General features: G+C 54.4%; 2 protein-coding genes across 2 annotated transcripts in view; both read right to left on the bottom strand.

Moving 5' to 3' along the window:
- The window catches only part of OSGIN1 (oxidative stress induced growth inhibitor 1), a 10,899-nt gene extending 3,522 nt beyond the window's left edge, over positions 1 to 7,377 (bottom strand). Inside the window, exons 1-5 of the mRNA XM_046680426.1 lie at positions 7,220 to 7,377; positions 2,888 to 2,992; positions 1,540 to 1,676; positions 483 to 674; positions 167 to 258 (exon numbers count right to left, since the gene is read on the bottom strand). Coding sequence (XP_046536382.1) covers positions 167 to 258; positions 483 to 674; positions 1,540 to 1,676; positions 2,888 to 2,954 — 488 coding nt within the window. The 5' untranslated portion in view covers positions 2,955 to 2,992; positions 7,220 to 7,377. The remainder of the gene's footprint in view (positions 1 to 166; positions 259 to 482; positions 675 to 1,539; positions 1,677 to 2,887; positions 2,993 to 7,219) is intronic.
- A 32,311-nt stretch (positions 7,378 to 39,688) lies between these two features.
- Positions 39,689 to 55,953, bottom strand: MLYCD (malonyl-CoA decarboxylase). Its single transcript, XM_046682311.1, has 5 exons — positions 55,381 to 55,953; positions 47,316 to 47,428; positions 46,166 to 46,322; positions 42,933 to 43,082; positions 39,689 to 40,927 (listed from the first exon to the last, which is right to left on the bottom strand). The coding sequence occupies exons 1-5, from the start codon at positions 55,912 to 55,914 to the stop codon at positions 40,394 to 40,396; spliced, it is 1,488 nt and encodes a 495-aa protein (XP_046538267.1). The 5' UTR covers positions 55,915 to 55,953; the 3' UTR covers positions 39,689 to 40,393.
- Positions 55,954 to 69,989: the final 14,036 nt, after the last annotated feature.

The following is a 69,989-nucleotide window of genomic DNA, read 5'->3' as shown; positions in this document are numbered from 1 at the left end:
TCCTAGGCAAGTCCTTTCCCCACCTGAGCCTCAGTTTCCCCTCTGGAGTAAGAGGAAGGCACCCCAGATGAGCCCCGAAGCCCGTTCACCTCCGGTTGCTGGGCTCAACGTGGGGTGGGCCCGGGTCTTCCCTGCCCCCTGCCCTGGGCTTTCCGGGGTGCCGTACCTTCGCTTCCTGCGCATCCAGTCCTTGACCGGCAGGTCTGGGAGCCCCATCCACTGGCCTCGGCTCAGGGTCACCATGGAGCCTTCGATGGACTGTGTGTGAGACGAGTCCTTCGGTCCAGGCCTCTGCCGGCCCCCACCCGACTCGAGGCTTGGGGGCGTGGAGGCCTGAGAGACAGGGGAGGAGGGGGAGGGAGAGGAGGGGTGGGAGGGGAGGAGGGGCAGGCGAGAGGGGGGGGGAAAGGAAGAGTCTCAACTCCGGAGACTTCATGGAGATTTGGCCCAGATGCCTCGCACCCCTGCCAGCCCCCACTCACGTGCCAGGCTCCCCCGGGCAGGTTCCGGCCCAGGACCACGTGGGGGATGGCTCGCTCCTTCTGGTGCTTCCAGGTGAGGACGGACTCCATGTCTCCCCCAAAGTCAGTGTCTGGACGCAGAAGGGCGTCAAAGAGCAGGGCCACGGGGCTTTGGCACCGGCCTTCAAGGCCTTCGGACAGGTAATTCAGGTCCTGGGTTGGGGGGGGATGCAGGTCAGAGGGGCCACCAGGGAAATGCCCCCTGGTCCTGCATTCCCACCCTAATATCGGGGGGTGGAGGGGGGTCAGATGAGCTTGGGAAATGCTGCCTCTCGAAGGAGATGATGCCCAGCAGCACGTTAAAGGCTCTGACAAGGCCTGTAGCTGTCATTAACCTGTTTAATGTTGCCAATCCCAGCGTCTCTCAGACTCACTGGAGTAGGAACATTTTCTCTGCGTATTATAATGAGGAACTAGTGTCCTGTGGGAGGCATTTTGAAAAATGCCCATCTAGACAAAATGCCGGCTTACTTCCTCATCCCCGGCTTGTGGGTGGGAGCCTCGGAGGACGGTTGTGGCCTGAAGGGGGAGGTGGACAACGAGCGGCCTCCTGGGAGCCAGGGGCACAGAGGCAGGACTCGGAAGCGCTCTCAGGCAGGGGGCAGTGGGACTCAAATATCGAGGGCGGGGTTTCTCAACTTTGGCCCTGCTGACATTAGGGCCGGCTCCTTCTTTGCGGTGGGCGCTGTCCTGTATGTTGTAGGACGTTTAACAGCATCCCTGGCCTCGACCCTCTGAGCCGGAAGTACCCCCACTCCAGCTGTGACAACCGGCATTGTCGCCAAGTGGCCCCCGGAGAGCGAAGTCGTCCCCTGTTTAGAACACTGGTCCAGGGCTGGCGAGGCCAGCTGGGGTGTCACTGCTGCCTTGGGGTCTCTCACAACTTCCGAGGCTGATGTCGTGGCCTCTTCTGTTCCGTGATTGGTCTGGTGTCTAACAAATGGGTATTTTGGGTTTCACCCTGGGAGAGCTGGGGGAGTCTCGCGGGAGGGGTTGCCCCCCACGGAGCTGGGCCCACCTGGTCCAGGATGGAGACGCCAGGTGCCTCGGCGATCTTCCTCTGCAGCAGGGGGTGCGGGTGGACGGCGTCCGGCTTCACGTATGGGGTGTAGCCGGAGAGCAGGTAGGACAGACAGATGCCCGAGGGACCATTGCCTGGGGGGAGAGAGGGCGGGGTCAAAGGGCGGCGCTTTTAGGTGCAAGAGACCCGAGGGCTTTGGTCTTGATCTGACTTATTCATCGATTTGCTTTTCATTCATAAAGACGAAAATACATTTATTAAGCCCTTGGTGTGTGCTGGGCTCTGTGTATGATGACAGTCAATAACAAAGTCTCGAGCGATGGTTGGGTGCCCACTGTGTGCCGCTCCAGCAACGAGGAAGCAGGGGTCATCACTGCTGGTGTTTATGGAGTGCTGGCTGCGGGTCAAGCTTGGGGTCAAGGGATTTTGATAAAACCAAACAAGAAGAAGCTGACAGCTCTCCTGCTGAACCAGGCCTCTAGGAAGCCCAGAAGGGCATCCACTGTCCCCACTGAGCTCTCCTGATGACTTTAGTGAGGTACATGCTACTCTTTTTTTTTCTTTTATACTTGGAGGAAGCTGGGGCACAGAGCGGTTAAGTAACTTGCCTGTGGTCACACAGCAACACGACCGACATTCTCAGATCACTAGGAACTAGTCCCATCCTCCCAGAGCTGACAGTCCAGTCGCTCAGATGGGCAAGTAAAATATTATAATACAGATTGCTACATGCTCTCAGGGTTGAGCTCAGGGCCTGTGGGTGCTCAGGAGGGGTGCCACCTGGGGGGCCACCTGCCCCCAGGTCTGAACGAATTGCACCGCTCACCTGTGGCACTTGGGCAATAAACCTCGTGACATTGCCTCCATTCTTATCTGTCTTTCCCCTCGTCTTAGCTTGCGCTGTCCAGAACGTTCCCCATGCACAGGATAGCATGGGGACGAACCGTATGAAATCATGCTGGTCAGCCGTTTTTGATTTACAAGAATGGCCATTTCATGTGGTTCAGCCTGATGCTTGTCTCGAGGGAGGGGCCATCTGTCCCCTGCTTTTGTGGACCCGAAGACAGGACCCTAGGACCCTCACGTGGGCGCCTAGCGCGGGCGCAGGCTTAAGGTCAGTCGCCCCGTACTCTCGCTGGGCCGCCTCGGCAGATGCTTCTGTTCCTGCCTCGCGGGTCCTTGGAGGGATCACGTGGGACGACAGTTTCTAAATTGCTAAGCACAGCGCCGCGCACACAGCCAACACTCCGTGGCCACTTTTAAGGACGACAATTGTAAAGGAAGGCCGGCCTGGGCTCCTGACCTCCGACCCCAGGGACTCAGGGCAGCCCTGAGTGGCACTCACCGATGATGACCGCCGTGAGGGGCTCCGAGCTGCTGGTGCCAAGGTGGTCTTTCCCCCAGTTGCTCATGGCTGTGGCTGGCGGGGGGCACGGGGCTGGCAGCCGACCTGGAGGCAGAGGGGAGGGAGGACCACTCGGTGAGCCGTGGGTGTCATGCAGTCACTGCCAGCTACAGGGTGGCCTCCTGCGGCCCTCAGGGTGAAGTTCAAGGTCCTCCCTGAGGCAGAGCAGGATGCCACTCCCTCCCCCTTCTCCCCTCCTCACACGGCTCCAGGGCAAACCGACCCAACCCCTCTCCGGACCCCAGTTATGCGGGCGCCCCTGGCGCAGCCTGGTCGCCTCGTCTCTCGTCTCTCGGAGCCTCACTCGCTCTCCCCATCTCATCGACAGGCGGTAACAGTGCCCGGAGCTTATCATCCACCTTCCACGAGGCCTCCTCTGCCCAGCCCGGGGAGCCCTGCCCAGCACGGTGCGACGGCCATAGCCCCCACCCTGCAATCCAGCCGTCGGGGCTTCAGCGTAGCCCCGTGGACTTTGGAGCCATCACGTGGCCCTGGAGAGGTGCTTCCCTGCTGGGGACCGTGGGCCCCTCCCTGGACCTCTCTGGGTCCCAGTTTACTCATTTGTAAAGTGGGAGCAATAATTGTCTCTCGCCTGCAGGGACAAGAGGTAATGTCCGTGCAGTGCCTGCCTGCAGCCAGTCTGCCCCTGAGACGAGAGCAGAGCGCTCAGCCTGAGCGGGGGTGGGCTGGGCTGGAACAGGTGGGCCCGGTAAACCCAAGCCTGAGGGGCACGGTTTGGGGAAAATGCTTGTAAACCTGTCGTCTCTGGAGCACCGGCGCCCCCTGCTGGCCACAGGCTCAAATTGCTCACAGGGACCCAAACCAAGTTCTTAGAGCTGCTGGGGCCGGAGGAGAGTCCGGACCCACCTCCCCCACGTCCCCAAACCAGACCCACCTTCCCTGTGTCCCCCAAACCCCGCCAACAGGACCCCGGTCTCCCTCCCATCCAGCAGCCCTCTGTCCTGAGGATCATAAGGCAGCATCCACAGCATGGGCGAGGCATGGGTGGGCACTGAGCACTTACTATGTAGGGGCATCTGACACGGTTTTCCTCCTGTCCTCCTCACACTGACCCCGCGCGGAAGCACCTCCAGTGAATGTCGTCAGTTAGCCCCCTTGGCAGATGTGTGAACTGGGGCTCAGAGGGGGCGCACGGTTGCTCAGTGTCACACAGCTGACTTCAAACCCAACTTAACCAGTGCCAAGGCTGTCTGTGTGCACCATGCATGCCACTCGGCCTGTCCCGGGGAGACCCAGGGGGAATCACAGAGTCACACACTCACGGTAAAAGAGTGGGTGGGTGGGCACCGGGCTGGATCACCCAGAGCGGCCGTGATGGGGCCCAGAGTCACTGGCCTCCAGAATTCTTCCGGAGAAGGCAGAAATCTGGATTTTTATGTGAATTCTCTGATTTGGAAAAGTGGGCAACGAATTCACGTTGTTTTGAAAATCTTGAACAGGCAAAGCACACAGCCTGTGACGTGTGCAGAGCGACAGAAACACCAGTGTCCACTGCCGGACGGGTACTGAGCAGACGGACGAGAGACGACCACCCAGACAGGCTGGCGAGAGGACACAGGTGTCACTCGCACAGCAACAATGGACCTTCTGACAGCTCTTTACAGTTTGCGAGGAGCTTGCGCCTGAGAGGTGAGCCGTGTCACCTCCGTGTGGCAGGTGAGGAAAGGGAGGCTCAGAGGATGAAGGATGTCTCCCGTGTCACACGGCGGGCGTGGCATGTCAGGTTCCTTGAGAACAGCCTTCCTCCCCTCAGCTGGGGCCCGGCCCGCGACAGCCTCCCCTGCCGTCGGGGTGAGCCCCGTGCCCCCCGGCTTCTCCGTGAGGAGATAACAAGTGACATCGGGGACACACGGCCTTCTCCATGCTGGGTTCCCTGTGGGGCGGTGCTGTCTGCCTGGGGAGGGGACTTGGGGTGACACGGCTACCACTAATAATAATCACAACAACAGCGGGCAGTGACATCTCCATACTTCTGCGGAGTTGGCTGGGTGCCAGGCATGTTTGAAACCCTCTATACACATCCACTAATTTAATCTTCATTTAACGGGGTTATTATAAGTACGCTTCTAATCACTCCCGCTTTACAGATGGGGAAACTGAGGCCCAGCGGGCTTCTCACAGCCCTGTCCAGCTCGCACAGGCTGAGCAGGATTCCAGCCCAGGCTGGCCTGCTCCAGAGCCTTCTCCGTGCCCCTGAGCACATTGTGACGGCTGCCATGTGATAGGGTGTCAGCTCCCGCCAGGGGCCCTTCCTGGCTGGGCTGACAGTGTAGCATGTGTGTCCATCCCTGCTCACCCCCCAGCTCTGTCCTAGCGCTGGTGGTGGGGAGGGAGGCCAGGGTGCTGACGTTCCCAGCTGGCAGGGGACAGTTTCTCACTAACCGCCGGCGCTGGGTGTGCCTGGTGGCCCTGGGGGTGGGACTGTCCTTCCCAGAGCGCTTCCCCCCGCCTACAGCTGGTACCTTCAGATGGCCCGGGGCCCCCCTGCCTCGTCTTCGCTGTCCCCAGGAATGACAGCAATGGGGATGTATGTGATGCCTGGGCTAAAGGCTCCCCATGCACTAGCTCCTGTGCACTGGCAGCCCTCTCTACAGACAGGGAAACCGAGGCACTGGAGGGGAGGCCACACCCACAAGGTCACAGAGTCAGTGTGTGATGGGACTAGAATTTGATCCCTGGGGGCCGAGACTACCTGGACACCCCAGAATGCCCGACATGAGTGTGACAGGCTGCCTCCGGCTCCCTCGGAGCTCCCACCCCGGGCCGCGCCCTTCACGTCCCTGTCCCTTTGAATTCTCCCCCCACCCAGTGAGGAAGACACTGGTGGGAGCCTCGTTCACAGATGAGGACTCAGAAGCGATTTGCCGGAGGTGGGGGGCTTTGAGACTCCAAGGCCGGTGCTCCCTCCTGGAAGCTTCTGGATGCCACACCCATGAGGTCACCACTCAGAGGCCGACCTGAGAGGTCACTTCCTGTACCATGACACAGACATCTAAAGTCCTGAGAAGCTTGATGCTCCCCTAACCTCGAAACCACACACACTGTCTATTTACAACGGATGAGTTGAAAGTTTAACTATTTCCACTTCTTGTATGCTTTTTAGTTCTGTGGAGCTGGAATGGCCCAATGTATGATGTTAACTTTTTGTTTGAGTCCTTCTAGTTGAAGATGGCAAATGTCGACTGAAAAATGTTAACATCCACGTGATGTTAACATCCACAGAAGCGAATAAGCATAAAAGAAAGAGAAATCATTGTGCCTTCAAATGATGTTTCTTGGAAGTTGATAGCATGGAACTTGGGGGGGTTCCTAAAACCCGCAACTGTTCTAGGACCCGGGGACACTGGCGTCCCTGCATTTAGGGAGCACCTGGGGGCCCTCCGCTTACTGGACTCAGACCACCCCCTCCCCAGGTGGGTTTTCCTATCCCGGTTACACAGAGGGAGAAACCGAGGTCTGGAGAGAGGCAGTGACTTGCCCTGGAATGTCCGAGACCCGAGCCCGTGTGCACAAATCCTGCCCCTTGACACCTGTCAGAGGGTGGGTGAGTCCCCCCCGAGGAAAACAGCATGAGGATAATGTCACCAAGAAAGTGACGTGAGGCCGTGGCCGGGTGAGGATGTGGAGGCGCCCTGTGGGCCACAGTGCTACCTGCCAGCGGTCAGCGCTCACTGGTAGGGGAGCCCTCAGCCGCGCGTCCCCCCGGCTGCATCACCTTCCTCGGGAGCCTCCCTTCTGGGGCCCCAGGAGCTCCAAGGCTGCCCAGACTCCCTGGGGCCCACCCCTCCTTCTTAGCATCCCCGAGCCTTCCCTGAGAAGCCAAGACCCTGGGAGCCTTGGGGCAGAGGCCTGGCCGGGGCACCGGGGGGCTCTGCCTCACCGAGCAGGAGAGGTGGGACCCGGAGAGAAGCACCCGGAGAGAAACTGGCTGCGGGACCCAGTGGCCTCGGATGCCAGGCAGCTTGCCCGGGCCGGCCACACCTCTCTTTGCTGCCAACGGCAGTGTCACGTGGGCATGGGTGTGCTCCAACTGTGGGCAGCAGGGCAGCCGTGGGGCTGAGGGTGCCAGGCACCTGGAGATGAGCATGGCCGGGAGGCAGAGGAGGAACCTGGGGGTGGTGGCAGAATCACACCAGGCCACTCAGGACCATCTGGGGGGATCCCCCTGCCTGGCTCTGGGACCCTTCTGGCCACCCCTGCCCGGGACGTGCTACCGTCTCCCGCTCCTGGGGCCTTGCCCAGGCCACTCACCTGCCGGGCACGGGGTCTCAGGAGACCGGTGAGCCTGGCCTGGTCGGGCACTGGGAGGACCAGGGGTCGTGGTGCCTGCCGTGGGAGCGGGATGCCGAGTACCCTGTGGGGATCCGAGAGGCTGTGCAGGCCGGGGACGCGAGGGTATTTCACGGGCTGGGAAGAGGCGGGCAGCAGGCGGGGCCAGAAAAATCACTTTCATAAGCGTGAGTCAGCAGGGGCCTCTGGATGAATGAACTTGCCCTCCTGGTGGAGGGGGAGGGCGGTCACGCTGCACGCCGCTGCCCGGGCCAGCCTTAAAGGCGCCCCACTGGGCCGGCCCTGGGGCACAGCCCCCCTTGTCCCCCCCGCTGGGGCTCTGTCAGGGAAAAGGAACCAGGGCTCCTGAATGAGCCAACCCAGCCTTTTCCCCCAAGGGAGGAAGAGACAGCTTGGCCCAACGTACATACGAGGGGGCCCCTTTAAGTGGAGAGCATCTCTGTTCCCTCATCCATCAGGTCCCACAGGGCGTCTCCCCCCTTCTCCACCCCTCCCCCCCCCCCCCGATAAAAAGCACCAACCTACCCCGGCTGAGAACTCAGCTCTGCCCCTTCCCGGGCAAGCTGCCTCAGTTTCCTCTTCTGAGCAACAGGGGCTCAGTAATAGACTGTGTCCTGGGTGCGTGTGGCGTTTGCAAGACGTTCTTGGGTACCTAAGACGGGAAGCCTGCTCCCCGCTTCCTATCTTCTCTTCTTCGTTATTTCTTTCTCTTTAGCACCGCGCACCTCCCATTTTGCTGATTCTTACTTATTATATTATTTTCTTGTCTCTCTCCCCCAATCAGGATGTGGTTCCGAGTGGGGAGGGAAGTGTATCTGTGTCTGCTTTGTCCCGTGTCTAGAATAGTGCTCAGCACACAGGGGGCGTGCAAGAAGGAGGAAGGAAGGGAGGCAGCTGCGGAGTATCTGGCCCCTGTACTTCAGTGCATATTAGCTGTTATTTTCAGCATTCATGTGACTGTCACCCCAGCTCCTCTCTTCCCACCCTGCCCTGTGGCTGGGGCGCCTGTGGGTGACAAGTGAGGCACTCACCTTGTGTGCAAAACTTAAGGGGACACCAAAACCACTCAGTGATCAAGAAAATAATAGTTTGATGCAATTAAAAAAAAAATCAAAATGAATGCCCCAAATCCAGGATCAACCAAATATTAAAATTTCAAATAAAGCCAGGATCTGTAACAGTGCCGTGCGGAGCCGGACTGCAGCCCGAGGCAGAAAGAAGAATCAGAATAATGATGCTATCTTTATTTAAAACTTTGCTATTTTGTTTCATCCTGGATTTTTGGCAGGACTTTTGACTTTTAAAAATATTGCATGAACACACTCCGAGCTCTGGTGATGGCGCTTTGGTGCTCCTGACATTTGGTGCCTGAGGTGATGTCTCTCTCCTGGTCCCGCCCTGGGGGCCACAGGGGACCAGGTCTGCCTGCAGGACTGTTTTGGGGACAGAGGCTCTCTTGCGGAAAGATCCCTCTGAGGATGCGCATGCGGGATGCTGGTACAGCAGCGGGGTGATGGCTGGGGGTTCGTGCACTGAGGGTTTGGGGGCAGCCCGAGGAGCTGGGGAGAGAAGAGAGACTCTGGGCTTAGTGAGGGGTCTGGCACAGTTGGGTCCGTGGCCTAGGGTCTCAAGGACTGGGGAGATGAGCTGGGGACAGTGGCCAGCACAGGGCCAGCCTGAGCTGGGCCCCTCCCACCTGCCACCCTCTCCTCCCTGGGAGCTCCTGGGTGTGCGCCCTTTGCCCAGGACCCCACCCTCAGAAGGGCCCTGCCCTTGGCTTAACGTTCTATTGTCCATACCTTAAAATCATTAATAATTTTTGAACGAGAGGTTCCACATTTTCATTTTGCACTGGGCCCCACAAATCATGTGACCTGTCTGGGCTGGGCTGCACCCTGCATGTGACACGGTGGGTAAGAACTGGCCTCTGGACTCAGCCCTGTGGGTTGGGTGCGCTCAGGGGGGGCACTGCCCCCTCGGAGCCTCATTTTACCGGGGGCCCTTTCCTCCTGGGATCCTCAGCTGTGGTGCCCCCTGGGGTCATGTGACACAGTACTTAGCATGGGGCAGAGGGCAGGGGAAACCCACTGCTCCAGGCCTCCACCCCCAGGCTGGCTTCTAGCTCTGCTCCCAGTGTGCTGTGTGACCTTGGGCCTGTGGCCTACCTCTCTGGGCCCCTGTTCCAGCCACGGCCTTGTTACCAACACTCCCTGACACGCTGAGCCTACACCCATACACACCAGGACCTGGCCAGCAGTTTTGAACACACCGGGAGCCCAGTGACAGCCGGGGAGTGCGGCTTCCGGTAGACGTACCTCTGGTGCAGGCTGCATCTCTCCCCAGCAGCCACCTCGCTGTCTCCGCTTCCCCATCCCACGGCTCTGGTCTGCTACTTCCCAGTGTTTTTGGATAAACTGAGGCAGAGAGAGACACCCCAGGGTCAGAGACTCCCACTGAGAGTGTCTCAGCCCATGGGGGGCGAGGCTGAGGCTTGGGGTCTGCAGGGGAGAGCCTGGGAGGGAGGTGGGCCCCCCCGGCCCCCATCTCTGGGTCTGGCCTGTCCACCCTCCCCGACCTGCCCCATCGCCCCCGCCGGCCCTGACCCCTTTTCCGGATTTTGAAAGTTTGCTGATACAGAGAATTGTGGGCGAGATGTGGACTTTCTTCCCTGTCGTCTGCCAAGAGATTATCAGAAATAGAATGTTTGGAGCTGCTTCTGGAAAGCTCGACTACGACAAAGACAGATAATGTCCTAGGCAGACAGAGGGGTGAGGGTTAGAGGGGGCTGCAGAGAGGAAAGGACTAGGACAGGTCTGAGCGGGGGCACATGGGGACCGGCGCCTCTTGGCCCCCCGACTCCCCTGGAGCCGCCCCGTCTCCTCGCCCCGAGAACAGAGGCAGGTCTGCCCCTGAGCCGCGAGCCTGCGCCGGGTGTGCTGTCCGCAGGGCTGCGGGGTGGCCAGTAAGACAGGTGCGCAGGTAACTGCATCTCAGATGGACAGGAAGTGATCTCTTACCATAAGTGCGTCCCAGGCAATGTTGGGGATGTACTTATACCCAAAATAATGTTCGTGGTTTATCTGAAATTCAAAGTTACCTGGGCAGCCTGTATTTTCTTTGGCAAATTCGGTTTAAGTGCAGAAGACACACTACGTTTCAAAGAGTTAGTCCCAAAAAAAGATACAATGTCTCATTAATACTTCTTATGTGGATTACATATTGAAATGAAAATATTTTGGACACCTTGGGTTAAAAAAGATACTGTATTAAACTTCCTTTCACCTCCTTTTTACTTGCTTCTTGTGGCTCCTAGGAAACTGAGTCACACATGCGCCTCCTACTGGACCTCGGTACCTGCTGGTGTAGACGCGGATCCCCGGGCCCAGCACTGGAAGCCCCGCCGTGTATTAGGAGCCCCTCGGTCCCAGGCAAACCAGGACAGTTGGTCCCCCTGGAGCACGGCAAAGTGGCTGGGTGGGCAGTGTGCCTTGGGAGAGGTGCCTCAGTTTCCCCATCTGTGCACCTGTCTTGCCAACGTGGGGCTTGCAAGGGGGTGGCAGCTGATCACTAAAGCTGAGGGAAGGGGCCTGGATGCGGGAGGAGCTCAAATGCAGCGGCCTGTTGAGCTTGTTGTGGCAGCCCCCCCACCGCCCCCGCCCCAGACCCTGTCACCCCCCCATGCTTCCCCCAATCCCCTGCAGGTGCTCCGGAGCTGGGGGACCAGCAGAAGAGAGGATGGGGTAACTTCAGGTTGCTTCCCTGGGGATCTGGGTTTTGAAATGGATTCCTTCACTCCCGTATCAAACTCACCAGTCCTCCTAAGAAATCCCAGGACCATTGGAAGGGCGGCCCCTGGCCCCTCCTCATTCCTGCCCCCTTCTGTTCCTCCTCATCCCTATTTCTCTGTGGCGGCTCCCACAGCTCTGCACTTGCTGGGCACCTCTGGGCGCCAGGCACTGTGGACAGAAGGTTCTTTACACACAGCTGAGGCTCATCTTGAGCCTGAGGTCACACAGCATGAGCAGCAGAGCAGGGTTGCACTTGCAGAGTCTGGGCACCTCTAGGAGAAAGGCCGACAAGGAACTATGGAGGGAACGGAGCTGCCTTCCTGTCTCAGACACAAAGGCACAGCCGGACCTCTCCTGAAGGGCCGCTATCCCCAGGGCCACCGGCTTTCCAAGGTGCCCACACTATGAGGCATCTCGGGGATCTGTGTTTTAGATCCATAGCCGAGTCCAGTGAGGAAGGCACTGGGCCACCTCTCGCCCATCCTACAGGTTAGGAGACTGAGGCCCTGAGTGTGAGATGTGGCCCAGTCACGGGAAGCGGAGGGGCTGGGACTGCGACCCGGGCTGCCCAGTGCCCTGGCATGACCAGGCCAGCACATGACAGAGAACTAATATTTGCCCGCGCCTTACCCTTCACAGATCCCTGGCCTCCACCTCGTCGCATCGATTCTGCCCCCACCAGGGAGGTGGGCAAATATTTTCCGTGACAAGTTCAGTTTACAGATGAAGAAACTGGGGGAGACTTGCCCAGGGCCATGTGGCAACGTGGTAGAAGAGGGGCTTCTGACTGGGGCCTGTCTGGGGGCCGACCCCGTCCTTGTCCTTGCTGCCCCGGGACGCCCGGGGGAGGGAGCAGGGCTCAGTGCAGGTGCCTGATCCCCAAGTCACCGCAGACCCTGGGGGAGGATGTCAAAGCTGGGGAAGGCCCTGCGCCCCCCACATGGAGAGAGCCCTGGCGGTCAGGAGTCAGAGGAGGATGCGGTGTGGGCCCCGGAAGGAGCGTCTGCACAGGGCTGAGGCTGGGGGTCACCAGCCACATTCTCTGTTTCCTGATTCCCCACTCTTTTCCTTAAAAACCAGTAGGAAAGTTTTGGCAGAGAGTGAATGTACCTTCCGCCCAGTGAGGTACAGCCCAGGGTGTAAAAGGCTTCCCTTTTGTCAGGCCAACGGGGATTCTGGCTCCATCACTTTCAGCTGTGTGGCTCTGGGCGAGTGACTTAACCTCTCTGAGCCTCCATTTCCTTGCCTATGAGACGCAGATAATGGCAGAGCAGTGCTTCTCATCGCTGCTGAACATCAGAGTCACTTGGGGGTGAATTGAAAGATACACTAATTGCCAACCCAGCCCCAGAGATTCTCAAGTCACCGGGCTGGGGTGCCGCTGGACGCAGGGAGTTTCGTAGCGGTTCCCACATGCAGACAGGGCTGGGAGCCTCTGTCCCTGTTTGGAGTTGGAGGATGAACTGAGATGCAGCCTAGACTCCACCCGGCCCAAGGAGGCGCCCAATCCATTAGACCCCCCAGCCTGGGGGCCCATCTTTTTGTAAATCACATTCTTACGCGACTGCAGGAACAGCCATGAAGTCTGAAAGAAAAATAGTTTTGCAGAAAAGCAAGGCCACCAGGAAAGCAGAGGCCGGCTGGTGACCCTGGCGGGCCCTCATGAGAAGCCCAGAGAACCAGCGACCCCACCAAATGGATGAACCTCCATGTGGCCTTGCTCATTTACCGTGACTTAGTTTCCCCGACTCGGTTCTCATGACATTGACCTTTGAACTCGTTGGAGCACTGACGTCCATCCCTGTGGCATTTCGTCTCACTCTGAGTGCACGACCATCCTCTGAGCCTGAAATTCCAATCCCAAAGGAAAACCCCCGAGCCAGAAACAGCTGCGGTAAACCAGGAGCCGCCACCCCCGCACTGATGTTCACGGCACAAACCGCGAGCCACGTCCAGGCGGGCTCCTGAGGACAGGTCAGGACATGGGGGCGAATGCTGCGAGAGGAACATTCTCAGCCTTTGCAAATGGCAGTTGCGGAGCCGGGAGGCATGAACTCCTTATGACAGGAGCAAGGGAAGCAGACGGCGAAACCGTACTGATGGCCGGTCGCCGGGGCCACGGAATCGTAGACGGATTTTTAAAAATTCAAATTTCCGTTATCTTTGTATAATCAATAATAATCATCATAAGTAAAGACAATTCGAGACAAAGATTTCCTCTGTTTCGTTTTGTTCACTAGTGTGTGCGCAACACAGGGCCTGGGGCATAGTAGTAGCTCAGTAAATATTAAGTGAATGAGTGAATGCATCTTGTTGCTTTCAGACTTTCCTGATAGACTCTTAAAGCAGTTTTGAGCATGGATCGCCCCTCTTGGCTTTATATCATTTTCGTATGGATTGGCATGGCTTCAGTATATTTAAATCTTTGATGACAATTTTGAATTGGCCAAGGTTGAAGACAGAGCCCTGTGGCGCATCATTAGAGACCCTTCCTCCAGAGGACATGACTCTATGATTGGCAGAGGGGTGAGTGACAAGGGTCCGGTCTCTGGGACTTACTAGCTGTGCATCCTTGGGCAAGTTACTTCACTTCTCTGAGCTTCAAGCTCCTTGTCTATAAAATGGGGGGAGTAACACCTGTCCCCCGGGGTAGCTTGTTGCCTGGCACCTTATGGGTCCTCAGTAAATGGGGGATATACCCCTCCTCTCTGCCCACCACCATCCAGACATTTTTACTCTGGGCCGAGTCCTTTGTGTGGCTCTGGACCTGCTGATTTCCCAAACATCCAGCCCACATCCCCTTAACCCCTGACCCTGCCAACGTCCTCCAGGGCACTGGTTCTCAAAGTGTGGTCCCTGGAGCAGCAGCAGCAGAGGGGAACGTTTAGAAATACAGATTCTTGGGCCCTGCCCCAGACCCACTAGATCACAAATTCTGGGGTGAGCCCAGCAGTCTGCATTTTCACCAGGCTTCTGGGGGATTCTGACGCTCCCTCGAGTTTGAGTACCACCGCTGTCTACGCCACCTTCTGCAGCAGGCTGTAGGCCCCACAAGACAGAGGAATGACAGTCATCTGACTTGCCCACTCCTGGCGGATCCATGGGACGTCCTTGGGCCACTGCTGCATCCTCCCCACAGGCTTGAAATCTGTGAATAATCTGTACTTGGGGCTGGAGTTCCAGCACGTACGTTGGTCGTGCCTCAGAAAACCGAGGCCCGTCTGCTTGTCCCTGACCTTGAGAGTCCAGCTGGTGTCCTGCGGTTCCTCCAAGGGCACGTCCCAGGCCCCTGGGCTCCCTGGGAGCTGGTTGGCTGCATGAGGAGGCCCGCAGGCCCCAGGCTGTCTGTGGGTCCTTCTTGTCCACATTCGTTGTCCTGGACAGACACACCGAGCAGCCCTGGGTTGCCACGCTGTGTCCTCTGTGCCATCCGTGGCTGTGGCCCGTTGGCCCCCACAGCATGACTTTCTTTGTTTCTTTCGCCTCACATGCCGCTTGAAAAAGCCTGTTCGCCTCCGTTATCAGGTCGCACAGACCCTTGGGGCCTTGCCTTCCTGGGCACGTGGGGTCAGGGCCTCAGGTGAGCCAGACCGTTCCGCAGGGACAGGACCAGCAAACAGCCGCAGGAGGATTTTGTGTGTTTCTCTGCAGGAGAGCAATTGCAGGCGGAGTCCTGGAAGTCCCAAGGAGAGGCCTCGGGGCTGCGGGGTCCTGTCCACAGGGGAAGCAGGACTCCAGAATCTGGTCGTCCTCTCCTGAGGCCCTGCATGCCTCCAGAGTCTCTTAGAAACCTATAAACTGCAAACCAGACCCTGCATTTCCCTGCCTGACCACGTCTGGGCGTCCTCTGGCTGTCCTCAGGCCCGCCCTGGCCTCACTGCCTTGGCAGGCAGCCTGAGGCTGGCCCCTGCAGGAGCTCACCTGGAAGGGCTACTTCCGTCCACCCTGTCTCTCCTCGCCCTCCTCCAGGCCCCCAGTGCACGGATCTGTCCCCACCTGCCACGTGTGGCCTCCCTGCACTGCCCGCGGTGACGCGCTGCCTTGCTCCCCTCCGGTTCTGGGCAGCCCTCTCTAGATCTGTCTCTGATCCTCTCGGACGAAGCGTGTGTGTGTGTGTGTGTGTGTGTGTGTGTGTGTGTTTGCATTTCCCAAGCCCTACTGTGTGCTGGGATTTGTGCTGAGTATGTGCCGTGGTTCCAGTCTCTGCAAACCAGACCAGCCAAGCCAGCAAGCGATTCTCGCCCAAGTGTCCTGAGTTAGAGTGAAGATGGTAAGAGGGAGCTGGGGAGGGAGCTAGGGGGTGGGAGTGGTGGGCATCACGGGAAGCCCTCTGGAGGGGTGGCACTTCAGCTAAGGTGGACTCGGTCGCCCCCAGAGTTGGGGTGGGGGAAGCTGAGGGAAGGCAGGGTGGGATGCTCACATGCAGAGCCCGAGGGTAGGAACAGGCTTGTTAGCTGGAAGGAGGCTGGAGGAAGGAGGGAGGAGCCCTGGGGGCTGGCCGAGGCCAGGCCACGCAGAGTCTTGCAGGCCCAGAGACAACCTTGGCTATTCTTGGGGCTGCCATGGGAGCACCTGCAGGGCTTTGAGCCGGGGACCGGTGGGACCGGTGGGACCGGGCAGAGGGAAACACGAGAGCAGCTGGCAGGCTGGGGTGGCTGCTCAGCCAGAGCCGCAGCGCCCCAGGTCAGGATGTTGGCGGTTTAAGTGGAGAACTGATGGGTTCTTGGTCCATTCTGGAGCTGGCATGAATGTGACTTGGAGGTGGGTTAAACTGGAGAAGGAACAGCGGGGTCTGCTAAATGTGAAACAACTGAGACCCCCCCCCCCCCCCCGAAAGAGAAGCCCTGATCTGTAGCATCTGCCAGGTCCTGCGGTGCAAATATGCCCAGCACAGCTGGTTTCAAGCTACCCGCTTGCCTTGCAGAGTTGGGAAGAGATGTGCACAACTGGATCTCAAAACATGAGCCGACTCCAGCCACCACTGGGGTGAGCGAGGAGGAGTCAAGAACGCCAGCCGTTTCTCTCATTTCAGCGAGCGATGGAGGACGGAGCATCTACCAGGTGGAGGCGATGGAGCCGGAAGAGGCTGGGGTAAGGCGGGGGTTGAGGGCTGTCTTTCCACGTTGAGATGCCCGTAGACCTCTCCAGCTGGGTCCAGGAGGTTGGGGTGTGGGAACCAAGGGGTCTTGGCTGGAGTGTGTGGGTGCTGTTGGCAAACAGATGATGTCGAAAGCCTGCTGATCAAAGGAGATCACTGAGAGAGACAGAAGAGGCCGGGGTGGAGCCGAGAAAAATGGCATCGTCCTAGCGGCCTGTTTAGGTGCTCACATCCCCCACCAACTGGTGAGGATGGAGCCTTGCTCCTCGCTGGAGCCCGGCGGTGCTTACTGGGTGCATCTTCACACGGCTGGTGACTTCCCTCTTGTGGGTGTGACTCTGGAGGCCCCTGGACCGCAGGCAGAACCCATGAGGATCTTACAAAGCAGCTTAGAGGCCCCATTGGCTCAGGGCCAAGGTGACAGGACAGCCCAGGGGAAGAAGGGAGAAGTAGCACCAGGGGCAGAGAGGGGGCGAGCTGGAGAGGATGGACAGATGGGAATGAACATGATAATCATAAAAGCTGCGATTTATTACATCCTGACCAGATGCCAGGCCGGTGCTCAGCGCTTTCTGTAAAATTAATCTTCGCATCACCCTCCGAGGCAGGTAGTCTTATTAGCCACATGTACAGAGGAGCAAATCAAGGGGCAGCGGGGGTCGAGACAGGCAATGTGATGGCAGCACACCGCCTGCAGCCTATTTTCCTGATTTTGCCCAATTCTACCCCCAAACACAAGACAGCCTTCTTTGAGAGTGGCTTTGGTTTTTGAGGAAACGAGACCTACTTGGCCTCCTTTGATACCACCCTAAGTTGAGACCAAACTGAACCACAGCTGGCTTCTGGTTAGTTGTTGGCATCGTCTTCATCAATATCTCCATCATCTTCATCACCATTGCCCTCTTCATCATCACCATCTTAATCATCACCATCATCTTGATCACCATCATCTTCATCGCCATCATTACCGTCACCATCATTGCCATTGCCATCTTCGTCATCATCTTCATCATCACCACCATCGTCATTATCATCTTCATCATGCCATCTTCATCACCATTATCATTATCTTCACCATCGTCATTATCATCTTCATCATCGCCGTCTTCATGACTGTCATCTTCCTCAGCAGCATCACTGGATAGGGGGATAATGAGATTGCTCCTTATCTGTATTTCCAAGTTGTCTGCCATGACCCAGTGCTGTTTGCACATTTTCAGAAAGGGTCAGTCCAATGAGGGAATGGAGGCACTGGGATGAGCGCTGGGCTAAGGAGCTGGCTGGAACAAGGGCACGCCTGCCTGAATAGACGAGATCCCTGCCTTGCTCCAGGGCCGCATCCAGCAGGACCTGACAGGCTCTGGGCTCCTTGGACTGAGTGGAGAGCTACCCGCCCTCTGCAGCGCTGGGGGCCGCCAGCGGGCAGAGTCAGGTCCGGGCAGGGCCTTGGAGGCTCCACGTGTTCGGTGCATGGCTGGAGTGGGAGGAGCAGCCTGGCTGTCTGGGCCTGGAGAGGAGAGTTGCTGAGCTGTCTGCTGCAGGAGCAGGGCCCCCGCCATCCTCACCGCGGGACAATTCCTGCACTACAGGCGATGACGTTTGAACGCTGGAATCCGAGGCACTGAGGCTGAGACATCAGTAGGCTGGGCCTGGCTCCGCTCTGCTCACAAGTCGGTACAAGGATGGGTTTGTTCGCCACTGGCTGTCGAGGATTCCAGACCTGCCTCCAGGCCCCGTGGCCTTTCTCCTCCTCCTGGCCCTGCCCCCTCCACCTCCATTTGATCAGTGTGGGCAGCCTGGGGGCAGGAGCGGATCTTCCTCTGGGATCCCTGTGCCCCACTGAGAGCCTGGGCTCAGAGTGCTCTGCTCAGAGGGCTGTCCCGGGAGCCCAGTGCCTCATTTCCCAGGCAGAGAAGCTGAGGCCAGCGAGGGGACGTGGGTCATCTAGGTCACACACAGGAATGTGCCGTGGAATTCAGCTCCATGCCGCTTCCCCGTCAAATGGCTGTGACCTCTGGGCAGGGGTCCCTGCTCTTCGATGACTCAATCCGCAGGAATTCATGCACCAGGTGCTTTCCTAAGAGGTGGGCTTATGCTGGCGGAGGAAAAGACACAGGTCTTGCCCCTGAGGAGATGATGATCTGGTGGGGAGATGAGCGAACAAGCAGGTGACCAAACGTCCTGCCACTCACTGACCAGTCCGGCGATGTCGGGAAAAGCCCCCTGAGAGAGACAACAGGGCTAGGAACAGAGTGGGGTGAGGATTGACCAGGCTAGAAAAGACCTTCCAGGAGAGGCCAACAGGAGGTGCAAAGGCCCTGAGGTTGGAAGGAGTCTTCTGAGAAACACGTGGGGCACGTGTCTGGGCGAGGGTGTCAGCTGAGGCTGGAGAGGTTGACAGGAGCCAGATCACGTAGGACTCGGTGGCCGCGGAAGGAGTTTGGACTTTCTCCCCAGAGCTAAGGGAAACCCCAGAGAAGGGTGACAGGATCAGACCTGCATTTTGAAGATTGTGGGGAGGATATGGGCAAGCACGGGTCAGGGGCTGTGGCAGCAATCCCAAGAAAGCATCAAGGTCACAGCCACTTCCTGTCCCCAGGAAGAAGCTCCACTTGGGACAGGCCAGATTCCGGGATGCTGTGTGTGTATGTGTGTGTAGTGTGTATATGTGTGTAGATGTGTGCATATCTTTGAGTGAGTGTGTGTGTGTGTGTTGGGAGGAGTGAGGGGCAGACAGGAGAGGTCACAGTTCAGTGGGTGGAGCTTGCTGAGGGGACAGAGGTCACGGGGCTGTGGGCTTGGTCTCTCCTCCCCGGGGTCCAGAGCTGGCCGGTGGGCTCCCTCTCCTGGGTGTGTGTGATCTGACCTGTCCTGGGCGGGATCAGCCACGCCACGAGCTCCTCTTCCTTCCTCTGGAGCTGCTGTGTGTGGCCTCCTGCCCGGGGACAGAAAGGCCAGCCCCACCCACGACCGTAGGGAGCCTCGGGCCACGGCGCCCGCTGATACAGACGACCCTCACCCCCTGTGCTGGCGCCACCTCTGGGGACCTCGAGGGGTGGAGAGAAGCCTAGGTCTCAACAGGATCTGGTCCTTGGGGGTCTCCTCCCCTGACGTCACCATAACTACACCCTGAAACCCCCACTGTCCCCAGCAACGGTGTGGCTGCGTGTGTGTGTCTGGGAGCCCCAAATCCCCCTGACAGCTGTTCTGCATCAGTCTTGGCATCCTCTCCCCTTCCCCAAGCTGCTCAGAGACCCCTGTCCCCAGGCCAGAACCAGGGCAGGTTACGGAATAGGCAGGCCCAGCGCAGAACAAAGACGTGGGGCCCTGTGTTCAACAATCGTGAAGTGTCCAGACGGCAGCAGCACGGGGGCCTCTGAGAGCCTGGAGCCCATTCAGAGCCTCGGGAGTGGGGGTCTGCCACCCAGCCATTTTCAGGGGAGGAAACGCCTCACAGCAAAAGAATTTCCCCGGAGCCTGGCCCCGACCTCTTCCTCTCATTCGTTCATTCGCTCGTTCCCTCATCACTCCTCCATCATCGGGTTCTGAGCTCCTGACCTGCACCAAGTTCCGCGGGGGCCCCGAGACTGGAGATGCGCTGGTCCTGACTCCATGTGGCCTTGGACCAGGCCCCACACCAGGTTTCCATGACGCCCCCTCACCAGGCCTCCAGCACCTGCCCAGCCCAGAGCTCTCGGTGGGCTTCTCCTCTGGCACAGTCTGGGGGCCTGCGACTCGGTGGCTGAACACACTGTTCCCCGGGAGGGGTCCCCAGAGCAATGGGACCCAACATCATATCACTTTCTGACCCTTCACATCCCTCCTCTGTCCCCTACCCCAATCCCGCTTCATCTCTCGCCTGCGTTGTCATCATCATTTTATAAAAGGAGGTATAACCCACATACAGTACAGTGCACATTCCTGAAGTGGGCAGATCTGCATGCCCGCTTGACTACCACCCCGGTCAAGATGCGGAGCATGCTCCGCCCCCGGGAAGGCCCCCTCTTCTGCCTTTTGTCCCCATTCCTTAGCTTTGCCCGCTGTTGGTTGTGACATCTACGGAATCACACAGAATGCTCTCTCTTGTGTCTGGCTCGATGCTGTGGCTCTGGGATTCACCACGTTGATGGTCTGTGGTCCCTCCTTTTTATTGCTGCACAGACTTGCACCGTCTGCATACACCACAGCTGGTTCACCCGTTTCCTGGACATTTGTCTGTTTCCAGCTTTTTGCTGCCACTGTTCCTGTGTGAGCCTTTGTTTGCGTTTTTTGGGGTGAGTACCTAGAGGCAGGACTGCCGGGGCATAAGGAAGGCACCGGTGGAAGTTTATTAGAAATGGCACTTCATCTGGGTGTCTGCGCCCGCCCCCTGGCTGGCCCCCTCCCAGCCCCCTGACACCGGCCATCTCTCTCCATCCAAAGCTGGCCGGGTCGCCCCTCAGCTTGGAATGCTTTGAAAGCAGCCCCTGCCTTTAGGGGAAAAGGTCAACCTCAGCAGCCCCACAGGGCCCCCCACCAGCAGCCCTGCGTATCTCTGGCTTTCTCCCACCTTGAATCTCACATTCCAGCCTTATCAAAGGCCCACACTTCCCTGCACGCACGCACATCCTTTCTGCCCTCCTGCACGAACTGTCCTTTCTGCCCAAGCGCGCGCCCTCCATCCCCCTCCTCCTGCGGCCACCTGGTGCAGGACCTCACTAGAGCATCTTGGTGACCTCCTGACCTCTCCCAGGCCTGGACCAGCGTCTCTGGCCCACATCTGCCCGCCGCCTCTGAGCCGCCTTTGCCGGGGCTTCTTGGGGCACACCAGGTCTGCATCGTGGTGGAGATGCCGTCCAGACAGGGCAGGAAGAGGAGCTTTTTCTCCCAGCTGCATCCTTGCAGCCGGCAGGATGTCTCACATGCAGGGAGCCTTGGTCAACATGCAGCAGAGGAACCGACGAGGCCAAGTCTGGGTGGACACACGCGGAGGTGTAACTTCCATGGGGTACAGCACACACATCCTAAGTGTGCAGCTTGATGAGTTTTTGTAGGTGCGCACGCCCGTGTGGACACCACCCAGGTCAAAACGTGGACATGCGCAGCTCTCCGTCTGATTTCTGTTCCCATAGATTGGTGTTGCCTGTTCTTGGATGGACACAAAGGAATCGCACAGAATGTTCTCTCTCGTGTCTGCCTTCTCTTGCTCAGTCCAGACCCCTGCACCTGAGTCTCTCTGCCTGGAGGGCTGGCACCTTGGGCAGCCCCAGGCCATCAGTTCCTTCTCTCTCCCAAGATTTCTCTTCCCACTTCTCGTTTCCATCCTCAGCCTCTTCCTTGTATTATCAGCAAGTCATCCTTGAATTCAGGGACCCTGTGCCACTGCCCGGCCCCGTCCCGCTCACCGAGGGTCCCCGAGTGCTCTGTCCAGCCCTCCCTGTCTTGCCACATCCTTTCTTTGCAAACCACCTGGCCTTTGAGTCACTGCAAAGTCTGGCCCACATGTGTCACCTCGGTCCACCTGGCACCCCCTGGGCTTGTTGGTGATAACACAGCAAGACACTTTATATCTGTCAGGGGTCTTACAGGTCAGCCCAGTCCGTGCTGTGAATTCTCAAAGTGGGGTCCCCAGACCCGCAGCGTCGGCACCGCCTGGGAACTTAGAAGAGCAGGCTCTCGGGCGCCCATCCCACCGCCCAGGAACAACGCGCTGCGTCTTTCCTTTCCTCTCCCATTCACGGTGCTTCTGACCCCAGAGCGGGTGGTGTTCCCACACCCACCATTTCTACACACCAGCCAGGGTCCTCCACTTCGATTTGACTCTGACACCATCCAGAGATGGTGTAGACCCTACGATTAAGAGCCCTGTCCCACAAGACTTCCCGCTCCCCCCTCATTTCAGATGCCAGTCGCACGTAGTGGGGCCCCAGGCCACCGGCACTTCTGTCCCACTTGGCTACAAATCAGAGGTCCCCACGGCCCCCTCCTTAGGCTTGCTGACTCGTAGAGCAGCTCACAGACCCAGGAAAGCAGTTTCTTACTATTGCTGATTTATGACGAAGGCTATTTTAACGGATACAGGTGAACAGCCAGATGAAGAGACACACAGGTGAGGTCTGGAAGGGTCCGGGGCACAGGAGCTTCTGTCCTCGGGGAGCTGGGGTGCGTCACGCTGCTGGCATGTGGATGTGCTCCCCAGCCTGGCAGCTCTGCAGACCCCATCCTGGAGGGGTTTTTACGGAGGCTTCCTCGTGTAGGCATGATCGATTATTAACTCAGTCTCCAACCCCTCTCCCCTCCCCGGAGGAAGAAAACTCCACACTTCTAATCACACTCTATCTGGTGACCAGTCCCCATCATCCTGAAGCTGGCCGGGAGCCCAGCCAGAGTCACCTCATTGGAGCAAAAGATGCTCCTCTCACCCAGGATGTTGTAAGAGAACTGGGAGCTCCGTGTCAGGAACTGGGGTCAAAGATCAACTGTTTGAATTAAAGATGCTCCTAGCACCTTTACTGTTTAGGAAATTACGTAGGTTTTAGGAGCTCTGGTCAGGAGACGGGGATGCCCACCAAAATGTGTATTTCTTATTATATCACAATGTCAAACTCACTGAGTCAGAAGCTCGGGGGTGGGGCTGGGCCATCTGTGTTCCCACAAACCCTCCAGTGGTTCTGAGGTAGCTCAGGAGTGAGGACCGCCCGGCATGTGAGTGTGTCGGCGATGAACCGATCGAAATGGGAACATCACTTTCTCTGACTGGAAGTATGCTGTCATCATCAAACGTGCCAAGGGGCTGGGGTGTGGGCTGACGTGGTCTGCTGCGTAATCACAGTGCCAACCGGAGCCTCCTAGGCACACTGGCCCGTTCCCAGCCGGCCACCCTGCTCAGTGCTGGTAAGCGTTTAGACGGGCGTGTCCCTGCCCCACATGGAGGGTGCGTGGACCCCAAGGTGTCCCTGTCTGCCCCAGAGTGGGGGCCTGGCCTGCCGCTGACTTCCCATTGGCTCCTCCTGATCTGTTCTCTACATTTTCTGTCTTGCCCTGAGCCACGCGAGTCTGGGGCCCCAGCCAGCTGGCTTCCTGTTGGGTCTGGTCAATGGGAGACAGTGGCAGGAGGTCAGAGGGCAGGAGGAGAGAGTGGGCAGGCAGTGGGGTGCTGGCAAACGCTTAACAACCAGGTCTGGGGGGCGCTGGGGCGTTAGCGCCTGGCTCAGGGTGTGCTGGCGACGTCTGGGGATCCACAGACCCCTCGACCAGGAGGATCCAGCTGGTCTCAGTGGGAACAGCCCTTCTGGTTAGTTCTACAGGAAGCCTGGTTTCAGGTGTTTCTGCCTTCCTGTTTCCACCCTGACTCATCTGCTGCCCCAGTGCAGGGGGAGCAGCATTTCCCCAACTCAACGACCACAGCCCCGTTCCTCGGGGGGCATCTTGCAGAACTGGTGCTCCCGGGAACACACTTTGGGAACACTTGGGTAGATGTTTACCTAAATAACTCTGGTCACCCTTAAAGGCCAGGAGACAAGGGACTCAGTGACTCAGGGACGATGGTTGGGGCTCAGAGGTCTGGGAGGCCACAGGACACCAGCAGCTCGACCTCTCAGCCTGGCTACCCACAGTAATCACCCAGGACCGTCTGCAGAGATGTTGATTTAACTGGCATGGGGTGTGCCCCGGGCACTGGGGTTTTTAAAAATTTCCCAGGTGCTTCCCATGGGCAGCCAGGCTTGAGAGCCACTGCTCTAGAGCTGCGAGCAGCAGGAGGGGGAAGAGGATGGACCTTCTTTACTGCAATCTTGGGTCACATTAATAAAGGTATCATCTCCAGAATGTAGGGTGTGATGGTCCTGCTTGATTTGGCGCTAGTTAACAATGTTTGTTTCTGAGTCCCATGTCTTAACAGGAACACCTGGAAATTGGAAAAAGTTCAGAAAAGAGGAATGCAAATGGCGAGAAGACTCAAGATGGGGTCTTGAGGGGATCACGCTGGGCCTGGAAGACCTCACAGACAGATCGGCATTCCTCAGAGCAGAGGAAACAGGTTCAGGGCGCGTCATTTGCCACATTCACCCTCAGCTCTTTTGATTTAGGGCTGATCCTTGAAGCCACTCTGGTTTCTCTGTCTTACTGCTCAGGAGCTCCCAGGAGAGACTCACCAAGGGTGGGACTTGTGGGTGGGAAGTGGGGAGAACCGAGGCTGAGAGGGGCCCTGGCGGGGAGCAAGGGGTGATTCATTCCATGACGGTCAACGATTCTCCAAGGAGACCAGCTAGTCCGGGCATGATTCAAGGAGTTCACGCTTATTTAGAGGTGGGGGAGCGAGGAACGGGGTCAGGATGAGTGGGCGGGTGGATGCTGGCAGCGGGGCTGTGTCCCCGGAGGTCAGGCTGCCACGAGGGACCTTGCTGTCCTTGCTCACTGCTGGATTCCCAGCCCCAGGAGGGTTTCACAGAACAAACGAGGTCTCAGAAGAGTAAGAAGCCTGGATGTGGGGGGAAGATGGGCTGGCAGGGAAGGCCTCTCTGAAGAAGTGACATTCCCACTGAGATCCCAAGAATGGGTGGGGAGCCAGCACGGGAAGAGCACTCCAGGCAGAGAGGACAGCACGGGTAAAGGCCCTGGGGCTGCTTGGTGTGCGTGAGGGTGGCAGTGGGACAGAGAGCACTAAACTCCGGGGCTGAGGAATGACGGATGTTGAGAGGTGGGCAGAAGGCACCGAACACATAGCACTCTGAGAAGAACTTGACTCAGGGGCCACTTCCCAGCTGGGTGACCTGGGGTGAGTGACTTAACCACTCTGGGCCTGAGTTTCATCATGGGTAAAATGGGGATAAAAATAGCAACCCGGGGGCCACCTGGTGGCCTAGCAGTTGGGTTCCCATGCTCTGCTTCCATGGCCCGGGGTTCGCCAGTTCAGATCCCGGGTGTGGACCTACGCACCGCTCATCAAGCCATGCTGTGGTAGGTGTCCCACATATAAAGTAGAGGAAGATGGGCATGGATGTTAGCTCAGGGCCAGTCTTCCTCAGCAAAAAGAGGAGGATTGGTGGCAGCTGTTAGCTCAGGGCTAATCTGCCTCAAAAAAAAAAATTAAAAAAGCAAGCAACCCACACAGGACTGGGGATGGCACGGCACTGGGAGCTGGGCCTGGCACATGGTAAGCCCCCAGAAGCGCTAGCTGCCACTATTGTTATTATCACTGTTATGGACGGAGGAACCCATAACAGGAGCTAGAGCCAGGCCCAGAAAAAAGAAAGCAGCCTGGAGGGCAGGCCCGGGGTTCTGGGCTTTTCCTTCCCACTCCTCTCCCCCACCTCTCCCTGCACCACTTCCCCACCCCCCGATCTGGAAGAGTCTGCGGCTGGCGGAGGCCCCGGGCGTGGATGCCGTCCAGGCCCCACATGGGAGCATCTGTGTCTCCAACAGTGTGACCACATCCCAGAGAGAGGGCTCGAGTGCCCGGCTGCCCCTGCGGGTGGCTCTGAACAGGAGGGGGCTGGCGAGTGGCCCAGGGAGGCGTGGTGACAGCCAGGGGGCCACAGGGGCCGAGCAGGGGCTGCGAGGGCAGCAGGGCTGCGTCCCCGAGCCTGGGGACACAGCGTTGCTCTGCGTCCTGCTCCTGGCTCTGGCAGGGCCTGGGCTGGGCGGGCAGTGACGGGCAAGGGCAGGAGCGGCCGGGTGGAGCCAGGGACTCGGGGCTCCGGGACCCTGTGCCAGGAAGCCCTTCCTGCCAGGACGCCCCCGGTCGCTGCGCCCACTTCCAGCTGCGCTGAGGCAAGCCTGGCTCCTTGCGCTCCACCCCCGACCCACTGGCAGGTCCCAGCTGGCCACCTGCAGACACACCTGGAGTTGGACCAGCCTGCACCACCCCCGCGGCCGCCCGTCCCTGCCCTGTTTGGCTGCAAAGCCTCCTGACTTGATGGGGCGTCCTCACCAGGCTTGCTCCGACCACAGCCATCCTCCGTGCAGCAGCTGGGACAACCACACACTGCACAGAGCCAGGTGGTGTACCCAGCCCTTTGATGACTGCCTCCTCACCTGGGTATTAACCAGTCCTTTCTGACCTGGTGTCACCTGTCTGGCCTCCTCTCCCACTTCTGCTTCCCACCCTTCCTCTTGGGGCCCCTCGCTGCTCTCAGCAGGCTCCCACCACAGGGCCTTTGCACCTGCTGTTCCCAGGGCCTAGAACACTCTTCCCTCAGAAGTGCACGTGACTTGTTTCCTCAATTCATTCGATCTCTGCTCAAATGTCTTCTCAGTGAGGCCAGAGCAGCCCCAGTAAAGTACTAACTCGGACCCTCCTTAACCAGCTAAGTTTCTCTACACAGCCCTCACCGCTAATTTACATACTTCGCGCTTACTTGTTCATTTGTTTGTCTGAATCCCCACACTGGGATGCAAGTTCCTGGAGGGGAGGGTGCTTTCTGTTCTGTTCCCTGGTGGATCTCAAGCCTCGTACAGGGCCTGGGGCACAGCAGGTGCTCAATAAATAGCACTGCATGAAACGAGCCACAAGCATTCCTTAAGCAAGAGAGCACCACCCCTAGGACCACGGTCTCCTGGGCTCCTTCCTCTGGGACTGACCTTTCTGTCCCTGGAGACACAACGTCAGGAGAGGGGTCATCTCCCGCAGGGCACCTTCAAACCCCTGGCTGGGGTTTCCCTCTGGCGGAGCCCAGGAGAGCAGAAGAGTGGGAGGCAGGAGGCCGGAGCTGGGCTTCCTTCTGGCCAGGGCACTGGGGCGGGTCACATCTCATTCACTGGCCAGCAGGGGCTGGTGCTCTGCGCAGGCAAGGGCCGGGAGCACCGGGGTCTCTCCAGGGACTTGGCATCTCAAATACTCGGGATGTCTGCTCTTCCAGCCCCTCCCTCCCCGCCATTCTAACATTAGGTGCTTGGGGAGCGGCCGGAGTACGTAATCGGGTTGCTGGTCCAGCGCACGAACCGTCACAGTGCAAACTGCCTGCATCTCCGAGTCGGTGTGGAGACACCATCCCACGCTGGAAAGAGGAACAGGAGTGGTGGGCTGAATGGTGGTCCCCGAAAGATGTGCCCAAGGCCTAACCCCAGGAGCCTGTGAAGACGACCTTCCTGGGAAAAAGGGGCTTTGCAGAGTAATCAAGTTAAGGATCTTGAGACGAGATGATCCTGGATTTAGCGCGGGCCCGAAATCCAAGGGTTCTTACAAGAGGGAGATCTGACAGACGCAGGCCAGGCCATGGGACCTGGAGGCAGAGACGCCAGGGCACGCAGCCACTGCCCAGGACCGCCTGGGGGCCAGGAGCAGGAAGAGGCGGGAGGGACCCGCCCCCCCCCCACACCCCAACCCAGCCTCTGGAGCAAGTGGGGCTCCAAGATGGGGAGAGGATGAATTTCTGTTGCATCAGTCCCCTAGTTTGTGATGATTCATCACAGCGGCCCCAGGAAAACCCCCCAGGAGGGAGTGCAGGGGATCGAAACCTGGCTGAGGGTGACTTCGCTGAGGATTACCTTCCCTCCCAAGTTTCAGGTTTGGGCTTTGTGGGCTTCCGCCCAGCTGTGCACCGGCTCCCGGGAGCTGGGGAGGCGGGGCATGCCGAGGCACAGAGGCGGCTCAGGGGTGTGGTTGGTGGCGCCTCCTCCTGGATCCGGGCACCTGATCCCTCTGGGAGAACATCCTGGGCCTGGAGTTTGCCCAGGGTGGGGTCGCCCAAGGGCAGAGAGCAAAGGGCAGCACGAGGTGCAGCCTGGCCCTGCTGACCCCCGCAGCCATGGCTGTGACCTTGAAGCCCCAGGAGCTTTGCTGTCAGCCCTGGAGGCTGTTTAGAACAGGAAAACAGACTGCACGGAAGGGATGTTCTACCGTCACGGGCGAGGGGCCTCGAGCAGATCCGAGTGCACACAGACGCGTGTGGCTCCTCAGGAAGGCGGTGGGAGGACGCCACGAGGCCAGGGATGGGAAGGGGGGCACATTTGCAGACCGCTCCCCACCCCACGGAGGTCAGCATGTCACCTGCATTACGTTACGGAGCCTCTCAGCATGCCCATGAGGGAGCTGCACTTGGAGGCATTTTACAGACGAGAAACTGAGGCAACGTGACCTTCCCAAGGTGAGCCCCACAGTAAGCGGCAGGCCTGGGGTCAGAGCCCACAGGACCCCAGTCTTGGCCGAGCAGCTGAGAAGGCTTAAAAGGGGCTCCTGACCAGCCAAGGGCATAGGAGTGTGGGGGAGCAGAGGCCAAGGGCTCGGGGCTGGGAGCAGAGGCCAAGGGCCCTGGGGGAGCAGAGGCCAAGGGCTCGGGGGAGCAGAGGCCAAGGGCTAGGGGCTGGGAGCAGAGGCCAAGGGCCCTGGGGGGGCAGAGGCCGAGGGCCCAGGGGGGGCAGAGGCCGAGGGCCCTGGGGAGCAGAGGCCAAGGGCTCAGGGGAGCAGAGGCCAAGGGCCCTGGGGGAGCAGAGGCCAAGGGCTCAGGGGAGCAGAGGCCAAGGGCTCAGGGGAGCAGGGCCAACGGCTCAGGGGAGCAGAGGCCAGGGGCTCAGGGGAGCAGGGCCAAGGGCTCAGGGGAGCAGAGGCCAGGGGCTCAGGGGAGCAGAGAGAGAGAGGAGAGCAGGGCTGGACAAGCAGTCAAGGACAAGGGCCAGTGGAGCCTGGACACTGCCCGGCCCAGCGGTGCGCTCTTGTGGTGAAGCTGGGATGACCAGGACTGGCTGGACTGGACCGCTGCCAGGGATCTGATTCAGGGCTGGGGTGGGGGCTGGGGGAACAGGCACGAACATCTGAGAAACAGAAGGAGCTTGGTGAGGCCTCAGTGTCCCCCGTCGTGGCAGGTGGATGGCCCCTTGGGCCTCCGTGCGGGGTCTGGAGTTCCTCTGCAGAACTGGCGGGAGGCCCACAGCATGGAGCGCACCGTCTCCTGGGGGCTCGCCCACCGTGTGTCAGGCTCTGGCCCGACCCCGGAGACTCCGAGTCACAAACCTAAGACTATCTGTGGCCCGAGGTGCCCAGGTCGGCCTGCCACTGAGCCCAGGGGAGAGCCACAGGTCCAGAAGGACAGAGGCAGGAGGGGACAGCTGCCCCTGGCTGTCCTGTCCCCCGCCCCCGCAAGTGGCAGGCAGGTGGGGAGCAGCAAAGGGCTGCTCCCTGAGGAGGTGGTGTTGGGAGTCAGCGAGGGGCTGGCGCCCTGAGGAGAGCCCCGCACCCGGGCCTGGTGACGATGGCCCACGACGTGTTTTGAGCACCTTCCACATTGGAGGCGTGTGCTAGGGCCTCCCACAGAAAAGGAGCTCCCTTCAGCCTGCCAGCAGCTCTGCGTGGGAGGGACCCGTGTTAGCCCATTTTACTGCTGGGGAGACAGAAGCTCAGGGGTTCCAGCACTTTCCTGGGATCCCACGATGGCAAGTGTGGGGCGGGGGCTCCCATCCAGGCCGCCCGACTCCACAGCCCACATGCTTAACCGTCCTCACTCCAGGGCCAGAAGGCCAGAGGGCCTGGCCACTGCCCCTCTGGAGCCCCCTCCTCCTCTCTGGCCACACCAGGCCCCACACCAGACCCTGTTGCTGCCCACCGCGGGCCTCTCCTTACCTGATGACGAACAGACTGGGTGCTGTGGGGCTGACAGGGGACCAGCACTGGCCAGGAGGAGCAGGCACAGTGGAGTTGGCCCTCCCCGGGGGGACTAGCCCCCCTCCAACTTAGATGTGGCAGCTGGAGAGGTGGGGGACCAGAGGCCAGGCCGGCCTGTTTGTCGCATCACAAAGTCCTGCTCTGGGCTGGCTGGGGGCTCCTGTCAGCAGTGGGACGTCTTAGAGAGGCTCTGTCCCCGGGTCCTGGCCGGGCCCAGCTCCCTCTCGCTGCAGAGGCTCCACCAGAGTATCGGCAGCCTCAGTGGCTGCACCTTGCAAACAGGCAGGCACCTCCTGCTCCAGGCGTGGCCCGGGGCCCAGGGCCGAAGCTCTGTGGGACTCGGTCTCCTCGTCTGTGGTGTGGGAGCGGACCAGGGTACCAGGCCTGTGGGCATCCTGGGCGTCTCAGACAGGCGGCTCTCCACCCTGGGGACAGGCCAGGTGTCCTCTCTTTACTTGGCCTTTCTAGACAGAACTGCAAAAGGAGAACCAAGGTCACACCTCATTCAGAAAGGAGGCTGCTGGAGCCAGCAGGGCCCAGAAGCACGGCCACCACCCAAGCAGCTGGCCCAAAGGCGGAAGTGAGAATGGCCGGGCGGAGGGGGAGGCCGCCCAGACTCCAGGATCACCGCGGCCCCTCGGAAGGGCCTGCCAATCATCTCATCCAACCTTTCCAAACTTGCCAGCAGCCAGAGGCTTTTGATTAAAAAAAAATCTCACCTGGAATACCAGTATGAAAAATTCTACGTTGAAAAAATTATTTTAGTGGTTTACATCTGTTTTATAACTTAAGAAGGACACATTTACTTGTAAATTCAGGAATGGCCACACAGCTCATAAGTGATGGGGCCAGGACTAGGACCTGTATCTGGGTTCAAATAAAATATGTCCTGGCCTTGATCCTCATCAATAGTCCTTTGCAATGATGAAATGGAAAGCAACAACGGTAAAGAGCCACTATATATGCCCGAAGGTCATCAATGCAACACAGAGGACTGAACAGAGTCACGGCCGGGATCCTGTGGCCGGCCGGCGAGTTAGCATGAGAAATGAAGTCAGGCGTATATAATTCAGAAGCTGCACCCACGCCGCGGGAGCTACGCGGTGTCCTGCAATCATCCTGGATTTCTGCTGGCGGGAAGGAGGGACCTGACAATTGGATGGATGTCCTTCCCTCTCACCTAATCTCGTCTACCTTCTGCTCAAGTCCACCCCGTGCTCTGAAGCCATGTCCATGTCTGGCGGCGTCAGCACGACCCGCCAACCTGCCCGGCACTGGGGCGCTCTGGTCTTTTGATTCCAGGACGTAAAGCAAGAGGTGTGGGGAGTGTTGCTCTGGGGCTCGATTGCTGTCAGGGCGCGAGTGGAGGTTGAGTTTGGAGGGACGAGGGGCCATGTGTTTGTTAATGTGTTTCTCTCGTGAGTGTTTGCGATGTGCAGGGGCCCCCGTGGTGCGGCCCATGGCCGGCCCCTCCTGCCTGGGTCTAAGGCTGGTACTGACTCTTGAAGTTGTTTTTAATACATCACATTTGTCTTCGGAAGAACTTTAGCTGTCAGCTGCTTCATTGGAGGTGGCGGCTGCAGGATTCTGAGGTCTCGGATAAAAATCTTAACTTTCAGCACCAAGGCCGTTGGAAGCCAGCAGTTTGGGACGTCCAGTGCTCTTCAACGAGCTGGCCTGTGCCTGTGGTTGCACGGTACTGAGAGAGCTCTGAGTCATGCAGACAAAAAGCTGCAAATCATCCTAGTTAGAGACAGTTCTCAGTGTGTGCTTCAGCTCAGCAGATTTGGGGAGAAGCCTGAGCTTCACAAGGTTGAGGTCCCCCGGGTCACAGCTGACAGTTGGTGGCTCCAGTGAGCTAGTGTTGATATATCACATTTATGAATAGGCTGTTTTCACTGCAGTTACAGATAGTTAGAAATACGATTTTTAAGTGAAAGCTTCATAAAGCATTCCTGGAATTCCCAAGGCCCACAGAGCTGGCCAGTCCCCCACATCACAGCACAAGTGGTTGCCAGGTCGCTCTGGGGAGCCGCCCACCTCTTGACCACGGAGGGCAGCTCCTCTGGCCAGGACGCTGGGGTCCGAGTCCTGACCGCTGGGCTCTCCAGCACGCCTCTGAAGACCCTGCCTTCAATACGCCCCGGGGAAAGGCGACTTTGTGTGTCCAGAGCCGGGGTCCTTCAGAGTGTTCCCCGAAGTGTGGGATGGGTGCCAACTTGGCGGCTCCTGGACAAAGCTATCATCTCACTGGATCCTTTTCCAATTCTCGTTCTTTCCAAAGTCTGTAGAGGACTGTGAATCTGCTTACTTAGTGCATCTTAACACTGCCTCATTTATTCTTAAATCTCTCTTTTTTGAGAGACAGAGAGAGAGAGAGAGAAGGCAACCATATCTAACTAGAATTTAATAATACTGTTTTGTTTTTATCATATTAGTTTTTTACTCTTAACTTCTATCTGTGGGCAAGAAATACTGAGTTTTTTTTTTTATTGAGTTATTGATAGGTTACAATCGTGTGAAATTTCAATTGTACATTAATGTTTGTCAGTCACGTTGTAGGTGCACCACTTCACCCTTTGTGCCCACCCCCCACCCCACCTTTCCCCTGGTATCCGCTAAACTGTTCTTGGTCCATAGTTTTAAATTCCTCATATGAGTGGAGTCATACACAGATTATCTTTCTCTCGCTGGCTTATTTCACTTAACATAATTCTCTCAAGGTCCATCCATGTTATTGCAAATGGAATGATTTTGTTCTGTTTTGCAGCTGAGTAGTATTCCATTGTATATATGTACCACATCTTCTTTATCCATTCGTCTGTTGATGGGCACTTAGGTTGCTTCCATGTCTTGGCTATTGTAAACAGTGCTGCAATAAACATTGGGGTGCATAGGGCTTTTGGGATTGCTGACTTCAAGCTCTTTGGATAAATACCCAGTAGTGGGATGGCTGGATCGTATGGTAGTTCTATTTTTAGTTTTTTGAGGAATCTCCATACTGTTTTCCATAGTGGCTGCACCAGTTTGCATTCCCACCAGCAGTGTATGAGGGTTCCTTTTTCTCCGCAACCTCTCCAACATTTGTTGCTATTAGTTTTAGATATTTTTGTCATTCTAACGGGTGTAAGGTGATATCTTAGTGTAGTTTTGATTTGCATTTCCCTGATGATCAGCAATGATGAGCATCTTTGCATGTGCCTATTGGCCATCAGTATATCAAGAAATACTGAGTTTTTATTTACGGCAATGATATAAAAAATGGCGATGGTGGTCACCGAATGACAGAGGTTTGAGGCCATGACCCCCCAGTTTCGCTGGGTTTGTGGTCTGGGCTCCAGGCCTGAACAGAAAGTCTTGCGTCAGCCTGAGTGGAGACCCCCAAAGGGACTGGAGAGGGGGTCCTCTGGGACATTTATAAGTGACCCTACCCAATTCAGTCAGTGACTGCCTGTGGGGGAAGCTTCACGAAAGCCACCTCAGGCCACTGCAGGGCTCTGAGTGTTGTCACTTAGGCCCTGAGAGAGAATGGGAGCCTGTTGGGCGGGGTCTGGGTCCAGGGGTAAAGCCCTGGTGGGTCACCTGTGAAGAATGCAAGTTAAACTCCCAGTTTGGGAAAGGAAGAGGCAGCTGCGCCATCTGGTGGCTGATGGGCTGGGCAGCGCCCATGATGACGGCTGATTCCCACCCAGTTGTTCCCGGCTCAAAACCACTGTTGGCATCGGAACGCGTCTCTGACCCCGAGTGACAGTGGCCCGAGGCAGAACAGGATGCACGGCTCCTCGCCTGCCAGCCATGGCACTGACACCCCCCAAGGGGCCACACATCTACGAGCTGCGGGTGGGACTCCAGACCTGCCTTGAAGGGTCAGCATCCGGGTTCACAGCCAGGCGTGTGTCCCACAGCCCCACATCACGTCCGGGGGGGATTCGGGGACAGCTTGGGGGAGGTGGAAGTGAGACTCGGGAGAAGGGAAGTGTATCTTTTCTATTTCCCTTTTCGTGTCTAAAGGGAACTTCCCCTGATAGGTCTGGGTCACACAGCAGCGCTGTGAGAGCAGGAGCTCCTGAGCCAGCCCCTCTGGGGGGACAGATGTCAAATGGGGACAATGACGCTCTTTCACAGGCTGCTGTGGGGTCTTCCTGAGCTAAAGCGACTCAGATCCCGCCTCCAGGGAGTGGTGCTCAGTCAAGGGCAGCAGGGGTGATGGCTCCTGGGCTGGGACTGGATTTGGAGGAAGTGGGATCTTGTGGGTGCTGGGGGGCCTGTGCCCTGTTCTCATGCAGCACCCCCAGGGTGGCAGGACTCTGTGGGGAGACCCAGGGCCAAGCGCCAAGCCCGGCCACAAAGACGCTGCATGTAAGGGGCTGCGAGGCTTCGGGTGTGGAACATACCAGGGTGATGAGCAAGGTCAAAGCCAGGGGTCTCCCCAGTCAAAGCAGGTGTCTGCACAGGAGGAGGCCCCAGGACTCATGCCAGCTGTGCCACATGGGTGAAAAAGCCAAGTGTGGTCCTTGCCCCGAGGAGCCTTGATCTAGGGACACACACACACACATGCATGCACGCACTCACACACAGGTGAAATTGCCTCACTGTGAATGCTCTGGGAAGGACAGGCCCGAAATGCTAGAAGGGCAAGTAACAGGGAGCCTGACAGTCAGGGAGCCAGGGAAGCTTTCCGAGGAAGGGGCGGTGGGTGGAATGTGGAGGATGAGTAGCCTTCCCTAGGAAGGGTGGGGAAGAGTATCTCAGGTAGAGGGAACAGCAGCTGGACAGAGAAGAGAGGGCCCAGGATGGTCCTGGAAAGCCAGAGAGGAGGGGGGCTCTGGAGGTCCCCAGGAGGCTGGGGGTGTAGGGAGAGCTGAGGGGAGAGAGGGTCTGACTGAATTTCAGAATGATAACTCTGCCTGCTCGGGTGGAGAAGCATCTGGAAAGGCTCAGTGTAGACACATGGGCAGACCCGTTGGGAGGCTATTTCTTGCATGAGATCAGCACAGAGAGAAGGCCGCCTGAGCTAGGGAGATGGTGGTGAGATGGGAAGTGGCTTGTCCAGGGGCCTGGGGGCGGGTGGGATGTGGGGAGCAGGGGAACCAGGCAGCCAGCAGGACCCCTGGGTCTCGGGGTTACACAGCCAGACGGTGGGGGCGGCCACACTGGGAAGGGATGGCTGGAAGAGCTGGTTTTGGAGGGAAAGTGTCAGCCCGCAGCTTCGGCTATGTCGAACCTGAGCTACTGCTGAGCCAGCCGGGAGGCGCCAAGGTGCACACTCCAGGTTGGAGAGTTGTGTCGTCCACGCACATGTGCGTCATTGGTGGAGAGAACAGAGAATTGACTGTCCCAACTGGGACACTTCTGAGAGTAAAGGGACACTCTCTTAGCAATTATGCCAGGACAACAGCACCTCAGACAGGGACTGCCCCAGGGAGGCAGGGACAATGGTCACTCTTGTCATTAGTGTGCAGGTGGTGGCTGGAGGTGAGATCCTCCAGGGAAAGAGGAGGGGGGGCTCCTGGGACCAGGCCTTGGAGGATGGTCTGTCGAGTTGTGGGGGGATGGCGCCGAGACAGCATGATGGCCCGGACAGCATGTATCTATCAGGGCACCAAGAGCATCTGGGGGACAGAGCCATCCAAAGTCCTGACCCCTGCCTAGAGGGGACCTGTTGGAGTGAGCCCCTTGGAGGGTGCAGGGGCCGCGGCAAAGCTGTCAAGGAGTGGTGGCTGCGTGAGCCCGCTGGGGGCGACTGCAGTGGAGGGGAGGAAACAGAGCGAGTGCGAATGGCCCCTTCTCTCTGGAGTGGCACGGAAGTCAGATCCCTCATCCATAACCACAGCGTCTGGAATATTTGAGGCCGCTCTGTGGTCTCCCTCCTTCCCTGCGGAAGTTATCAAGAAGGGACCAAATCACGCACAGGATGTGCTGTCTAATGAGCTAATGAACGGGAGTAAGGACCGTGTTTCTGCAATGAATCAAAAATATGTACTGAGCTCGTCTATGTGCTAGGCGTTGCAGATTTACTGCAATGTATTTGAAACGGACAAGCCTGGGTTCCAGCCGTTGTCACAGATGCCCATGAGGCTTCGAGGTAGGTGGGCTATGGTGGCTCCCCTCTCTCCCTTCTCCTGGAATCTGCCTCTGGCCGTTCATCTCCCTCATTGCCATGAAAACCACTCCACTCGACTGGTCCAGACATAAAGGGGGCTGCCAGCTGGGCCAGTCATAGGGCCCGTTTTCCCATCTCCAAACTGGGCCCATCGCTGCTCTGCTCGGGCCAGGGGTGAGTCTGGAATAACTAGTTGGGGGGATCCAGAGAGGTGGTCTCTGTGGTGGCGGAACGGTGGGCAGACCTGCTTTGTGCCCCAGGGCAGAAGTGAGTCTCCAGAAAGAGGCGGAGGCTGTGGAGGACGGCCAGGGAGTCTGGTGAGGGGGTGCAGCCCCGGGTGGCAGCAGGCCTGGCTTGGACTGTGTGCTCCGCTCACCTACCTCTGTGTGGACTTTCTGAGCCCACTTCCCTGTCTGCCCTGAACCAGCTGGAGCCGGGCGTCCAGTTGATCCACAGGCAAACCCTGACTGCTCGGATCTGAGAGCAGACACTTGATCTAAACGTTGGGACTGTCCTTCCCACGACCCCTCCCCTGCCAGAATATTAGTGTCATGACACTCCCTGTCCCTGGTCACTGGCCCTGTGCGGCTGCCTTTCCGACTCTGTCCCCCACGACTCCTGCCAGGTCGCTGGGCGCCTCCTACCTGTGACTTTGCTCGGGGCTGTCTGGTCAGGAGGCAGGTCAGTGTGGGTGAAAGGCACAGACTTCGGTGCTGGTCAGGCCTGGGCTCCACTCTCCTTAGCTGCTCAGCCCTCTCTGAGCCTCAGTTTCCTCCTCTGTAAATAAGAAACCCTCCTTCGGCCCTCAGGGTTGAGAGGTGGTAAGAACAACGGGCCCAGAGCAAAGAGAATGCTCTTTCTTTTTCCTCTCCTTCATGGTACCAATCAGCTAGTCGAGAAATGCAGATGCAACTTGGAAAACACAGAAAACAAAGGCCAGAAAGAGACCTGGGGTCACCTCTATCGATTTTGCTAAATTGCAAATAATGCAGAAACTTTCCGTGGTGAATAGAAACCACAGGGAGGCCTTTGTTTCTATCTAAGAATAGATCAGAATGGACTTCATATGCCAATGAATACCTGAGAATCCAATTAAAAATCAGAGAGAGACATTCGCTCCATTTAAATCTTAAATACGCCAAACAAAGTCCAGAATAAGCTGATGCTTGCAGAAATGTTGAGATTTCCCTGGCTTTGTTGCCACATACAGAACAAGGAGGAAGCAGCCCCCTGTTGCAGGAGTGTTATGTCCCCAGATGACCGAGAGAGGGCACAGCTATGCAAGCCTTAGTTGCTCTTGATCTGGAGGGCAATGAAGGTCCAGCTCTGGAGAGAGGGAGGGAGGCGAGGGAGGGAGAAGGGGAGAGGGAGGGAGAGGAGGGGAGAAAGACACAGGGGGGGGGGGGGGGGGTGCTGAGAGAAAGGCTGAGAGAGAGAGACGGGGGCCCCCAAGTGACTCCAGCCAGCGAGGCAAAGCCGGTTGGGGGCTTGCTGGACAAGGAACCAGCTAGGAGAGCCTGGGCCCAGCTGCTGGGGCTCCCCATCTGAGGGCGGGTACCGCTTAGTTATCAGGAGGTGATGAAGATGTCGCAAGCCCCCTGTGTGCAGGGCACAGAGCAGAAGCTCCTGCCCCTTTTCCTGAGGGAATGAATTCTTCCACTCAGTCACCTTGTAGAAACTGAACAGAAGCCAGAAAACCATCAAAACTCTAATTTGCAGCTAAGGGGATGATAGATTCCAGAACCTACATTCAGGTGAGGATGACCATGGTACCCAATCAAAGTCCCAATGTAGGAACACTTGTGTTACAGAAAGTAACTGGTGCGCCTTAAGTACTTTGGTGCACTGTGTCCCGTGAGCTTCTCAGCAGCCCTGAGGCGGATGCGGCCGGCGTCCCTGTTGAAGGATGGGAAGACTGAGGGAGGGCAGGGGTCTTGCTCTAGGCCACCCAGCTGCCAAGTGGCAGGGTGGGATTTGAACCGGGCACTGGCCACAGCCAAAGCTGGTGGCCTCAACCATTTTGCCAGGCACTGCCTTTCCGAACACAAAGGGGCCCTCGCACAAGCCAGAGCAGGTGGGCCCAAGTCCATCAGCACCCGTCACCTCGGAATTAATCGGATTCCAGCAGAGCCCAGGCCGGAGCCTCTGGTGAGACCCTTCTAGAAGATGGAGAGACCTGGGGTCTGTCTGAACCACAGGCCCACAGCCGTGAGAGGAGAGCCCTGGCGGAGCAGGGGAGCAGAGCTGCTGGCGAGGTGGGGTCTGTAGGGGGCGGTGGAGCGGGCTCTGTCGGGGGAGGGCAGAGGCACGCTTCAGCCTTGAACGTGGGGCACTCTGGAAACTGACTACTGGTAACAATTAATCCAGCATCTGCTGTGAGCCTGCCACGCTGTGGGGCACTTTACAAAGATGCCGTGGTCAGAGTGGTTGCCAGGATCCCAAGAGCAAGTGAGATGGAAACCAGGTAGGGGAAACAGTGCCTATGACGGGAGCTCCTGCGCCCCCTTGCCTTCCTCAAAGGAAGTGCGGAGCCAGGCCGTTATAGCACCTTCTGCCCTTCTAGGTGCTGGAGGAAGTGGGAGAAGCAGACAGTGAGGGGTTTGCTCTAACACACGTGGAGTGAGGGGAGTGCGGCCCAATGCAGTGTCGTCAAGGTGTCACAAGCTCTCCGCTTCAGGGACCTGGTCTGAGGCGTGCAGAGGGAGACCCGTCCGACCTTATCCATCCCCCCACATCCGCCCTCTCAGTCTGTTCCGCCTGCCGTGACAAAACACCACAGAGCGGGCGGCTTAGAAACAGCAGACATTCATTGCTCACAGTTCTGGAGGCTGGAAATCCGAGATCAGGGTGCCAGCATGGTTGAGTGAGGGCCCTCTCCTGGTCACAGATTTCTTATATTCTCACCTGGTGGAAGGGGCTAGGGAGCTCTGTGGGGTCTTTTTTGTACGGGCACTACTGCCATTCTGGAAGTCTCTACCCTCATGACCTGATCACCCTTCAGAGGCTGCACCTCCTAATACCATCGCCTTTGGGGGTGAGGATTTCAAAATATGAATTTTGGGGGTACATAAACATTCAGACTATAGCACCACCCATCGCCCCATCCATCCACCGCCCCATCCATCCACCGCCCCATCCACCCACCGCCCCATCCATCCACTCATTCATCCAACCATCCATCTATCCTCCATTCAGTCTTCAGGGAGCACCTGCCAAATGGAAGGCACTGTAGGAAATAAAATTCGACAAAAATGGAAAATTACTGATCATTGTGGAAGCTGGGTGATAAGTACACAGGATCATCACACTATTATCTTCACTTCTGTGTATTTTGTTTGAAAATTTCCACAATAAGAGGTTAAATAGAGATGAGGTATGAAACGTGGGAATCAGGAGCTGCTGTCTCAGGGCCCGCCTGCCATGGAGAAGAAGTTGATGTGTGAACACCGAGGGCGGTGATCTCAGGCCTGCGAGTAATCCAGAGCTTGAGGGCTTTCCGAAGCAGCTCAGAGCAATGCAGAGAAGCAAGAGATGGCTTCTGCTGAGATTCAGGAACAGCGACCACTGTCCTGCATTTGTTATCAGGCAACAAGTCACATGCAGAAGACGACAGACCAGGGGCCTGAGGAACACGGAAGGAAGGCAGCCGCCTGTCTGAGAACACAGCCTCGCACCCACCCCTCCCTCCTCCCACCACCACGGTGACTGCCGCCCCCCTCAGCCTTGTTCTCACGCCACATGCTCGAGGCCCTCTTTCTAGGGCACCCAACATGCCACTGGGCTGGCTGGGGAGCGAGGGCAAGTGACATTTCAGAGCTGATTCCAGCTTACGAGATCTCGGATCTCAGAGATGACCGCCACACCGTCTTACACAACCATGTGTTTAATGCTGCACAGAACAAACTTGTTCTTCACCGTGAGGTTCATTACGAACTCGAATCACTGTAATTATAAAGTCTACAATCCCATTTAAGGCCCAAGCAACAGCTCGTGTGCTCAGTGCTTTAACTTAGAAAAATTTGAGTCACAAGTCATGAAACTTTTCATACATTCAGGATCTCTAAAATTTAACTAGTAATACAGAGCACAGTCCTCTCTCCCTTTGCAACGAGTGGAGAGAAATGGCTAAAGCAACCGTGGCTGAATTATGTTCTAAGCTTGAAGGAAAATCTGTTCTCACCAGGGCCGTCCGCCTGGGTCCCTGCGAGGCTGAGCCATCCACCCTGGGACAATGGCCGGCAGAAGCTCCAGAGCTTTCTGCAGATGGAGGTGCTATAGCACCGATCCTGGGCAGGGAGCCAGGCCGAAGGCAGCGGCAGAGTCTCCTGGAGAGAACACAGCACCCCCACCTAGTCTGTGTGCACCTGTGCCCACCGCCGTCTTGCACCAGGAACTGTACCTTTCCTTGTGCAATGACAGTTGGGGCACAGCCCCCCGGTGTGACCCGGCTGCGGGCAAGAGAACACAGTTCAACCTGCTTTACTGAAAAAGCTCCTTCTGATCCACCACCCCCTGATCAACCCAGAAAATGATCCTTCCCCGAGTCGGGGCGTCTTGCTTTGGGAAAGGTTTAAAGTTTGCTGTTCTTCTGAAACTGGGCCACCAGGCTGAGGACCTGCTCGGAAGCTTTGATGGTCTTGGAGCCAAGGTAGGCGGTGCTGTTGATGGCCGTGTCCTCCAGGTAGTAGCGGTAGTTGACCATCAGGCCGCAGGAGCTGGAGATGCCCCTGAGGCTGGCGTCGGCCATCCAGTTGAGGCGCCACATCACGGCCCCGTTCTGCAGGTGGAAGTTCGCCACGGGGTTCAGCGCATAGCCGCGGTGCTTCTCCCCATAGAGGTACCATGCGCAGAGCCGCATCAAGGGGGCCTGCAGAGCCCTCACCAGCCTCTCGGACTGCACCCACTCGTTGCTGCTGAGAAGGGCCTTAAGGGTCTCATTAACGGGACCACCTAGGATCTCGGAGATCTCTTTACTTTCAGACTCTGCAAACAGTTCACTCCTCCCGTGATCCTTGGCTTGCGCGTTCAGGACCCCCAGGAGCCACTTGGTGAATCCGGGTATAGGAGACAGGCTTGAAAACGTCCCAAGGTGAGGAAACTCTTTCTGTAAGGCAGGGTTGGGGCAGGGGGAGAAAACACATACGCACAATTCAGCAAGTGCGTCACTGACACAGAGGCCCCCCCCAGTTATCGTTGATGTGACATTAACCTGTGTGCTGCTGGAGAGTTAACAGTGATCCTGGATCCGCATTAATTTTCTCCTTTCAAAAGGAACATTTACTAAGAATTGGAAGTGTGCCAGCCTCTGGGGGCATGCTGAGCCCCCAAGGCAAGCCTTTACCATGGCGTCTCCATCCGCACCATCGTTCGCGCTGGTTTGGGGGACCTGACTGACATCAGAGCTGGGCTGCTATCAAGTGGGACCTGGTATGCGGCTCTTGTCTTTCCAGCACACCACACCCTGCCCATGGACTTCTCTGTGGCCACAGAACCTGGTTCATTGCTTGGCACACAAGTATCCAATGACTGTTTGTTGCATGAATAATTGATTGCCTAGCTATACCAGAGTGGGTGCAGAGGATGGGATGAAAGAGGCAGCAATGGGTATTTCCCAACATTGGATGATACGGTTCAATCACTATTGCTCAAACTGCATAGAGCTCTCAATGATCATTTCAAAAAATCCAGTATTTTCCGATTATAAATGTAATATATGCTCACTACAGAAAATTGTTTAAAAATGTTTGACAGAAGCAAAGAAAACCACGATACCCCACCGCTCTAACCCCTCTCAATAGTTTGAGGAAGTATAATTCCATCTGGTCTTTCTCTAGGCAAGTTTTAGGTGAGTGAGACATTTATTTCATATCCTGCTTTATGAACGTATATCACTAGCATTTTCTCATTACCGTTAAAATTCAACAGCATAATTTTAACAACAGAATAACACTGAAAGATAAGGCCCTGCTGTGATTTTCCCAGCTGTGCTCCTTTCGTGGGGCATTTGGGTGGCTCTCAGGCGTCTGCTCTCAGGAAGCCCAGTGTCACTATGTAAACCAGGGCTCGATCCTCTGTGACGATGCTCCGGCTCAGGCCATGCGCTGGGCGAGGGGCCGACCTCAGCATGGCTACAGGGCGGCTCCGACTGACTCCGGGATGGAGGCTGCGTGTGTCACCCAGAACCCCGACTCTTCTACCCTCCCCCAGTCCCCGCCCCAGCCCGCCCCTTAACGCCTTCAGCCAGGAAGACGGGATGAGACAGACCGCGGTCATTACCTGTGGCTTCTCACCCCGTCTGGGGACAAGCAGCAGAGAGTGATTCTAATGAAGCTGACACCCGGCCGAATGTGAGTTCTCAGATTTAAAACGGACTCTGCTTTTAAGATTCAGCTCATCCATGTCTGAGCTCCCCCTGCCGGCCGTGCTCCGAGGCGCTCTGCTGTGGCTCTTGGCGCGGAGACCCCAAAGCAGAGCGCTGTGCTCAGCCACTTGTTGACACTCAGTGTCTTACCCAACAATTAAGCTCCTCACAGCTCACCCAAGCGCCTAAGGGACCGTTTCCAAAGGCCCAGGCCCCGAGTGGAGCCGCAGAGGTCTGCTGCAGGAGGGCCGAAGGGCTTCCGCAGGGCGGCAAAAAAGGAAGTCATAAAAAGGAGCCAGGGTGTTCCCCCTCAGGCTACTGGTCCCACCTGAGCCCCTCACAGTGCCGAGAAAGCCCAGCGGCAGGAGGCAGGGCCCGGAGCCCCGAGGGTGGGTGGGGTCCAGGCAGGGGACCCTGAGATGTCGCCTCTAGACCAGGGCATGTGGGGCAGGAGGCGCCCACTCACGCCTGTGCCAGGACCACACGTGCACGGCAGGGGGCCCAGGCATAGTCCAGGGGAGGCCAGCAGCCGCCGGGGCCCTCCAGCACAGCCGTGTCTGTGGCCACTGGGAGGCTGGACTCTGGACGCGGTTTGTCAGCACGGGGTCCACCTCTCCAGTCCATCAGGAAGCGCTACGGGGCCCTGGCCTCTTCTACCCTCCTTCCTCCCTCCAGCTCCCGTCTCCACCCCATCAGACGACCTGAGAATGGTGGGCTGACACCAACAGCTGCACGGCACCCCGCTCACCTGCAGCTCCTTGATCACCCGCTTGATGAGGAAGGTGCCCAGCTCCACCCCCTGCAGGCCCTGCTGCGTCAGGCTGATGGAATAGAAGATGGCAGCGGCAATCTTGTTCTTCTCCTCTGTCTCTGACGGAGGATGCTCCTTCACGATTGCCTGGAAAACATTAACGACAGCGACGGGTGGGCTTGGGCGCTCCCACAGCCCACATCTCACCTTTCGCTTCGGGCCCCGAGAAAATCCTCATTGGGTGGGAGCTGAGAGGGACCCCGGCCCCTCTGCTCAAGCCCGGGCTCTGAAGACCGCACGCGCCTGCTCTGGGCTGAGATCTCCCTGGAGCCACGGCTGCGCGACTTCCCAGGCCATGGGCCCCATGCTGTATCGTTTCCATCACTTTGAAATTCTCCTGCAAACTTTGTTCAAGGGCCATTGATGTCCCTTTCATCTTTTTCAGGCCTTTGTGCAAACTGAAACTTGATTCGTCTGCTCCCCCCCAACCCAGAGACGACACCCCAGCCTCGTCCAGGCCAGACGGTTCCAGTTTCTGCAGCTTTTCTGAGAAGGCTGCTCGCTCGACCCTTTAGTGATTTCCCTCCTTCCCTCTCCATCTGGCTTTTTACATTTCTCAATAGGCCAGTGCAGTCCTATATCATTTTTCTTTCAGGCAATTTGCCTTTTTATGACTTTTCTGTGCACCTTTCTGATTTGGGCCACATCCTTGGTTTTTGTCACCGACAACACACATCCGCAAAGACACGTCCGCGAAGCCGTCTAAGAAGGACATGCGGTGGAAGGTCCCTTACCCATGGCTGATGTTGTTGGCTCCGAGTTTTCCCTGTGGGGTTTTGGACCTGGGTACCCTGCAGGTCACCTGGCCGGAGCGGAGGAGCAGTGGGTACCGTTAGTCTGCCTGGACGCAGGTACACCAGCCTGCTTCCAAGAACACATCTAACCCTCTCTAACCGCCTCCAGCTATGTGATGCTCCGAGTCAGGTGTTGGCCCGGAGCCCATGATGAGGTCTGGGAGCCCACAAACTTTCTGGAACTGTGTGTGGAATGTGCGGGGCTGTGCGCATCCCCCTGGGGAAAATGTCCTCCACTTTCATCCCCTTCGGTTGCTCAAAGGTCTTTTCTGTGACCCCCGAAAAGTTAAGAACTGCGGCTGTAAGGAAAGTGGGGCAGATGGTGAAATAGAGGCAGTGACGCCCCCGGGCCCATGCCAGGCCCATGCTGCACCGAGACTCTGCAGGCAGAAGGCCGTGGTTCATGAGCACTGCTCGCCTCCCATCCTCCCAGGTCTTCATCTGGCTGAATTATCTCCTCTATTTTTCCAGAAGCCTGTAGGTGATTTTGTGGTTCCTGATTTAAACACTCCCAGCAAATCTTTTTTTAAAGTTTTCAAAGTAAAAATGACTCTTTCTTTGGTTATACAAATGAGATATGCATGTCAAAGAGGCAAAAAATAAACGCATAGAGAAGAAATCACAAATCACTCCAAAATCTGACCCCGGGGCCCTGCTGTTGGCCTTTGGACGAGAGGCTCTCCACCTTCTTTCCTTGGCTTTGTGTGTACACTTAAATGTGCATGCACACAACCGTGTGCACACAACTGCACACACGCCCAGAGGCCCGACTCTGTACTCAGGGAAGGCGCCTGCCCTCAGGCCTGGAGGTGGGCTGGGCTTGAATCCTGGTTCCAGCCTATTTGCTCCATCACCGTGGGCAAATCACTCAGGTTTCGCTGAGCCCCAGTCTTCTCCTGTCTAACAAGAGGACAGTACCACTAAAAAGACCAACTCACGGGGCGCTGGGAGCATGACATGGAATGCGCTTCGCGGGCTGATGGGCACAGGGCGAATGCTCAAGCGATATGATTAGTATTATAAACAGGATCACGCTATACGTGCTCTTCTGTAACCTGAATTTTTACTCAATAGTAAGTCAAGGTTGGCTTCCCATGTCAGAAATGTACAACGACATCAACATTCAAATACAGGCGTGGAAACCCAGCACCCGTGAGGACGTCCCAGGCGTACATGCCATCGTTTCTCTAAAGCATCCTGGGCTGAGGGACAGGGACACTGTAGTTTCCAGCCTTTCGAACTGTAGACAGGGCAGCAATGACAGGCCTGCACTCTAGGTCTGGGTATTTTTCTCCCCAGGATAAATCCTCCGAGTGGAATTTTTAGGTCAAAAGGAAGGCACATTTATATTTTCATAGATATTGCCGAACTGCCCTCAGAGAGGCTGTAATAATTTCTAGAGCGTGAGAGGGCTGGCTCCTTCAAACACAGAAATCTAAAGGAATGTCTCCCTGCCGGCCAAGGCCGCCTGTTTGGCCTCCCCGCTTTTTCTCCTTCTGATACGAGGAAACGCCCAAGCGTGCCCATCCTGTGACTGTCCTCATCTCTCTAGCTCCCTAACAGCATGACTGTGACCCAGGAGTGTCCGTGCCCCTCACTCGTCTTCACCTCCCTCCTGATCTGCTCTCCCATTTCCAGTCCCTGCCTTGGCCCTTCTGCCCCAGGCGCCAGCAGGACGGTCTCAGACATTCACGTGACTCCTTAAGGAGAAGCCATGCTGGCCACAGGCCCCCCACACATGAGTCTTTTCATCACTTTCTCAATCACACGTCTCTGAAAACTCCCCACATGCGGTTAACACACGCCAAAAGGCTGAACCATGTGCCTGCCACCTCTCGTCCCTCACAGCTCCTCTGCCCCACAGAAAGCTTCTGTAGGAAACTTCTGCGGTGTCTCAGCTCCCAGTCGGCACAGGCGGATGGGTGCCCTCCTCGGTGCACGCTGTCTATACACGGCATGGCTATACTCCATAATTGCAAATTGAGATTTTATCTAGCCAGTTCAAAAATCCGCAAAAGTCTAAGCACTTTATTTAAAAAGGGGATAAAACTAAGTTAACAAAAAAACTTAAGGGCCAGTCCCCTGGCGCAGTGGTTAAGTACACACGTTCCGCTTCGGCAGCCCAGGGTTTGCCGGTTTGGATCCCGGGTGTGGACATGGCACCGCTTGGCAAGCCATGCTGTGGTAGGCGTCCCACATATAAAGTAGAGGAAGATGGGCATGGATGTGAGCTCAGGGCCAGTCTTCCTCAGCAAAAAGAGGACGTTTGGCAGCAGTTAGCTCAGGGCTAATCTTCCTCAAAAAAACCCAAAAACAACCACCTTAAGGGACTCTGTGGGACACCTGTCTTGTCCTGAAGCGACCGTGCGCAGGTACCTGGATGTTGCTGGAGATCTCGCTGGTCAGGGCCAGGTGCAAAACGACCAGGGGCTCCCCAGGGGTGGAACAGTGAGAGAAGAAGTAACATCTTCTGTAAGGTCCCACGCGCTGTTTCATATCCGTCCAACTTTTCATAGGATGCACAGCTTCAGACCTGATGAGAAAATATGAAAAAATAAGACAAACGTACAACTTACAAGTTAACTAACTCTTGCTGGTTCCTATTCATATTACTCACTAAAGTCAAACAAATCCTTTAAATACAGCTTTAACTGACTCTTCAGAAAAATTCAAAGAAAATCATTTTAATGTGAAACAGCCCTCACTGAGAGGAAGTGCAGTTGACATTTTACACACAGAACTGTGCTCCTTCTCAATCCTGGTCCGGAGCCGGTCGGCGAGGCCTCGGGAGGCAGTGATGCAGCCACTGTTTAACTCAGAAACCGCATCAGACGCTTCGTCGTCCAACATTCGGACTTTTATTCCCTTTGGATCCCTGCAGTTTTGAAGTCAGTGCTGCAAAAAAGCATCTTTCGTTCCATTTGTCCAGCAAGCTCATGCTGAAAACCATGATTTTGTTGTCAGCCTGTGACACGGCAGCAAGGCCTTGAATCTGTCACACTTCAAATAATACAACAGTTTTGAAACCTTAGATTCCATCAAAGGACACGGAAGGTGAAGGCCCTGAGGTGGAAAGAGCTGCCCCCGTCCTCTGAGGATAGCCACGCCGTGCTGCCTGGATCCTACCTTGGCCTGGGCCCCACTGCAGCTTCGCACAATACCGTAAATTTACCGATTGTCTCCAAAGCAGAAATCCTAACCACTAAGGAGACAGATGCTGCCTGGATTGCTCGAGCAAACCCGCGGCCCAGGGAATTCGTATAGCTCTGATAATGGGGTCTTGGGAAAACGTGGGCCCATGTGCTTGAAATACAAGGACATAAATGAGACCCCACAGGGAGGCCACCAGCAAGTGACCAGTTTCCCTCCGTTCCCTTTCCTCCTCCGTGATCGAGCCATCACCTGCCAGGACGGCCACGTCTGTGAACACTGCGTTTAGGTTTTATTAGGCTTACAACAAACATACGTGGGAATGGAGGCTGGCTTTCAGGCAAAGCGTAAGGCAAGTGCCAACCTCAGTACTCACTCGCTGATCTTCTGCAGCACCTCGCAGGGCGAGTGCCAGGTGACCCGCTCCAGGTTGAGGAAGGCGGAGGAGAACCATTCTGAGAGCATGCCTTTCAGCACGCCGTTCATCTCCTGCAGACGAGAGGGACAGTGAGGCATTTGAGGAGGAGAGCCCATCCCGCGTCATCGGCAGCACCTGGGGTTCAAACACCGAAACGTGTGACAAAGGACGATGCTGTGGGACCAGCCTCCACAAGGCTCTCCTGAGAGGGCGCTCAAGAGCTCTTCTCGAAAACCAAGGTGGGCTGAACTCAGCTCCCCTTTTAGACTCCATTCCTGCCGAGTGCGAGCATTTGAATTGAGTTCCCCAAGTCAAATACGCCCCCATCTGCCCACAGCGTGACACATTCAAGAGATAAGGTCACTGTAACGGGGAATGGTGCCTTGTAAGGGAAAGGCCAGATAGACAGCACAGAGCTCACATCCTCACCCTCTCAGCAAAGGTCTTTGACATCTCAAAACAGGATTCCTTGTTTCCTGTGAGAAACAAGTGCTCGGGCTGGGTACCGTATTTCCTCAACTCTGAGAGGCGCATTTTCATATTTTAACGTCTCTGGAGACAGGCTGCATCTTTCAAATGATGGTGGGTACTGTTTAATTGGCAGTATTTTTTCCCACTTCAGTGGGACATAAAGTAATAGTGTATCTGGCAATCAATGCACTTCGATTTAACGGAATTATTCTAATTTTACGCCACTTATCTGTATCTAATTTATTTCCAAAAATGATCTGAGTGCCTTTACCATCAAAAGCACATTTGTACTGAAACCTTTCAAGCAAGAACTGAACAGGAGGTACATAGGGAAAGGGGGGGACGCAGATGCGGAACCATCTGGGTTTAGACGACCACGACTGTCACTGAACAGGTAAGGGCAGTAAGCTTTCTGACAGCCAGAGTGGAGAGGACACCAAGGGCAGTGGACGTGGCATGTTGTCCCTCAATAGCTGTCTTCCCATTCTCCCAAATGAATAAAAGCCTCATTTTTTAGCAAGGCACATGGTTGTCCAGAATAAAGATCGAGTTGCAGCTAGGGACCGTCATGTGACTGAATTCTGGCCAATCAGATGTAAGCAGAGACATCCTGCAGCAGTTTTTGGGAACCTTAAAAGAGGGCAGGAACATGCCCTTTACCCATCTTTTTCTTTTTCCTTCCCACTGCAGGCTGGAAGGTGATGTGATGGCCAGAGCTGGAGCAGCCATAAGGGGCCATGAGGTAACTTTGGGGATGAAGGTTTTTCAGGGGTAAGCAACAAGACAGAAGTCTGGGTCAACTAAGGGTACCACAGAGGAGAATCAGCCCTGGGCTGCCTACCTCCAGACTTTTATGTGAAAGACAATCTTCTCTATATTCAAGCCATTATTATTTTGGGTCTCTGTTACTTATAGATGAATGACATACTAACAGATACACTGAATATTATTATTGAATAACAGTTAACATCTCAGTACATCTGGTACAGGATTGACCTTATGAATCTTTGTATAAGAATCCCAAAGACTGTGACGGATAACACCTGCAAAGAGCAGTATTCCAAAAGCTGTAAAAATGTTATGGGGCCATTTCACATTTTCATCCCTCATAAAAGGTGAGAGGACTCAGAACTTGTCACCTGAGGATAAGTTGCAGGTGTAGGGTTGGTGGCTCAGAGAAGGTTTCCGAATGAAGTGAGACCCATCTTTAAATATTTAAGGCCTGGGGCAGAGAAGAGGCCACAAATTTGTCCGGTGTGACCCCATGAGGGCGAGGAGAGGGCGGTAAATCCAGGACCAACCGGAGGAAGTACAGACTGTGGGACTCGGACTGAACTAACATGAGCAAGAGCTCTGGCACAGCGCGGGCTGCCCACAGACGTCGCCCCGGCAGGGACGAGCTCAGGGACGCCAGACACTTGGTGGAGCTGTTTTACAAAGGACTGAAGCATCGGCTAGGCGGCTGGACCAGACGACCTTGGCAATTCCTTTTAACTCCTGAGCCCACGATCTCATTTGCTTTACTTGGCTCTAAGCTGGGTAAGGGCAGAGGTCATTGCTGATTCATTCCTCTAGCTCTCAAAGCATTCAGTGGGGCCATCCACGTGGAAAATGGTTAACAGACTGATATCGAATGAAAAAGAGGAAAACGAGGAGGACGGGGGTCAGGAAGCGGCAGGAAGGGAGGATGACACGGCATTTGCTCTTTATGATACTGCATTCACTGCACTGACCACCAGGGCTCCGGATCTTTCTGGGGCCCTCGTGGGTCCTGAGTCTGTGCTAAAAGCCAGGGACCTTCTCCCCAGAAAACCGTAGGCACATTCATAAAATTTTGCACACAATTTCCTAGGGTTCATGGACCCCTTTGAAACTCATCTACGGATCGCCCGCAGGGGTTTGCGGCCCCCGGGCTGGGGGGTCACGCACTGATGGTTTGGACTGGATTAGCCAAGCTCCCTGGAAGACGTACTGGCACCTCTAATGCTCTCATGATCGGAAAAAGCCGGAAACATCTAGTTTCAGTATTAGTTCAGGGTTAATTATGAAAGAAATCGTTTGGCTGATGACAGGTCCTCCTCTAAGTGTCTTCATTCTATTTTGGGCTTTGACAGCTATAAAATGTGACACTGGTACATGAGCACGGGGAATCTAGGGGAAAGGTTACCAGTCTCCACTGCTCGGTTCTGATGATGTCCGCTTCGAGCTGGAACCAACCACCGAACGCAGCAAGGTTACCGGATCACAAAGAACAGGAGGGCAAGGAATCACTTACGCTTTATGCTCCTTAACCTGGCCACCACCGATCAGTATCCAGGCCTCAGACACACAGCTGCTGGGAATGCTGTGCTGAGGCCCAAGGCGGTGGGAGCGCCCCGCTTTTCCTGTATTGCTAACTCCAGTTCTCCTGAATGACACTGTTCAGAAGGCCGGCCAACGGTCCCTTTCAGCAGAGAAACAGCTGTCTCCCACGCTCTCTTCTGAAGTTTTTGGCTCTTAAGACCTCCCCACTTTTGGTAGGTGAAGAAAAGTTAGTTTTCATTGCTCAGGAGCCCAGAGCTGGGGAAGGGAGTGGAGAGCGATTGGAGACGGTCAGAGAGCCGGAGCTAAGCGCTTTAGGTGCAATTCCGATCCGTGTAAGCCGCTACCCCCAGGTGAGGGGGCGCACTTTCCTATCCACAAAGAAGTTCCCTGTTAGCCGGCGACGCACAGAAGTTATAGAACCAATAAGGACACTATACTAACCAAAAGCAGGACAAGCCACCCGCAGAGCTTCTGCAAGTGTCTAGCACGCTGGGCACTGCCACAGTGGGGATGTTGCCCGTGTCTGAGACGAGTTTAGTCCCTTACGTTCCAGCCAGGCTTCTGTTAAGGCTTGCGCACCACCCATGTCACCGGAATTTCTACATTTGAATTACCCATCAAGAAACTCTTCCATTTTGTAAATGCCAACTTCCCTCTAGAGCCCACAAATCACTGAACAGCACTCAGGCCTTCTGCTATGATGGGGATTCCGCTCCAAACTGAACTCTTCAACCCAAATGGGCCTTTGGAAATGTCTCTGATAAGCCACACCGACACACATACCCACACCCCCATAAACAGAGCACATCCCCACATCCCTACCCCCCCGACACCCCCTAAGCGGAGCACACCTACACGCACACCCCTGCCAATTCACAGCGGGTTTTCTTCGGGAGGCATCGGCACGTGGCATCTGCCTATCAGATCTGCTCTCTCAAAAAACACAACACAGACATTCGACCTTTGCCAGGTCTTAAAAACTTTCTTCAACGTAGCACTTGTATCTTCCCAGCAAAGGCACTTGAAACTGAGTCTGAACTTCATATCAAAGATTAAGAATCTCCATGGGCGAGAAAAGAAACCTGATCTAAAATATCCCAGGGCACAGAGAGGCGCCCTGTCTCATGTCTTTGGTCTTCATGCCGGCTATGCTCGAAATGGAAACATCTGTCTTCAGGATTCTCCCCCATCTTCAATAATCACCACCCCTGGTCAGAGACAAAGGTCTTGACAAACAGCGCCCTCGTTTGTAAGCCGTATTTTTAGCCGGGCTCCACAATATCCCTCGGCACGTTTCTCAGAAGAGAAGCGGGCTGACCTTGAGTTGAGCGAACCACCAGCCAAGCCTCTCACCTCAGCGCAGAGCCACCCGGTCCAGGCAAGTTAAGCGCCCGGGCTACAGTCACCTAAAATCATGCCTCCAACCAGAGCATGGCAAAGGAGGAGCGGGAAGCAGGCCCTTCCTTCCTCACTCATGCTTCTTCCACTATGGCCACCGTCCTGTAAAAGACACCAAGTCAGCATTGTGTCGCAGCCTCTCACTTGCCAGTTATTCTAAAAGTGCCTTGGCACCCTATAGGATTCAGCAAACAGGAACCTGTGATGGCCACGCAGGGGACTGAATCCACTCCGGGCTAAATGCTCAGGCCAAGCGCATAGCAGCTCTCCCGGAAACCAGCGCATGCCCACTTGACTTTATCCAGCAAGGCCATGGTCAGCAGGGGCTGGGGAGCAGCGTACCTCTGTGATGGGGGGCCATGTGCACACAGTAGGGATGGTAAGCCTCGCTCCTCCAGCGGCACAGGGCATCACAGGCCCCTGGCCGTCTGGGACACCTACTCTAAAGCTTCGTGTGCCAAACTTCCGGTGGTTTCTAAGACTGAATTCCTAAAGGCACAAAGTCCTAGCTGGACCACCCCTTTAACCCGGATGCAAAATCCAGAATGAGGCAGAAGAAATGGAATCAAAGTGAACTGCAAACATTAAGTGATTCTGGAGACAGGTTACAATAGGTGATAGGTCCCAGTGACATAAAAAAGCTATTCTTTGAATGATTTCAGTGACAGGGATTTAAAAAAATTTATGTAACTCTGTAGAGCAAAGGAGAAGGGAACCAGCAGATTTAGCCACTAATGTTTAGATGCACTAGATATAAGATGTGACAAGACTTCCGGCAGAGAAATGGGGGAGGCAGGATTGAGCAGCAAGAAAAGGCTTCTGTACCCAACGTGTCCAGACCATGCGCAGAGGCACAGGTCAGGCTCTCGTCATTCATCCTCTGCTCTAGAAATATCTCTATATGTGTGACTTTTGGCCTGTCGGTACACAATGTTTTTTCCCTTACGCGTGTGGACAGCCTTGGCTAAAAAACAAGCGAACCCTGGATATTTGAGCACGTGGCATTGCTGGCAGCTCGAAATTTCCCTGGGCAAGCTCCTCTCTCCCGACAAGTCAAGTCTCAATGTCACAGCTTTCAGGTGCCACAATGTTCCTTCTCAACTACACGGCAACCAAGAGTTTCCTTGTGTGGGGAAGAGCAAGGGGACACATTCAGTAAGTTGTCACAGAGTTGGAGGATTTAGGACTGAACGGGACATTAGAAATCACCAGGACCAATGCCTGCTGAAATCTGCCCAGGGCAGTCAGGATGTCTGCTATGATGTCTCTCTCGGCTGTGCAGAAACCTGCTAAGCCTTTCTGGGCTTCCTTCCAGGCTCAGAACTCCGAGGGAGTGGAACAGTCTGATGTCAAGACAAACCGGAACGACCAGTGTGCTGACTCGGTCTCACGGTGGGGCACCCAGGAGTCTATCCCACGCCTCATCCATCATTCTGCTACACAAGAAACTGACGACAAGGAGCTGATCACGTAGTGGGGGTGGGGGATAGTACATTTCAAACACTAAATTCTGTGGTTAGTGTATAAATTCCAAATGAGGGGTACAGATAATAAAATGCTATGAAGCTCCAAACTGGGTGAGACGCCCTGAGCTGGAGCGGTTGGAAAAGCTGCGTGACTGAGCTGGGGATGGAGCAGCTCTTATTCTAACAAGCCTCCCCAGCAGGAATCAGAGTGACACAAGTGACATGGGTTTGGGAACTTTCCATCCAGAGCCAGCCTGGCTGGAGAGGTGGGCCTATGGAGGAGAGCGAGTAACAAACGGTGAAGCAGGAAATGTCACCCAGGATGGTTTGGTGTGCGCCAAAAATGCTGAAGGAAAGACACTAAATGCGATCCTTCTGGCCACGTGAGGCTTGATGATCTTTATCAAGAGGGTAATGACTGACCTGTGGTTTCAGAGAGAGCTGGGCACTGAGATTACTGATACAACAGAAGCTGGTAAAATCTTAGAAAGAGGACATACAGTCACAACCAGAGAATATTAAATGCCTGATTTGGTGACACTAAATAAAACAAGGCCCTTGATTAACTGGGTTGTTTTATTCTGCTCTTGATTTTACAGAAAAAGGCAAATTTTAAGAGAACAAACCCATTTTAGACGTAATTAAATCGTCGACTCTGAGAGTCCGTGTGTGGTGAAGACATACACAACTATGGGGTCAGTGAGACTGGCCCTGAGTTGCGGCTCTCACCAGCCCTGGACTCTGGGCAAGGTACTTGACCTTCACAAGCTCTGATCACCCTATCTGTGAACAGTTCCCCGTGGCTTGCTGCAGATGAAACCAGCAAGTGCATGTAAAGCACTGACTGCCCACCACGCCAGCTACTAACTCGTCCCACCCTAGACTTGGGCTCCTGGACCGAGCGACGCTGGGGCCGAGAGCATGTCTGGTACAAGATAAACACCCACTGGCCACCTGCTGGATGGATGGATGATCTCATTCTGGGACAGGTGACATTCTACCTAGTTCTGCAGCCTCCTGTGCAGTAAGAGTCAAGTTTCAGAAGGACGGCCACGGAGCGCTAGTCCTTGCATCAAGAAATAAAAGCCAGCTTGGATTGCAGACTGAACCCACGCCTCCCTCGAGAGGAATCAGATGAGGGGAAGCATGCAGTGTGTGGAAGACAGTCTCAGCCATTCAGGCTGGGCTTGAGCCAAAAACGGGGTCAGTTCAGACTGCGGCCCTAGGTAACCCTTAGCACTGTAAATTAACCAGCTATCACGAGCAATCAAATCATAGCACTATCATCACTGAGATTAATCCCATCCTTAACTATACCCATTGTTTATGCATCTAAGGCTAAGCCGTCAGGAAAGATAAGAAAGTCTCTGATAAACACCATAACTCACATAGCAAGATGGGGTTATAAAGTGGGGTGCAAAGAACTCCAGATCTGGATTTGGGCGGGTGATCAGAGACATACCTATTTGCTCTGAGTTCTCGGTCAAGTTACACAACCTCAGTATCTGTTTCCTTTACTGTAAAAGGGAACACCCATATCACTCACCTAAGAATGAGGCAATGAACATGAAACCATTACGCCAGTGTCAGAGTTCTTAAATGAAGTAGGACACAATCGTTCAACTGCTCAATTTTTTAAAGTCAATAGCACCTAAAAAAGTTCTGAATGTAAGAAACTTCCTAGAGCATTTACATTATTTTGTGCTCACTAAAAGGGTAAAGTTATTGGTGCCTTCATATTTAATACCAACAGAATAAAAGGACTATATTCAACTATCAGCAGTCTTTCAAGTCATCATTACTTAAATTTTAAAGTACTTATTTGCATCTAACAAGAGCTCAGCGTGCTAAGCACCTGGTTACCTCAAGAAGTCACCTTAAATTCATCATATTTTAGGGCTGAAGTCAGGAAAGTAAGACGCCCTGCCCCAAGTGAACGCTGCAGAGAGAAGACCAGACAGGACTTCTTTGGACGATGGCTTACACATCGTGGGTGCGCCATTAACTTTTACTGACCCCGTCCAGGTTTTCAGAAGGCTGGCTGATGCTCAGTTCGGCACTCGTTCAAGGATACCAAAGATGAAACCTCTCAGCTAAAATAACAAGGAAGAGACCTTATGGAGCACACTCATCAGTACGACGCATGACAGTCCCCTGGGAGGTCGGCACTACGCAGTAAGGACTGGAACAAGGCAACTGGAGGGAGGCGAGGATTCAGAAAACGTGGGAAGGAAAGGGACTGGCTTCAGGCGGGGGAAGGCAGAGTGTCTGGGGCTTGACAGGGAGGTGAGGACAATACGGGGAGGACCTCCAAGAGCCCGCGGGCCGGGGCGCCAGGCGGGGGTGCAGCCAGGGGGGCGGGGGCGGCTCGGGCGGGGCCTTACCCGGACGTGCGGGCCCTCCACCAGCTTGAGGGCCTGCGCCTCGAGCAGGTCGGCGCGCAGCCGCACCAGGAAGCGCACGCCGCCGTCCAGCTTGCTGATGTGGTGGAAGAGGCCGCGGTAGCGCGGCACGAGCGCGTAGCGCAGCCGGTCCTCGGCCTGCAGCAGCACGGCCGCCTCCCGCGGCTGGTGGCGCAGCTGCAGAACGCCCGCGCTCTGTTCGGCCACCTGGCCGTGGTCCACGCCGAAGCCCCGCGCCAGGCGGCCCAGCAGCTCCGCGCGCTCCGCCGCCTCGGCCAGGCCGCCGTAGAAGCTCACGAAGTCCGCGCACTGGCCCGCGGCGGGCGCCGGCGTCTTCTCGCGCAGCTCGTAGACGGGCGTGGCCGGCACGGCGCGGCGCAGCAGCTCGTCCATGGCCCGCTCTAGGGCGCCCGCCACCGCCGCCGGCCCGCTCCACAGCCGGGGTCCGGGCGGCCGTGGCAGGAGCCGCAGCGGGAGGAGACGCCGCGCCCTCAGGCCTAACCCGAGGCCTCGCATGGCTCCGGTGACATCTGCCTAGGGGACGCCGACGCCGCGCTTCCGGCTTCCGGCGCGCGCCCGTCCCATTGGCCGAGGCGGGGCGGCGGCCAATCCGAGGGCGGAGAGTCGGGGGCGGGGCGGGGCCAGGGCGGAGCGCGGCCAGAGGCCAAGTGTGGCCAAAGGTCCCCGCCGGCCGCCCCAAAGCAGCGGTTTCAGAGCGCCCCCTGCCCTGTCATATGGCCATCCAAAGTCAGGCTCGGCCCTTCTCCTCTTCCCGCACCGCCTCCGCGTCACCTTTCCTCTAGAGCCGAACTCTCCAACCTCCAGGTGCATCGGCCTCCTGGGGGACGTGTTACACGTGCAGATTCCAGAGATTCCCATCCACCGTCTGCGGAGTAGCCGAGGAGGCTGCCTGCTTACAAAAGCCTTCGTGCTGCTAATTGTCTGGGAAGGTAGTCTTTGTCTTGACCCCGCCTGCGACCCCCCACTTCGCTGTCAGAGCCGTACTATACAGCTGACTCCCAAAGCTGCACCCTCCTCCGTCCTGAGCTCCGGACACAGCCTTCCAGCTGTCTGCTGCAGAGCTTTTCATGGATGCGGCAAACGCGGCTCTCCTGAGCATCTTGTTTCCCAGCCTGCCCCTCCTTCCTTGATCCTAATTTGTTCATTCATTCATTTATTCATTTAACAGTATTTATTAACTGCCTGGTATGTGCCAGGTCCTGTACTAGGCATGGGGATAGAATAATGACCCAGATAGACTTGATGGTGCCCCATACAGTTTACAGTCTAATGAAGGAGACAGATGATAATGTAGGGGAGGAAGACAATTCCTCTACCCTCTAGGTCGTTCTGGCTGGTCTAAGAATTAAATTGACGTGAGACAGAATAACAGGAGACAATCAAACAAAGTTTAATAACATGTATACATACGAGAGACCCGGGAAAATTGCATAACTTGCCAGAATGGCTGAAGCTGCCACCTTAAATACCACCTTCAGCTAAAGACAAAGGAGGATGTTGGGGATAGTGGTTTGGGACTTCAAGGGGGAAGAAGGCAATTTACATGGAGATGGAAAAGCGTGTTTGGTAAACAAGTGTTTGCTGGGCCTTCTATAGGCAATGTTATCTTGTGGTATTAGCTCCTTCCTGGAACAGGCCTTCTGTCTTAAATTCTTTTAGCCAGTTAGTGGGGAAGGTCAAAGTTTCTATCAGAGTCTTTTGTTCTTAAAAATAATCAAGGCAGGGGGCCGCCCCCGTGGCCCAGGGGTTAAGTGTGCAGGCTCCACTTCGGCTGCCTGGAGTTTCGCCAGTTCGGATCCTGGGCACGGACATGGTGCCACTTGTCAGGCCACCCTGAGGCGGCATCCCACGTGCCACAACCAGAAGGACCTACAACTAGAATATACAACTATGTACTAGGGGGCTTTGGGGAGAAGGAGGAAAAAAAAAAGAAAATTGGCAACAAATGTTAGCTCAGGTGCCAATCTAAAAAAAATAATAATCAAGGCAAAGAGACACATTTTGGGGTGGCCAATTCTGATCCCCCACAATGACATAACTACAAATTGTGATAAGTGCTATAAGGAAATAAACAGGTGGAGTGATATAATACAGCATGGCCAGAGCAGACTTTTTGCTGTGGACAGGGTCATCAGGGAAGGCCTCTATGAGGAGGTGACATTTAACCTGAGACCAGAAGCTAGTTAAGGGTTGGGGGCGGGTTGGGGGGAGGCAGGGAAAAGCTGACCTATCCATTCTTCTAAGTAAGTTCAAAAGCGCAGTGTTTTATAACCTCCATCCTGCCCTTCCTCCCAACATCTAAGTTTTATTAATTTCTCCTTTAAAAGGACTCCTGAGTTCGTCCCTTCTCTCTGGCCCACTGCTCCGATAGCCCATCCGCTTCTCATCATGGCCACTGCAGCCACCTCTGCTTCCAGGCTTCATCCCTCTAATCCATTCTCGGCGTCAGCTGCTGAGTGAACTTTCTAAATTATCGAGCTAACCGTGCCGTTCACTTGCTCAACAACCAGATGCTTTAGCAGAACAGCCAGAGCCCGCACCGTTGGCTTGGCCCCTGCTCCCCTCTCTGGCCCTATCTTCTGTCTCTTCTCACCTCATGTCCTTACTTTGTGGCCTGGTGGTTCCCAGACTTTTGAATTTCAGCATCAATTTTTAAAACCCCGGGAGGACTGATGCAGGGCTGGGGGGCGGGAGAGGTGGTTGTTGGTGGTGCTGTTGGTGTTGATGGTCGTTGCAACATACTCGGTCTATAGCGTCCAAACGCATGCCGGTTTCAGACAGTCTCTCCCCACAGGAGTGAGACTTCTCCACGGTTAGTGAGAGACTACAGGGAGTCTGCAGGGCGTGATGCCAAATGGAGTGGAGGCCAAAAGAAAACCCAGCCAGGAGCCCGCTGTGCTCTGTGAAAAAGAGAAGCCTCATCTAGGTCCAAAGGATGACGGGGAGCATCGAAAAGCTTAGAACAAATGGTGGGCGGGACGACCTGGGCAAGTGGGCTCTGGGGCAGGGGATGGACATGGCACCTGGCGATCGGTGGGTGATGGAGGGTGGACCTCTTCCTTTCTTAGTCACACAGTGGTAACTGATGCCCTGCTAAAGTCCCCCTGGTGTGCCTGTGACGAGAGAGATGCAGGCACTGGCTAAGCCCTTTACATACCTTGTTACGGTAACAACACATTCTTTAGCACTTAAATGCATTATCTCATTTAATCCTCACAGTCACCCCGTGGGGCAAGAACCCTTGTTCCCATTTTCTAAAGGTGGAAACGGAGGCACAGAGATGCAGGGACTTACCCAAGGGCTCCCAACTAGTATGGGGCAGCCGGGTTCCTAGATCGCTCTGAGGCTGGAGTGTAGCGCGATTTGGACCCAGGCTGGTCTCACTCCAATGTCTGTGCCCCGGATCCTGCCTTTGCTCAAATGAGGGTTTCTGCATTATTTAGCGTTGAGTTTATTTTCATGTTGAAACGTTGAGGAAGGTAGAGAAGAGACAGGAATCTCATAAATACCAAAGCCCTCCCACGTGGCGTATGGTTTACTGCGTTTAATCCTAATGTCAGCTCTGTTGGGGAGTCATCCCCAACTATAGGTGAGGCTGTGGCTGGATGAGGTCACGTGACTCAGCCAGGTCACCCTGTTGGTGAGAGCCAAAGCTCAGGTTGATCCTGTCTACCAGCTCCTCAACTTTTGCTTTTTCTATTTTCCCGAGTCAGGTTTCTAGAAAGGTCTTCTCAGACCTTCCTCAGAGGCCATAGGAATCATCCGTTTGCTCCCCAGTTCAATCCCGGGGATGATGGGACCCAACAGGGAGGTGACAGCTATGATTTTATTATGGGGGAAAACTTCAAGGGGGGGCAGGCCTAATAATAAAATTTATGAATTAAAATGGAAAATCTACTAATTAAAATTGAATAAATAGACAAACGTCTATGAAACCTAACGGAAGGTCCAGAGAGAGACCCAGAGGCACTTGGGTATTCTGCATGTGAGAATGGTCACATCCCACATCCCGGGGCAAAGTCACGGTTAACGGAGAGGTTCTTGGGAAAAAGAGCAAAGTTGGGACCTAACCTCAGACTGAACAGAATAAATTCCAGATGGCTGAGGGATTCACATTTTTACGAAATGAAACAAAAGCCTTGGAAGAAGATAATCTTGGAACAAGAAAGGCCTTTTGAAATACAACACAAACCCCGAATCCATAAAAGAGAAGATTGATAAATTTAAGTGCATAAAAATTTTTAAAAGTTCTTTATGGTTAAAAACAAAGTCAAAAGACAAACACTACCTTGGAGAAATATTTGCGAGTTATATCACATACAAATGGCTAATTTCCCTAATATATAAAGAATTACAAAACATTGTGGGAGAAGACTGTCAACCCATCAGAAAAGTGGGGAGAGGTTATGGCCAGAGAGTTCTTAGAAAAGGAAATCAAGACGGCCCTTAAAAATAGGAAAAGTGTTCGACTTCACTTTTAACAAGAACATGCAAATTAAAACTCCACTGAGCTCCTAGTTCTCATTTATTGGATTGTAATGATCAAAAGTTGGATAATACCCCGCGCCCGTGAGCCTGTGGGGAAACAGGCCCCTCTTACACTGCCGGCAGGAGAGTAACTTGGCGCAACCCCGGTGGAGGGTGTCTTTGCGATATCTGTCAACGTTACAAACTGGCCCAGCAGCTTGTCCAAGTAGGTACTCCATCTGCTGACTGAGTTAATGACAGGTTGGCTCAGACCTGGGACACTGAATCAGCAGGACCAGGGACAGGCACGGAGACCAGGACAACAGCAGGGTCCCTATAAGGAGATGCAGGTGAAATTGGAACAGCCATCTCCGGTGAGGACCGGGACTCAGGTTCAGAAATTCTCCTCCGGAGTCCCTCTGCCAACAAAGGACAGAAAAATAGGGTCCGGGCCGGGGGGGCGTGGCAGGGTTGTCGGAGCAGCTACATCTGCAGAGGCAAACACAGCGAGGCAGGATAGCATCCTAATGAAAATCATTGGCTCCGAAGTCAGCAGAAGGCCCTGGGGCCGCATCCTGGACCTGCCACGTACTAGTTCACTGATCATGAGTAGGTTTGGTCACCCTTTAAAGGCTGTTTCCACATCCGTGAGATGCAGTTGATGTTATCTCACAGCTCGGGAAGATTAAATGGAACACTTCATGTCAATCACATGGCAAATAGTAAAGACTCCATAGCATTTTAACTAAATTATTTTAAGTGTAATAAAATGGCACTATTTGGGCGTGGGTGTATATTTGCGTGTGTCCAAAGTGATGACCCAGGGCAGGATTAGCCCGTAACTTGGAGACTCTGTGATTCACGTGCAGCTTCCTCCTGGAATTCTGAAATGGGTGAGGGAAGAGGCAGCTGTGGATGAGAAAAGGGATTGGAGAGAGAGAGAGAGAGAAAGGCTGAGAGAGACAGGGGTGGGGGGGGGAGGGAGGACGGAGGAGAGGGGATGGAAGGCCATATCTTTGAGCAATAGCAAGAATGACTAAAAGAGATTTTTCTTTTGAAATGATTCTCACATGGTTTGTGTTATCAAGGGAGGTTCGTTTTATCCTCTAGGAAGTCAGGCTCTGACAACCCCTCCATTTTCTCCTTCTTTCCCTTTTCCCCAATCCACTACACTTGTGGAAGAGAGTATCACCCAGCAACCAGTTCTCCCACACATCAAAACTGCAGGAGGCCTTAGGAACACATGGTGGGACTTTGTTCCACTCGGATGGAAATATGGTATCTTTGGTTCAAGGACGAAGGAGCTGTGTACCTGGTTGACTATCTCCAGGGGCCAGAGCTTCTATAGTTAGAACCCTCTGGGCCAAGTATTGCAGTGTAAAAATACTGGGAAGTAACTCTTTATGAGGACAGCCTTTGTTGGGCCTGTCTGATCTTGCAGGGCATGAGAAAACTACATTTGGCTTCTTCTGCAAAGATGGACACACAAGGCATTCTGAAGGCCCGGCGGTGGCTCTGAGCATGCTCCAGTTCCTCTTTACTAAGGAAGTAGAAACCTCATCCAGCTGGCTAAAGGAGTCAGTCTGGTCTAGATGGGCTCCTCTGGTGCTTGTCCACATTTGCCATGTCCTACGTGCTCTTGTCTGTCCTGGGACACGCCTGCCTTACTGCAGGAACCTTGTTTCCAAATCTTCTGCTTTGCTTAAGTATTTGCTTAAAGCACACTTCTCAGTCTGTCTGCCAACTCCTCCACTTTCAGATGGTTTCTTGTTTCTGCTTTGCCCCGTGTTCATACTTGTTTTTCTTTAGGTGTCAACTGCCATTCTCTGCTTCTCCCTGCTCATGCCTTGATTTAAAAGACTACCCTAATCCAAAAATGAAATTAAGAAGACAATTCCATTTACGATAGTATCAAAGTGAAAAAAATACTTAGGAATAAATTTAACCAAGGGAGTTTAAGTCTTGCGCACTGAAAACTGCAGAGGATTAAAATGAAAGATCTCAATAAATGGAAAGACATCCCATGCTCATGGATGGGAAGATTTAAAATTGTTCAGATGGTAATACTCCCCAAATTAATCTACAGCTTCAATGCAATCTCTACCAAAATTCCAATTTGTGGAAATGAAAAAGCTAAACCTAAAATTCATATGGAAATGCAAGGGGCCCTGAATAGCCAAAACAATCTTTAAAAAGAAAAACGGACTTGGAAGACTCGCACCTCCTGATTTCAAAACTTACTACAAAGCTACAGCAATGAAAACAATGTGGTACTGGCAAAAAGATAGACATAGAGATCAATGGAATAAAATTGGGAGTCCAGAAATAAACCCATACATCTGTGGTCAAGTGATTTTTCACAAGGGTTCTAAGACCATTCAGTGAGGGAAAGAACAGACTTTTCAACGAATGGAGCTAGAACAACTGGATATTCACATGCAAAAGAATGAATTTAGACCCCCTACCTCACACCACATACACAGATTAACTCAGGATGGATCAAAGATCTAAACGTAAGAGCTAAAAACTTAAAACTCTTAGAAGGGAACATAGGTGTAAGCCTCATCACCTTGGGTTAGGCAATAGTTTCTTAAATATGATGCCAAAAGCACAAAAAGAAAGATAGACAAACTGGACTTCATCAAAATGTAAAACTTTTGTGCGTCAAAGGACACTATCAAGAAAGTAAAAAGATAACCCACAGAATGGGAGAAATATTTGCAAATCATATCTGATAAGCATCTAGCATCCAGAATATATAAAGAATTCCTACAACTCAACAATCAGAAGACAAATGACCCCATTAAAAAATGGGCAAAAGATTTGAATAAACATTTCTCCAAGGAAGATATACAAATGACCATTAAGCACATGAAAAGATGCTCGACATCATTAGTCATTAGGGAAATATAAATCAAAGCCACAATGAGATACTGCTTCAAATGCACAAGGATGGCAATAATAATAATAATAATAATAATAATAATAATAATGGGAATTAAGTTTTGGTAAGGATGTTAAGAAATTAGAACCTTCATACACTGTTGGTGGGAATGTAAAATGGTGCAGCCATTGTGGAAATCATTTTGGCAGTACCTCAAAAAGTTAAACATAGAGTTACCATATGGCCCAGCAATTCCACTCCTAGGTACTCAAGAGAAATGTATACATATGTTCACATTAAAACTTGTATATGAATGTTCATAGCAACATTATTCATAATAGCCAAAAAGCAGAAACCCAAATGTCCATGAACAGATGAATGGGACAAATGTGGCGTATCTATACGATGGAATATTATTCAGCCATAAAAAGGAGTGAAATACCGATATGTGTTACAACATGGATAAAACTTGAAAACACTATGCCAAGTGAAAAAAGCCAGATACAAAAGCCCGCATATCATATGATTTCATTTATACGAAACATCTGGAATGAGGAAATCTAGAGACAGAAATTAGATTAATGATTGCCTAGGGCTGGGGGAGGAGAGGATTGGGAGTGACTGCTAATGGGTGTGGAGTTTCTTTTTGAGTGATGAAAACGTTCTGGAATTAATGGCAATGAATGCACAACATTGTGAGTATACTAAAAGCCACTGAATTGCACAATTTAAAATGGTTAAAATGATGAATTTTATGTTATGTGAATTCATCTAAAAAAAAAAAGACTACCTCAGAGGAATCAGCATCTCTCAGTAGCGAGAATCTGATTGGTCCACCTTGGATCAGGTGACCACTCTGGGATGCAGGGCCACAGGGACCAAGTGGGGCTGAGGGGATTCCCCTTTTTGGGTGGGGACACAGTGTTTGGAGGAGAGGGGTATAGGCTGGGCAGTTGTCCCAAAAGATGTCTACTTTAAGTATAAAAAAATAGCATTAAAGAAAATCTTGGAAAAAAAATAAATCACCCATAATTCTAGCATCTTAATTACGACAGCTTTTATTTCTGCAAATCCTTCCAGTATTTGTCCACAGGCCAACATATTTTTCAAGTTGTAATCACTGTGTTTGTGCTGTTTATTTCCTGCTCTTTTCACTTCTCATCATATCACCAACATTTCCCATGTTTCTAAATCACCTTCATAATTATCCTTTTTAATGGCTGCATAACATTCAATTGAGTTGATGTACCATAATCTCTTAATCACTTTGCCATTTCTGGATATTTACATGGTTTCTAATTTTTTTCACTATAATATATATGTCATACTGCAGCAAATACTTTCATGCATACTGATTTTTGTCTTTACTAGAGTTGCCCAAATTACTTAGAAAGACCAAATAGGATAAAATTCCCCATGAAATGTCAAACTAACCAAGAAGCCTAGAAAGCAAAGAGACTCATGAACTCACCGGGGCTAGCTGGGGGTGCAGCCACGATTCCTGGAGACCTCCCCGCTCAGGGAAGCCTCTGTTCTCTCTCCCTGATGGGTGTGCGTGTCTCTCCCCACCAAGAGCTCACTGAAGTTGTCTGTGCTGGGAATACGCGAATGGAGATTTCTCTCTTCATTTGGGTGGTATCCAGGTTGGTTTGTTTTTGCTATTACAGTGCTACTATGAACATCCTTAGACATGTCCCCTGGGCCTGGAGCACGTGTGCAAGTCTCTCTCTAGACCGGTTTCTCAACCTTGACATGACAGACGTTTAGGTATGGATCATTCTTTGCGATGGGGAGCCGTCCTGGGCATCGTAGGATGTTGACCAGCATCCCTGGCCTTGACCCACTAGATGCCAGTAGCGTCCCCCAGTTGCAACAACCAAAAAACGTCACTGCACATTGCCAACAAGGGCAGACAGAACTGCCCTCCTGCTGTTGAGAACCACTGCTCTAGACTGGTGGCTCTCAAACTTTGCTGCATTTTGGAATCCCATCGGGGAGCTTTAAAAATATTCCACGCCTAGACTGCACCCCAGTCCGATTAAATCAGACCCCCTGGGGCACACTGTTTGATACTGATTCTCAAATTGCTTGCAAGCTGGAATCACCTGGGAGCTTTAAAACATGCTGATGCCCGGGCCACACGCCCAGAGGTTCTGATTTAATTGGTCTGGAGTGGGGCCGGGGCATTGGAATTTTAAAAGTGAAGCCTTAGGTGAATCTCGTGTGCCCACATTTGAAACCACTGGGGCAAATGAGTCTGAGCAGAGCTGCTGGGCTGCACGGCTTCACTTTACTAAATGACCACAAACTTTTCCAACCGCGTTTTCTTTTGCACATGTCTGTCTGCCTTCCTCCTCGCATCCGTGCCTCCATCGCTGGACTCTGTGAAGGGAGGGTCTGTGTCTCATTTATCTTTAGATTCCTATTGCCTAACCCAGGAGCTGCTACATAGTAGCTGCTTAATATATATTTGTTACTGAATGATCGGAAGTGGGTTATAATTTTGCCGCAGTTCAAAAACACCTTGTTGGAGCCAACAGAGAGAGAAGCAGAATTGCGGTGACTGGAGATGGGGGTCAGCACCCGGGGAGTCTTTAACATGCTCCTCAGGGCTGGTACGAAAGGCAGTCCATATCAGCAAGTGTGAGGACTCGTAGATGCTTCATTCTGACGACTCTGGAGACCCAGATGGCCATAAGGGCCCTCCTTGCTCTCTGAAGGGCGTGCCAGGAATGAGGGCCTCTGGGATGCGGGCAGAAAGGAGTCAGGGCTGTGATGGGGAGGCGTAAGCAGAGAGGATCTGAATGGAGATCGGGGTGAAGGGACTCGTTGGTACCATGCTGTGGTCAGCAGAATGATGTCCCCTCAAATCTACGTCCTAGTCCCTGGGACCTGTGAATATGCTGGGTTACATGGCAAAAGGGAATTACCATTGTAGGTGGAATTAAGGCTGCCGATCAGCTGACTGGGATGGAAGATTATCCCGAGTTATCCAGGTGGAAGAGGGAGGCAGAAGAATGAGAATCAGAGAGAGATTTGAAGCTGCCATGCTGCTGCGGAAGACAGAGGAAGGGGCCACAGGCCAAGGCATGCAGGCGGCCTCTGGGAGCTGGAAAAGGCCAGGACACAGAACCACCTGGAGCCTCCGAAAGGAAACAGCCCCACTGACACCTTGATTTTAGTCCAGGTTGACTCCGGCTGGACTTCTGACCTCCAGAACTGTGACAGAATCAATCTGTGCTGTTGGAAGCCACTGTGTTCGTGGTCCGTGGTCATCTGTTGCAGCAGCCACAGGTGCTCACATACCTTCTGTGTCTGTGGTCATTTGTCACAGCTGACGTAGGATGCTTACATACCTCCCATGGATTGTTTTGTTTGCTCTGAAAGGAACTGCAATGGGAAAAGTATGTTTTGTATCAAACTCTGGCCTCTATTAATAGTAAGAACATATTAGATATTAGATGCCAGATATCATCCTACACACCCCACATACACTCATTCATATAACCTTCACAACAACTCTGAGCAGTAGGTTCTATTTTTATCTGCAGTTTTCCTGATCAGGTAAACTGAGGCACAGAGAGGTTAAGTAACTTATCCAAGGTTGCCCAGGCAGTCTGGCTCCAGAGTCCACACAACACACTGCCATGCTTGTGCCTGGTTACTCAGATGGCCAGTTTCTTTCTGGTAAGACCACAGCCCTTCCAGGTAGGTGTTGCAAGGAGCAAGCCCACGTTATTGTGGAGCAAGCCAGCTCTGCATCAGCCCGGTGGGGGTTGAAATGACGGTTCTGTGGCTTATTAGCTGTGAGGCCCCAGTCAAGCTACTTACCCTCTCTGAGCTCTAGTCTCCTCGCCAGAGAAATAACAAAATGAAACAATCCCACCTTAAAGGGTTTGCGTTTCAGTGACATGAGGAAAAGGAGGAGAAAGCACTCTGTGACTGTATTTCCATGTTTGCCCCTACCTGGTGCTACAATGCAGGATGGTAGGTAAGCGGTTGGGAGAGAGGATGCCCAGTCTTAGCTCCTGTCTTCAAATCCTGGAGCCACCACTTGCTTACTGAACAGGGGCCCGGAGGGAGGGCTGAGTGGGACAGGACCCAGAGAACCAGGTATTTCCAAGCACAAAGGGTGGACAGCTGGAGGTTCGGCCACTCCTGCAAAGACCTTCCACGGCTTACACAGCGGTGGTCGTGCTCAGAGCGAACGAAGAGTGGCCGCTGGGAGTCGCCTCTCCATCCTGGGTCCCCGGCTTTCATTTCCTGCAGGTGCATATGGCAACCCTCGCCCACCTGGGGATCACACGTTGCCACGTGAAAAATATGCAGTTACAAAACTCTATTGTACCATGATCCTATTTTTATTTTTTAAAAAAGTGTTCTGAAACGAAAGTTCACCAAAATATTAACAGTAGCTATTTTTGGGTGATGGCACTTTTTAAAAACTGCCCTTTAAATATATTTTTGAGTTGGCTGACGTTTTTTTATTGCGATAAGCACGCGTGACTTGTAATAATAAGAAAAAGCCATATTTTCCCCATTTCCATTTCGGATGGAAAAAAAGAAGCTATTTATCTAGCTTCATAATTTGTGCATCTTCTGGAAAGCTCCGTCTCGTCCTTTATTCGATGGAATCTGCTGCCGTGGACATTTGCAGCCATCTCCTCTGTGCCAGCCCTTGGCCCTGGTGTGACAGGATGAGAGAAGCACAGTGCCTGCTTCCAGTCAGCTCAGGATGCCCAAGCCATCACTCCTGGTGTTTGCAAGCGTCTCGCGTTTTCTGCTTTAACAACTATATTAAATACAATTCAATCTCCTCTTGATAACTCAGCGTTTCACCAAAACCCAAGTTATTTTGAAATACTTTGTGGGGTTTAAATGAATGTTTTGTGACAGGCACTCCATCATGTTCCTGGGGGCTTCTGCAGCATACAGGCCACGTTCTCCTCAGACTGAGTGGTCTGAGACTGTTGGGATGTTCTTGCTCAGTAATAGTGATGACGGTATTCTTCTCTTCTGATCACTGACTATCTGCTAGGAGAAGTGCTAAGCCTTCCACGTGTTAGATTCTCAGTTAATTCTCAGATAACCCCACGAAGGAGGGGCTTTATTATTTCCCCATTTTACAGAGGAGAAAACTGAGGCTCAGAGAGGTTGTATAATTTTCCTGAGGTCACACAGCTGGGACATGAAGTGCCAGGATTCGAACCCGTTTCGGGCTGATTCCAAGGCATGAAATGTTGATCTCTGTGCCACACCTCTTCCCCACATGCGTGATATGTTTCACGGGCTGCAGCAGACTGCATGTTCCAAAGATATATATATAATTATATATATAATAAGAATTCCCGTCCTCTTTGTTCTTCTAGAATCTTCCTCATCAAGGCGAGGAGCCTAATTCTTCTCCCCTTGCATCCGAGTGGGCCTGTGTCGCAGCCATTGAATTCACTGCTCAGATTTCCCTTCGAGAAAGGACTTTGTGTTCAGCCGCAAGGAATGCAGTGAGCTGATATCTGCAATTGTCAGCGCCTGCAGCAGGCACTCAGCTTTCAGGCCAAGGCCACGCTTTTCCTGCACAGCTCTGCCAGTGGCTCACAGGGCAGGGGTCTAGGGCCCGGCTGCTCTGTCCAACATAGGCGTCCTCTAGTGGACGATCTTTGCTCCAGAGTGTGAGGTTGGGCTGGCCACAACTGTCCAACCTGCCTTGGCCTCTGAAGCTCTCCCTGCCCCACCCTGAACCCCCTCTTCCCTTCGCAGGTGTCACATCCACACTGTGGTCTGTGTGAATCACATCCACATTCTGCTTCCTCCCCGTGTCCTCTCCCAGGCGTTGCCCCCAATGAACTCTTGTACTCCTAACTCTGTCTCAGGGCCTGCTTCCCAGGGGACTCACCTGACACAGCCTATTGCTGTCTTGTAACCAAGAGAATGCGGTGGAAGTGCTGCTGCGTGACTTCCAAGGCTGGGGCGTAAAAGGCGAGGCAGCCTCTGCATTATTCACGGGAGTGCTCGCTCCCGAAGCCTTCAGCTGCCATGCAAGCAGGTCAACTTCCCTGAGGCCGCCATCTTGTGAGGAAGCCCAAAATAGCCCACAGAGAGAGAGAGAGGCCTTGGCATTACATGAGAGGGGGAAAGGGAGGAGAAGGGAGAAGGGGAGGAAGACGGAGAAGGGAGGGGGAGGGAGATGCCTGCTCAGCCACCACCGACTCCAATGCCCTGTTCTTCTACTTCCAGCCCTCTTTGGACTGGAACCACGCAAGAGACCCTAAGCCAGAACTGCCCAGCTGAGCCCTTCCCAGATCCCTGACCCCTCAGGCTGTGAGAGGCAAACTGTTGTTCATTGTTTCAAGTCACAAAGTCTGGGCTGATTTGTTCCGCGGCAACAGATAACTGGTGCAAGCACCCAGTGGACAGAGGAACGCGAGCCTGAGGCCTGCCCCTTCTCATAACACTCAGCATCTTTGCTGCTGTCTGAGAGCCTGGCACATAGTAGGTCTTCAACACACATTTGTTACTGCTTTGCACATTCAATAAGATTATAAACACAGACTAGTTCTGAGCTGCCTAGAAAGACATGTGTAGCAGTTGAAAACATTTTCTTTCTAATTAAATTGTGTTGAGGACCCACTCTAAGACACTCTCCAAACATTTGTTGTTTAGAGAAACAAGGTGCCTCTGAGACCCGGGATTAAAATTATGAGACTGTTAGACTCAAAATTATGAAACTCCGAATGTCAAATAAGCAGAAATGACTGTGATGACCCCAGTCTACATAGCTATAAAGACCAATGCAGTTGATACTAAGGAAAGAAAAGCTGTCCTTGGGTCTCCTTGGCCCATCCCAAATCCTGACACAGGCCACGATGTCTTCGAAAAGGAAGAGACAAAAAGAAAGGAAGAGAAAAGAAAAAAAAGGCATGATGGGTGGAAAGTTCCAGACCCACGAGTATGTGGCTTCAGACACTTCTGGGTTGTCTGGTCTCAGGGAAATCCTTAATCTTTGCTGGGCTCAGTTTTCTCATCTGTAAATGGGGAATAATAATAATAACACCTCCCTTAATAGATCTCTGTGGGAATTCAACGAGATTTACTTATGAGAGAGTGTTATTGCCTTAAAGCACTTTACACATGGAAGCTTTGCTCATTGAAAATGACTAAGAAGAGGGGGCCAGCTCAGTGGCATAGTGGTTGGGTTCACATGCTCTGCTCCAGTGGCCCA

This window comes from Equus quagga, chromosome 13, assembly GCF_021613505.1.
Source record: "Equus quagga isolate Etosha38 chromosome 13, UCLA_HA_Equagga_1.0, whole genome shotgun sequence".
Lineage (NCBI taxonomy): Eukaryota > Metazoa > Chordata > Mammalia > Perissodactyla > Equidae > Equus > Equus quagga.
Note: the sequence above shows the minus strand (reverse complement) of the source record. Positions and strands in the feature narration are given on the sequence as shown.

What these genes read in the sequence shown, in the direction of transcription:
- MLYCD (XM_046682311.1), bottom strand. Translation starts at nt 55,914, where the DNA reads ATGCGAGGCCTCGGGTTAGGCCTGAGGGCGCGGCGTCTCCTCCCGCTG. An exon ending in GTGCTGCAGAAGATCAGCGA is followed by an intron (nt 46,323 to 47,315) that starts GTGAGTACTGAG and finishes TTTTCTCATCAG; the next exon opens with GTCTGAAGCTGTGCATCCTA. An exon ending in AGATCTCCAGCAACATCCAG is followed by an intron (nt 43,083 to 46,165) that starts GTACCTGCGCAC and finishes AATGTTTTCCAG; the next exon opens with GCAATCGTGAAGGAGCATCC.